This window comes from Miniopterus natalensis, chromosome 1, assembly GCF_054644295.1.
Source record: "Miniopterus natalensis isolate mMinNat1 chromosome 1, mMinNat1.hap1, whole genome shotgun sequence".
Taxonomy (NCBI): domain Eukaryota; kingdom Metazoa; phylum Chordata; class Mammalia; order Chiroptera; family Miniopteridae; genus Miniopterus; species Miniopterus natalensis.
The window spans coordinates 60,078,579-60,150,667 of NC_142081.1; the positions used below are offsets into that span (position 1 = coordinate 60,078,579).

The 72,089-nt window shown below is 39.5% G+C and overlaps 1 protein-coding gene across 1 annotated transcript; it reads right to left on the minus strand.

Moving 5' to 3' along the window:
• Positions 1–268: 268 nt before the first annotated feature.
• On the minus strand, positions 269–54,690 carry BUB1B (BUB1 mitotic checkpoint serine/threonine kinase B). Its single transcript, XM_016220419.2, has 23 exons — positions 54,527–54,690; positions 51,994–52,140; positions 47,808–47,867; positions 47,253–47,397; positions 34,483–34,679; positions 31,194–31,363; positions 29,948–30,162; positions 29,670–29,761; positions 22,754–22,983; positions 17,883–17,995; positions 17,253–17,368; positions 15,954–16,003; positions 14,733–14,793; positions 14,512–14,617; positions 12,512–12,786; positions 11,476–11,609; positions 11,036–11,176; positions 10,601–10,701; positions 7,943–8,092; positions 6,493–6,635; positions 3,262–3,433; positions 2,174–2,280; positions 269–844 (listed from the first exon to the last, which is right to left on the minus strand). Exons 1-23 carry the CDS (start codon positions 54,556–54,558, stop codon positions 595–597), a joined length of 3,207 nt encoding a protein of 1,068 aa, XP_016075905.2. The 5' UTR covers positions 54,559–54,690; the 3' UTR covers positions 269–594.
• Between the last annotated feature and the right edge of the window lie 17,399 nt (positions 54,691–72,089).

Here is a 72,089-nt window from a genome sequence, read left to right on the forward strand (position 1 = left end):
AAATTAAAACATTAAAATATATTGAAAACATAAACCACCTTGTCACTTGAAATTTAAGACAGTTTGGCCTTGTGAAAATAATTTTATCCACTTTTCAAAAGTGGATAAAAGGTCAGGAACACCTAAAGGAATGGTTGGCTATTCTGTCTTGTTACAATCCTCTCATAACAGTTCCAGATCTAGGATACATAAATTTCCATGGTAAAATAGCTCCTGTCTACAAAATCAAGCCATTTATTATCTTAGTTGGCAAAAAGTAGATGAGATGTTAGAAGCACAAATTTAACAAATACTATTTTATTATTTACAAAATACATAATGATCATAAGGGTACATGACACAAATTACAAAAGGGAAAGTACAGGGAAAAGTAGTGACAAATGCATTAAATGACAACAAGGTACCCATTCACATGGAGTACATTTAGAATAAAACAGTTCTTTGTTAAAGTTAGACAAGAACAAGAGTAGGTACATTGCTGTGCAAAAAAATGCCAGTTACCTAGAAGTATGCCACTACCAAAAAGTAGAAAAGTATCGGTAGTGTATCTAAATGTGTCCTAAAGTAGATTATAGCATATGCAGGTCCAGTGTTCTACAACAGAACCAGTGGTTTTAGGCAGGAATCTATGAGACTTGACTTCCTATCTTGCTGGAAGAGCAAAGCCCCAGGACCAATGAACTTCCCTACCTTCCATAAAGCTTTGTTCAGGTGACTGTGGAATGTGGTGTCAAACACCCCATTCATTTCTGCTGCAAGTTCCCTCAGAACAGACACTGTAGACTCATCACTGGCATTCAAAATCCGCACAAAGAATTTATTCCACAATTCACCATCTTTTAGCCTAAAAATATATAAAACCATTTCTGTCAAGATTAGGCATGCAAAAGTTAAAATTCTTTCTGTGTTTAATTTTACGCACCACCATGATTTAAGGTAATGCCTAGAACTCTAGGGTTAGAGATCATTCAAGTAGTCCTTTGAAAGGCCAAGGTGAAACTTAAAAAAAAAAAAAAAAAGGCCTACTATAGTGGGAAAAGCCATAATACAATGCACATAAAGGAAAAAGTCTCTCATCTAAATCTATAAACTTCCTCTGTGTACTAAGATGCAGCACTTCTCTTCTACAAATAGAAAATGAATTTTTTCTCCTCTACTCTAACTTTCCTAAAGTCTAGGTCATTAGAAAGACTGCAGCACCTCTCCTCCTGTCTAGTGGTTTATTATTTTCACAATCCTCTGAGAATCCTAAGCTTGACTGAAGTAACTACTGCTTAAGTCTATGATGTTTGTACTCTTTTTTTAAATCAGGGAAGCTGCCATTTTTGTATAAGGCAGAGCTATTAGGAAACCCCAACTGACCCCACCTGTTTGTGTTAGGATCATAAACAACTGGTGATACCCGAATCTTTCCTATGTGTCTTATAATATATTTCAAGTACAGGTTAGAGACAAATAAGACTGGCCAAATTCTAAATTAAAGAAAGAAAAAAATGCAATTCAATTGTTGGGAGGGTGGAATGAAAGAGAAGGAGTGTTAAGTCTTCAACGCTGATTCTTTTAAAACCAAAGAATATATCAGAGATAAATTGGTAAACTTATTCTGGGAAGTTATTAGCTCTGATAAACTAAAGTGAAACATGGGATATTTAATAAGTTTAATGAGCAAGCTTGAGGGAGTACTAAAATTCTGAGACCAAGCAGCTGTTATTAAGAAAGCATTTACTTCTTCACCAAGGAGATTCAGTTTCTGCTCTGGTCCCACCCATTCATTAAATAAATAACAGCCTACAATTAGTATATAATTTAGAAATTTAACTCTCTTCAAGAGATGCTTATTAACTTTTGATAGCAACAGCTATTAAAAAGGGGTATAACACTAACACCAACTGGTTAGAAAATTATTCTCATGAAATGTTTCTAACTAACATTTCTAAATTGAGAGGCTTAAATACTATAGTTGCAGTCTGTAGGTCCAGAATGATGTCCTGAAGTCTGAGTAGTTTCTAATTTTTAATTACCAATTCCTTTGCCCTGCACTAGGTGCTCCATGATACTCTTAACAAAAACTGGTTGAAATAAACGGAATCATGGCTGTCAAAGCAGAGAGAGCACCCAAGAGAAAGAGAAAATTATTTGATTAGGCAAAGACCCTGAAATCACCAATACTTACTCAGAAATATTTTGGCTAAGTTTCCAGAGGTACCCATCCCAGAAGACCTGTAGGTGTTCCTTGAACAATAGTAAATGTGCTAAATCTGCTATACCAAACAGATCTACCTGAAATCACAAAAAGCACCATCAGCTAAAATAATTCTCTGCTACTATCATGGCAATTTATTTATTTATTTTTAAATTTATTTTGCGAGAGAGAGAGAGAAACATCAATCGGTTGCCTCTCACGTGCACCCTGACCGGGGATCAAACCTGCAACCTGGGTATGTGCCCTGACCGGATATTGAACCCCCACCTTTTGGTGTGATGGGTTGATACTCCAACCAACTGAGCCACACCAGCCAGGGCTCATGCAATTTATTTATATAGGAAGTTGAAAGATAATATAGTGATTAAGTTTATTTTATGACATATATTTTAGTAGACTGTTCCTTACCCTTACAGTATAGGGAGAAGCTTCCCCAAAGAAGTGATCGATGGAGCCAACTCTAGGAACTATCCTTAAGAACAAAAGGTAACAAAAATATCTGGACTGTCAAATTCAAATTTGTAGATCTACTAATTTGCATGGACTCCAGCTGTGATCTAAATGTGGTCCATATGACTAATTCAGGTTCATGCTACATATTCAGTCAGCAAATGCTGTATGTCCAGAGCTGAATCAGAAAGGATTGTGCATATAATGTATGAAACACTTCACATTTTTCCTAATGTGGCTTTTATATGCATCATTTGACTTAATCCTCACAACAATTCTGATGTACACAGAGCAGATTGTTATCCTTATTTTATAAAGATCACAGAAAATGACTTATAAAAAAAGACTACATAGATAAGTGGTAGAAACAGCCCTGACACATAGGTTACTGAGTTAGTCATGGGTTTGCACATGTATGTGTATATTCTTTAGTATTGTGACAAAAAAAAAAAAAAAAAAAGGTACATTTTGCTTGACTTGATGATATCTGAAAACTAGGTCATCTATTCCAGGACAGAATAGTAAACACTAGCTTTCATAGCTTATCTTAGGAAAGAAAGAGATTAAGAAGCCCTCTCCATATTTGCTCAGGCTTGTTTTACACTTACCTGGTAGGGAGAAGAACAGTTAGCCAGGATCTTTTGTCCTTCCAGGATCTGTACAGTCCGAAAGCCGCTGAGGGTAAAAACATCTAGCTGTGCTCTAAGGTCGACACTGTAGGAAAAGTCCACTATGTTCAAAGCTTGATTGTTCTTATCACAATCATAGGGATCGTAGATTCTAAGCCCAGATTTAAGAGAAAGAGATAATAAAAAATAGACCATGAAAGGAGCTGCATAGCTGGTTTAAAAAAAAAAAAGAAAAAGAAAAAAAGAGGTACTGCAGGTGTGTCTTAGCTATGCCAACAGCTCCCTCCAGTGGTTAGTTTTAAAAATGCACCTGTAGGAGCGGCAGCAATGTCCCTCCACCCAAGTGGGCGAGAGGGGGATGTCAAGATTATAGTTTAGTGACACAAAGTGTTCCTGTATATCTAAACCACAGTGCACGGTCACCACATAACATTTATCAAGTTTCCATATTACATAAAGTACTGGAAGTAGAGTGCAGTCCTCTGCCTCACACTGTAGATAATCACACATATAAAAGCAATGATTTATACATTGATGAGGATGATGGAGGAAATTAAGCTTTTATAGGTGTCATAGCCTTTCTTGTTTACTACTATATATTAGGCTTTCCAAGTTTCCATTTTCATTCAGATTCCTCTCTCTCAGATTTTAATTGAAAATATAAGATAAAGTGCTATCTATATGGTAACCTATCCTGTTTTCTATTAAACTAATACCAGATTCTACCTTACTCTTATTTCAACCCTTAGTTCCTAAAACAAAAAAAATGATTCACTATTAATTAATTTTATTTTCCTTGGGTTTATCTATTCCATGCAATAAAGCTACTATTCAAAGAGATGTAGAAACTGTTAATGTAAGAGAAAAGAATGGATTATTTTTGTGTTTCTTTGTCTCTGCTTTTCTCAGTTAGTTCCCTTAAATTCCTGATTGACATTGGTGGCAGGTCCTCCATTCCTAAATACAGGCTTTGACTAAACCCTGCACATACTTCTAGAGCACAGAACGACCTATTTTACTTTAAAATTTTTATTTGCTCCCATTTTTCCTTGGCACATGATGCAACTGTTTTGGCCATCACAAAACCATAATTTCCAGATATTTTTAAAACTTGGGAGAGGTAGGAAAAGTATTTCTTAGGTTAATAAAAAGAAGCAGGAAGGTCTCCTCACTTTCTAATTGGCCACTCACTGTTACCATGGGCAAGGCATTTTACTTTTTTGGGTCTCATTTTCCTTACAAAAAATATATTTAAGAACTGCATTAAATGATTTCAAAAGGTTCTTTTAAGTCCTTTTGAATGTATATGAAATTTCCTACCAAATCTGACTAAGTTGTGACAAAAAGAAGGGATATCTAAATACATAGTACACAAATGCCCAATCCTTAAAAGGCTTAGAATATCCCTTTGCTTAAAATTTCCATAGACTTGAGAACTCTAGCACTATCTTCTAAACTCTCAGTGTTGTGAAATACGGTAAAAATAAAAACTATACCTGGGGTTCTCACACTTGGAAACACATGGGGGGTGTTTCTGGTGGTCACAATGGCTGGTGGAATATAACTTGTATTTAATTGGGTGGGGTAGCGGCAATTATGGGGGAACAGAGATATAAAACATCCTGAAATGCTTGCAACAGACCTGCACAAAGAATTATCTCATCCAAAATACCTTTGGTACCCTGGATGAGAAATGCTGCTATATTATGCCTAGGGAAGACTTTAAGATTCTGCTACCTCAGGAAAGAAGGTGGGATGCTCCAGTTCTTTTGGTTACAATTGCAGAAATACATTGAGGGTTCCTTTAGATTCCATGCCAACTATAATTTAGAGTTGAATTGAGTCATCTCTTACAGATTAAGTAATCAAGAGAAATGTAAAGAATGACTGCAGATTTTAGTGTACATCAGTGACCTCAGAGAAAGTTAACTGCTTCCCCAAGGTTGGAGTAGACACAGGGCTTGGGCAGACAAAGCATCTTTAAACCAGACTGCTTTACTCAAATACCATGAGACCAGTAATCATTACAAGGGTGTGCTGGTTCTCTAGTCCTTTTCATAAAACAAAAACTGTGAACTATGCCTTCCTTGTTCATGCCTTAATGTGTTTTTTTTAATTTTAATTTTTCATTAAATTTATTGGAGTGACACTGGTTTGCAAAACCATTCAAGTTTCAAGTGTACAACTCAATAAAACATCATCTGCACATTGCATCGTGCTCCAACTGCCCCAAGCAAAGGCTCTTTCTGTCCACATTTCCCCTTTGCCCACTCCCACCTACCTCCGCCCCCCCTCCCTTTCCCTCTGGCTATCACCACACTTTCGTTTGTGTCTATGTGTTGTGTGTGTGTGTGTGTGTGTGTGTGTGTGTGTGTGTATATATATATTTTTTTTTTTTTTGCTTAATCCCTTCACCTTTTTCACCCAGCCCCTCTGACAGCTGTCAGTCTATTCCCTGTATCTATGAGTCTGTTTCTATTTTATTTTGTTCATTATTCCACATATAAATGAGATCATACAGTACTTGTCTTTCTCTGACTGGTTTATTTCACTTAGCATAATAATCTCCAGGTCTATCCATGCTGTCCCAAAGGGTAAAGATTTCCTTCTTTTTTACAGCCGAGTAGTATTCTATTGTACATGCCTTAATGTGTCCTATATTTTCTCAGTTCTTAGTATTTGGGCTTTATTTCTTATTTCCTGCTTTCAGCTTACCCCTTGAATCTGATGGCTAAGCTGGGTTTAATTTGAACACTAAGCCCCTTTTCTTGGCATAGTTTGTATTTGTATCTGATTTTTACCTATTCCTCTCGGCAATTACCTTAATTTGGCCTGACTTAAGCTTTGGTCTTTGAAATTAAGCAGTGCCTCAGTATTGCTAGCATACTCACTAGATCTGTACTGGTCCCACTCAAAGAAAGACTTAGACAAATATGCTTTACATTCCCCCAAATGTTCATATTTCATATTTCTTCTTCACAGGAATCATACCCAGAATGGTTAATTCTTTTTTCTGAATTAATATATTTCCAAAATGCTTTTTTCTTTGAATTCTTTTAAACTATTCCCAATGATTATTGACTTTTAGGTAGCAAATATTCTCTTAACATACTGTTTGTCAATATGGCATTTATCGAAAGGCAAAAGAAAAGGCAACTATCCATGTTTTAGAGAAAGCTAACAGAAGCATAAAAGAATGAAAGAACCAACCTGTTTCTAAAAAGCAGACTCCCTGGACTCAAGTCACCATGGACTATTTCTGCTTTGTGTAGTTTCTCCACTATTGTCAAAAGGTTATAAACAATCAACACTGTTATTTCATGGGTAATAAATTCGCTGTGTTGAAAAAGATCCTGGAGATAGAAGGACAAAAAAATTCACTATTTCTTAAGTTAGGGTGACTGTACTTACACACAATGCCCTGCTTGCTGCTGCTCTGTACTCTTCCTTGTTCTCTACTAGAATGGGGGCTCTCTGGAAGGTTGGGCCTTTGTCCCAGTTTTAACAACACTGCTCTCCTGTGAGAATGTTTGTGAGGATTTACTGAAATAACGGACTAAGAGCATCAAGTATGAACCTGGCCCATAAAAAGTGCTCTATAAATGGTAGTTTTAAAATACTCTTATTCTAACCATTTTAGAGAATTCATATTACAATTCATATTGTGTTTGGGTTATAAAAGTTACATTGTGTTTGGGTTACAAAAATAACCCAGCGTGTGTGGGGTTAGTATAGATAAAACAAGAATGGCAAAATAGACCTCTTGACCCCTGGTTCCCATTCCTCATGTAAGGAGCTTGGAAGTCACCATTCTGACCTTAACAAGTAAAAAGCTCAGTAACTCTTCTAGGATCTGTAAGCATAGATTGACACTTTTGTGAGCTTTTGCCTATAGGAGCTAGACAGGTGCTCACAGTAAATACTGGAAAAAAACTCCTCTCCTGCTTCTGGCATGAGGAGAAACCATTTGAAACAGTCCAGAGCGCTCTGTGTTTAACGAGGCCTGCCCTCGGGAAACTAGTTAACCAGAGCCTACCATACCCGGGGAAGGGAAATTCCTAACTCTAGCCCACTCCAGCTAGCCTCATCCACACTAGGAGGTGGGGGAGGGGGAGGAGAGAAACACAGAGGCATAGGCTCACTAAAAAAGGATATAAATCACAGGACTGCACAGTGCTTCCCCTCCCTCCCCCTCACACCTTATCACCACATTACTAAAGGTCTATTCATAGCAGTTCCTTTTACCCAGTACATCATATCCAGTTGTAAAAAAAAATTACATGAAATACTAGAAGGCAAAAACAAAATTTGGAGAGACAGACCAAGCGTCAAAATCAGACATGGCAGGGAATTTGGAATTATCTGACCAGGAATTTAAAAGAGGAGGAACCATGAGCTGATGATGATCATAGATGACAGGGTCATTGCAAATTGTCTGCTTTTGTATATGTCTGACCACTGACAAGTTAAAAGAGGTTCTTGGTCAAAATAACTTGGGAAAAGAAAATGACCAATGCTTTTCATTTATAATGAGTTGGTCTACTTCTAGAAGATTAACAATAATTTCGTAATAATAATTTTTGTAATAAATTCTTTTGCTAAATGGAGCACAAATCTCTCTGTTTGAGGACTTAAATTATGTTTTTATATTATTGCAAACCTGAAGGGTGAAGCAGTTGGTACACTGGTGCCAAATAATATAGCCATCTTGGTACTGATAATAGCTGCACAAGTAATCACACTCTTCATTTAAACGTTCCTTTAACTTGAGGTTGATATAAAAGTCCCATAGGACAGTTTGAGAAGACACCTGTATGAAATTATATTTTAAAAGTAGCAGCAATTAAAATCTATGGTTATTGTTGGCAGATTAAAAACATTCCCTCCAGCCCTGCCAATACCCCAACAGAAATAATAAAGGGATGTTTTAAAAGGCATAAATCTATAATAAAAGAGCAACAAATTCTGGAAGCTAAAAAGAGAACAAGAGATAACATTCTGCTTCCCAGACCCAAGGAAAGCTGATTCTAGCCATGGAAAATGCTGAAAGCAATCAAATTAATGCTATGAGACCATCTTCATATAGTATAAAATTGGTGGCACCAATCAGCTACAGAGCAAGGGTGAAGGTAGAACTAAAACAGGAGTGGTTGAACTCTGTTCAAGGGAAGTTACACCCCAGATTCTCCCTCCTCCTCTTGTAACCCAGCCTTGCAACTTGCTTATCCCCCATTCCAGACCAGGAGTTTATTCCCAGAGAGTATAAAACAGAAGGGGTCTGGACTAGAGGACACTGGGCACTACTGAGGGTGGGAATACCATATGGAAAAAAGAAAAACATTTATATATCAAATGTTAAGATGCACCTTCCTTCCCCTCCACTCTCCAGACTAATTTCCCCACTCAGCTTTCAGGAAGCTAGCAGCCAGTATTATATACTCCAGCCAGGAAATTAGAGAAGTTTTCTCTAAGGGATCTGATCAGTTCAAGAGAAAAGATCTAAAGATTGGGGGTTTTCTAATAAAGTGGTCAAGCAAGATCATGCTAAAGCAAGCCCCACAGCTGTCAAGGTCCCTTCCACACATACAGAGCTCTCAGTTAGCTTTTAGAATCCTATACTTCAATATGAACAGTGAACCAAAGATTCAAATAAAGCCTCTAATTGAAAGACAGAGATCAAAACAGACAAAAGGAAACAGATGATTCAGGGAGAGAAAAAAAATTAAAGAATCATTAATATACTCTGAGAGATAAGGAATATTCCACCTTTGAAATTAAGATAATGCTACAAAGAAGAAAATTCTGAGAATAAAAGAGCTCTTGCAAATGAAATACATGACAAAAGAAATGAAAAACCCAATAAAAAGACTGAAAATAAAGTTGATAAAACATTTCAGAAAGTAAAGAAAAAAGACAGAGATAGAAAACAGGAAGAAAAAAAGAAAATTTTAAAAGATCTGACCAGGAGACCCCATATCCTAATAAAAGGAATTCTGAAATGAGAGGAGAGAGAAGACTGAGGGGAAAAAAAATTTATTCCTTGAAGAATATTTCTCAGAACTGAAGGAGTTTCCAAATTGAAATGGCCACTAAGTGCCCAGCATATGGGTAACAAAGAATTTTACCAAAGCATATAATTGTGAAATTTTAAGAAGGCTGGGGACAAAAATAAAATCCTAGAAGGATCCAGAGAGAGAGGGAAAAATAATCTCAAACAAAGAATGGCAAGACTGTCTGGCCGGTGTTGCTCAGTGGTTGAGCACAAACCTATGAACCAGGAAATCTCGGTTCGATTCCTGGTAAAGGGCACAGGCCCAGGTTTTGGCCTCGATTCCCAGTAGGGGGCGTGCAGGAGGCAGCCAATCAATGATTCTCTCTATCATTGATATTTCTCTCTCTCTCTCCCTCTCTGAAATAAAAACAAACAAACAAACAGCCCAGCCGGGCGTGGCTCAGCGATTGAACATCGACCTAGGATCCAGGCGATCGGGGTTCGATTCCCGGTCAGGGCACATGCCCGGGTTGCGGGCTGCAGCCAATCAATGACTCTCTCATCATTGATGTTTCTCTCTCTCTCTCTCCCTCTCCTTTCCCCTCTCTGAAATCAATAAAAAGATATATTAAAAAATAAATAAATAAATAAATAAATAAAAAGACAAAAACACACACAAACAAAAAACCTATTAAAAAAAAACCAGAATGGCCAGACTTTAAAAGCAAAGTTAGAAGTCAAAAGATAGCAGAGCTCATCTTCAAAATTCTAAGGAAAAAGTGTTTTAAACCTGGAATTCTAATATTCAAACTACTAATCAAGTAAAGATGCGGAATAAGGAATTTTCTGAATGCAAGGTTTCAAAAAACTTCCATCCCATGCATCCCTTCTCAGGAAGCTGCTAAAACATGAGGGCTTAAACCCAGAAAGAAGAAATAAATGGAATCCAATATAACTGGGCATCCAATATGAGTGGTAATGTGAATCCCTAGGATGGTGGTGAATGAAAATTTCAAAATAATACTGTGTGTGTGCGAAGACTAGAATGTAACTTGTCAATACTGGAGCAGGACAGAAAATTTCAGATTTCCTCAAAAAGATAAAATTATAGAATATTTAGTATGTTTGATTAAGAGACTAACACAATAGCTTCTTATTTTTGATATCTGATCCTGGCATATAATGGTGAATGATTTCTTGAAGCATCAGTTACTTTCCTATAAGCTTATGGACTATTCAAAAGATTTGATGGTACCCTGAGGCCACAGTTACTGCTTCAACACACATTACTTATAAGGTAACAGTAATGACAAGAATTAGTCCCACCTTTATTATGGTCAATTCTGCAGAGTTTCTTGATGTCACCCAGAATAATTTGTAATCTTCACATATTAGGTATTCTTGTTTAATGCAATAATCCTCATTACCTGTTGAGAAGGTTTGATTCCATTTAAAAACCACTGGAATATGTATAGGGCCCCTAGCTTTTACTTCCTGGCTTAAAGGCTAACAGCACCTTATAATTAGCCAGTCAGTAGCAGCTAGAATACTTTTCAAAATCACTTGTTACACACTGAAAGAAGGGAACACAGAATTCCTATTGTCACTGGGACAAGAACTCATCAATGTGTCAACTTCTATGATTCTGTTTCTTATAATCTAGAAATATTTATTGTGCAAAAACATCAAGCTCAAGTACAAAAATAATCACTTATTTGTACACTGTCACACACAAAAGGACATGCATTCAATGGTACTTACCTAATTCAATTTCCTTCTCTATTTCCAACTTAGGCATTGGTCTATCTTCTACAAAAAACTCTGCAGAAGCACTCAGCTCTGGTTGGGATTTCAGCAGTTGTCTGCGATACTGTGAACACCAGGGTGACTGAATGGGGCTTTCTGGGGGAAGAAGGGAAGTTGAAAAAAAAAATTACCCAAAAAACCTAAAATGAGTATTATAACAGAAGAGGGGGAAAAACAAGATTGCATGATCAATACTGCTAACCTAACAACACTCATCTATCTTAGGTCTTTTTGATATTATGTTCCATTAGTACTAATACATTCTAGAAATTTCACAATTTATGGAAACTTTTGTAGAAAAGAAAAACACAGCTCAGTTTGCTGAGATAAATAAGTGTTCACTAGATATGGGTGTAGATGCTTGCTTACCAAGTCAGTGGTATATGTGTACTTACCTGTAGCCTCATTAGTAAGCTCCAGTTTCTCAGGAATATGAAGACATTTGATGGAGGAGGTGCTTATAACTGAGGCAGAAGATCCAGAGAAGCCAGAGGAGTGTGTGGCTTCGCCGCTGTCTTCAATAATTGGGCTAAAAGAATTACAAATCAGTCAATCCTTATAGGAAAAATACGTAAACTTACGTTATCATTTGATATTTAATAGTCTCATTTTCAAAGGCTATTATTTTCCTGAAACAGAAATATTCATAATCAGAATCTAGGTAACTTTATCTACCCTGGTTGACAAGCAATACCTAGCATTAAATTTCTAAACTTATGCTTTATTTACCTAATCTATTGTAAATGCCTATTCTACATCTATTCTAAACTACTGAGAAAACTGACTAAGACACTAACTTTCTTCCTATTTATTCCTTCTCTGGACTTTTTACTCTGCAATAAGAAAGGGTCAAGAAAGAAAAAGGGACATCAACATCATTCAAGGTGAATACATGCTAACAGATGTGATTAAAAAGTTTGTTGGAGAAAAAGTCTGAAGATGCAGTTTAAAAGCACAAATTGGCAAACAAGAATATTCCTCAAGCTGGAATAAGTTCGTTGAAATTAGCCAATTTTTAAATATGGGTAGATCATAAGGCTTAGTCACTGTCTCTCTATGCCATTCCCTCATACCTATTTGCTCATTTCCATCTCTCTATCAAAAGATACTTACCTCTAGTTGTCTAACCAAAATTAGTATCAAGTTATTCTACCATTATTTTAAACTTAATATTAAAAGAAAAATAAATGCCTCCTCTTTCCCAATCAGGTATACACCATGATCCTCCTGGGTACTTTTCTAACCCTCATATTTAAATCGATTACTAAATTCCATTGACACTTTATCTAGGGGAATCCTACTGTCATATAGAGCACTTAGCACAGTACCTGGTAGGTAGTAAGAGCTTAAAAATTAACTACTATAACTGATAAGCACACACAATAAGAGAGCACTTGAACAGTCTGGTTTGTGCAACCTATAATCAGTCACCTCAGCTTCTTGATGCTGAGAGGTGGATTGTAGATAGTGCCACATGCAGTCTGTTGGTCCTCAGAGGTCTTCACATCTAGATCCTCTTCCTGCAATAGTCTCTCAGGATCAGAAGGGAGATCCTTCAAGGATATTATCTCATGAAAAGGAGTGGATACAAAACGAGCAGCTCTAGCAAAGTCACAAGTGTCTTCTGGGTTAGGACAAATGGTTACGTTCCTGAAACCTGTGATAATAGCATCCTCACTCAAAGGCTCAATTCCTATAAATTCATCCTGAAATAAAAACCAAGTAAAGTTTAGCTGAAATAGTTCAATAAGCATATGGATGCCCTAACTTTTTTGAGAGACATAAATTAGCTAAGTGATTTTCAACACAGGGTATGGAAGTAGCACATCAGAATCTCTAAGGAAAAACAATTTAAAAAAGCACATAACACTTGAAGAAAAAAGTTTTGTATCATGAAAACAGCAAACTACATTTCATCCAAAATACAGTAAAGAATCTCCACACAAAGGAAAAACACTGGACAATAGTTTTTTCCCAACCAATTTCACCTAAGAACTAGAGGACTAACACCATTTTTCTTCTTATTTTGGCCTAGAGAATATTCAGATAATCTGCTATCCTCCTAGTTTTTAAGTCATCTCCTTCTATGCCAAATAGTTAATCTTTGTAAAAGGTAATTCACAATCATGGTAGAAAATATGGAAAAAACACAAAGTATAAAAAGAAAAACATTTAAAATTTGCCTTTATCTTTAATAGTAATACATATATGATTTTAAAAAGTCAACTGGCTGGTGTGGTTCAGTTGGTTAAGCATCATCTGGTGCACCAAAAGGTCACTGGTTCGATTCCTGGTCAGGGCACATTCCCAGGTTGCGGGTTTGGTCACCGATTGAAATGCATATGGGAGGCAACTGATTGATGTTTCTCTCTCTCTCCCTTTCTCTCTCTCTAAAATCAATAAAAACATATTAAAAAATAAAAAGTCAACTAGTTCAAAAGGATTTAAAAGGATATATAGTGAAAAACTTTCCCTCCTACAGTTGACTCACCCCTCCATCACCACTTCAATTACCACTCCTCAGAAACAACTGCTGTTGTCATATATACATATCTGGTGGGATACACGATTTGTGTGTGTGTGTGTGTGGGGGGGGGGATACATTGATTTGTTGTTCCACTTATTTATGCATTCATTGGTGGTTTCTTGTATGTGCCCTGACCAGGGATCCGTAAGGTTGGTGTATTGGGACAGTGTTCTAACCAACTGAGCTACCATGTCAGGGAAAAAAAAAAAAGGTATTTTAAAGCAAGTGAAATATATGCTAGTACAGTTGACCCTTGAACAATATCGGGATTAAGGGAGCTGACCCCCACTCCCTGCACAGTCGAAAATCCTTGGATAACTTTTGACTCCCCAAAAACCTAACTTACAAGTCATCCTTTGGTGTAGTGTGGGATTGGTTTCAGGCTCCCCCCGCTGGACGCTCAAGTCCCTTATGTAAAATGACATAGAACAATATATACACTTGGCCTTCTCCATCCACAGATTCCCAACCATGGATGAAAAATACCATTTGGTTGGTTAATCTCTGGATGCAAAACATGGGCATATGGAGGACCAACTATATATTGAAAAAAATTCCACATATAAGTGGATCAGCACAGTTCAAATCCATGTTGTTCAAAGGTTAACTGTATATATTATTTTTTAAATGTTTTTATTGATTTTTTGAGAGAGAGACATCAATTGGCTGCCTCCTGCACACCCCCTGCCAGGAATCAAGCTCGAAACCCGGGCATGTGCCATGACCAGGAATTGAACTGGCAAACTTTTGGTGCATAGGATGATGCCAAACCAACTGAGCCACACTGACCAGGGCTCATGTGCTTGTTTCAAGTCAGGAATTTTCACCTGAACCTCAAACTTTTTTGAGAATTGAATGAAACAATCCACTAGTCCATTTATATTAATTTAGGAATACTTCTTACACAAATATCTGGAGACACATCTTCATTTGAGGTGATGCTGTCTGAAGTTTTGAGAACTGCAAGGGGTCTTCGTTGGACTGAAACCTGTGAGGGATCTGCGGGAGGACTGGAGAAAGACACATTCCACTTAGCAATTTTTTTTCTGTTGACAGAGATAACAGTAACCTCTCATTTATAAAAACAGAAAACTTTGTGTCAAAACAAAACAAAAAATCTCACACCTGATATTCTTTTTTTCTGAAAGAAGAGACTCATCAAAAATGGAGAAAGGTATACTGGGACCTATAGAAAAAGAGACTAGATTTATACTCTTTAGAGTAAATGCTCTATTCTTCAAGACTACTAGAACAATAAATATTTTCAATTGCTTGGAAGCAGAAAGGCAACTGTTTGTTTTTTTATAATGAATAATTTTGAACATATAAAAGTAAAGATCCTTTAATAATAATCTAAACATGGATGATCTTGCTTATCTTTATTGCCCACCATTACCACTACTCCCCAAACTCAACCCAACTCCAGATTATTTTGACACAAATCCAAGACATATCATTTCATCTATACATATTTCAGTATGTATTTGTATAAGAGAGGCTATTTTTAAAAAGTATAATCTCAAAACATAATCATAACTATAGAATTAACAATTTCTGAAAATCAAATATCCAATCAAAAGTTTCACATTTTACCAATTTTTAAAAAAAGTTTGAATTGGGAATGCAGAGTAAGATTCATATACTGTGACTGGTTAAAATGTCTCTTAAATCACTTTTATTCCATAGACTTTTTTGAAAATAATTTTTTGTTGAAGAATCTGGGTTGCTTGTCCCAAAACGCTGAAATTTATCCCCCCAATTACATCTTTCTGTGTTGTTTAACCTGTTCCTCTATGCTTTTATTTCCTATAATTTGGTGGGAAGTTTATTAGAATTAGAGGTTTAATCAAGTTTGATTTAATGTTGTTGTTTTTTTAAAAAGAAACTGCTTATGGTGGAAATTCTTATTTTTACCACTTAACATGTTTCTAAGTGGAAAAGATAACAAATTTGAGTATAAAATAGCCTTAGTTTTAAGCTTTTTTCCTTTGTTCCAAAAACCACTTTCCAGTCTTGGCTGCTGGATACTAAATCCCCACGAGGGATTTAGTGTACAGTAGCTAAAGTGGAAGATTATTTGGTGGTTAGTATAAATTTAAATGTGCATTTAAACCAAATATGTCAAAATACTGAGGAATCTTATGACAATACTCTTTCGAATGTCTATCTTATTTCAAATAATATGCTTATAAATACATTCCATGATTCAAAGATACAATAATAACCTTAATCTCTCTCTGCCTTCTTTCAACTCCTTTTACTGTAATTAAGAAAAATATTTACCACTTGTTACATAATGCATGGGTTATCAGCAAGTTCTTCATGACATTGTCAAATGCAACTTACCTTTAGAATGAGGTTGTTCTTGCCAAATGTTTTCTGCAAGTGAAATGTCCCTATAAAGAAACTTATTTTAAGACATGTGCTTAGTACTCACAGAAAGAATTAATTCTTAAACGTCTAGGAGGCTTTTTTATTAAATATAATCTTCTTCACTCTAAGATAAAGAAAATATTCTAGTATTATAAATCCAAATTCTCTGAAAAGATGGAGCCTTCAGTCATTATAACTGTTGTAGAAGTATGTTTCATAATAGATGTTAAGTTACGTTAACAGTATAAGCAGATTACAAAATGGTAAACTTTCATGCATTTTTTTAAAATGTTTTTATTGATTTTAGAGAGAAAGGGAAGGAGAGGGAGAGGGAGAGGGTGAGAAACATTGATATGAGAGAAAAACATGGATTGGCTGCTTCCTGCACAACCCCTACTGGGGATAGAGCCTGAAAACTGGGCACATGCCCTGACTGGGAATCAAACCAGCAACCTTTTGGTCCATGGGATGACACTCATGCAACTTAGCCATATGGGCAGGGCTAAACTCTCATTTTAATAAAACAAAACAAAACTAGAATGAACACATAAGGAGGACTATATCAATGTTAACAATAGTCATCTTAGTGGCAGAAATGGATGGTTTTGTCTTTTAAAAAAATTATATTTGATTGCTTTGAAAAGAAACATGCATTTTTTAAAAATTAAATGTTGTGTGTTTTTTTAAAAAATATACCTGTATTGATTTCAGAGAGAGGAAAGGAGAGGGAGAGAGAGAGATAGAAACATCAATGATGAGAGAGTCATTGATCAAGCCTGCAACAGGGCATGTGCTCTGACCGGGAATCAAACCCCGATTGCCTGGATCCTAGGTTGATGCTCAACTGCTGGGCCATGCCCGGCCGGGCTAAATATGTTTTTATTGATTTCAGAGAAAGGGAGAGGGAGAGAGAAATAGAAACATCAATGATGAGAGAGTCATTGATTGGCTGCCTCTTGCATGCCCCCTCCTCAGGATTGAGCCCACAACCTGGGCATGTGCCCTGGCTGGGAATCAAACCTTGATTTCCTGGATCATAGGTTGATGCTCAACTGCTGAGCGATGCCAGCTGGGCTGTATTTTTTTTTTTTAATGGAAAAAGTCAGTACCCTATCCTCCCTCATCAGCATCAAAGTTTATGTTGTGACAGAGACTCACAAAAATCATGTCTTGATACTATAGAAGTCAAGAAGACTTCAAGTTACTAGAAAGTCAAAGGTTGGTTCTAAATGCAATCCATGATCATGATCCTTTCCACCAATGTGGACCTACCTGGCACAAGAGTTTACTGGACAAACAGAATTGGACACAGTCATTCCTGGTATTTCCTGAGACTCAGAAGCAATTCGCAGTTCAGCTGTCTCCTTTGTAGGCATCTTTTCTCCCTGCTATTTGCATTAAATAAACAAAATCAATTTGTCCTCTCTATCTAGAAAATGCTACCTATTTTCAATCTTTAGTTCCCAAATTAGCTTTATCATACTTTTCTCCTAGATATCCACTAACAGGATAAAATGTCTGCTCCACAAAAGTTCTTTCCAATAATTTATGTTCCTAGTATAAACTGGTATTGTACTTGACTGAGCAGTGTCAAGCACATACTAAATTTCTTTAGTTAACCCCATTTTAATGGAGAATGACTATAATAAACAGCTAAAATTAGAGGTAACAAAACAATGGTTTAGAATATAAATAAGAAGTCAATAAATTGTATCACATGCCACAAATTCCATTTGAAGTCACCTGTTAAATTACTTTCCTGCTCAACTTCGCTGCTATCAATTAATAATTAAGAAACTACAGAAAACTCTAAATGGGGGCTGAGAAAACTTCTGTGCTTTTACATTGCTTAAATTTGTTTTGATAAGCTTTAGTTTCATGTATTAAAAAAAGAGAAATAACCTGATCACCCGCTCTTTCTTGCCGAGTAGTTTGAATTTCTTTTAGCTTCTTCTCCATCTCTTCAATTTGTTTCTGCATTTCTGCTCTCTTCTCTGCACTGGTCAGTAGCTCAGCTAGAAACAATAAAGTCGGCTGAGGCATTTACTGCTCATAGCAATTTATTCTGTCAAAAACTGTTTTGGGGTTTCATGTCCTCAATATATAGGCTAATATTACAGATGAGAATGACATAAGTGGCGCAGAATCCTCAACTTGCGGTCCCATTTTCAGTCAATAAAAAACAGAATATCTACTGCATGCCAAGGACAACTCTGAGCATTTAAGTTTCAGTGGTGCATAATGAAAAGTCCTTGGTCATGTGGTACTAACAGTCAATTTGGGGGAGACAAACATACACACCCACAAATTAACAAGAAACTCTGTGTTAAAAATAAAGTAAAAATGGTGATGTGAGAATGTGTGACTGGGTAGGAAGATGGAGGTCAGGAGCTATTTAAGACCAGTGATGAGGGAAGATCATTCTCAAAAAGAGACATTATAAAGCTGTAACCTGAATAACAAGGGGCCAGTCATATACAGAACTAGGGAAAGATTCTAGGCCAAGGGACTAGCTGGCACAAAGGCCCTAATGCAGGAGGAACAAGATCATTGTGTTCAAGGATCCAAATGAAGGCCAGCACAGTAGGCAGCAGAGTAAGAGGGAGAAAAGTAAAAGATGAGGTTGGAGAGGTAGGCAGAGGCCAAGTCACATGGGGGTAAAGAGTTTATATTGCATTCTGAGGTAATGAAAAACAGTGGAGTATTTTAAGTAAAGAAGCAACATGATCTGAGAATGTTTTAAAGAGATCATTTGCTCTGAGCAAAATGGATTGTGTTAAGCCCAGAATGAATATAGAAAGTCTAGCTGCAGTAGTCTAGCTATAAAAGATTGTGGTTTAGATTAAGGCAATAATGGGAATGGTAAGAAATGAAAAATTTTGAAAATTTTGGGGTAGTAAACTTGATGGGCTTATTCATTAGTTGTGGGGGATGGTAAGAAAAGAGTGAAGAACGATGACTTCTGGATTTTTTTGGTTTGAATCAATAGGGTGCATGGTCGATACTTTTTTTTGAGATGGGAAAACCTGATGGTGTGTGTTGAGGTGCAGTTTGTGGCATAAATCAGTAATTCAGTTTTGGTCAAGCTGAGTTTAAAATGTTTATTAGAGCCCTGACCGGGTAGCTCAGTTGGTTAGAGCATCGTCCCAATATTCCAAAGTGCTGGTTCAATCCCTGGTCAGGGCACAAACAAAAATCAACTAATGAATGCATAAATAAGTGGAACAACAAATCGATGTTTCTCTCTCTCCCCCCTTCCCCTCTCTCTCCAAAATCAATAAAAATAAAAAATAAAAATGTTTATTAGGATAGCCAATAGATAACAGTCTGGAGTTCAGGTGAAATGCCAGGGGCGGGGATATAAATTTGGGAGTCCACAGCTTCTAAATAGTATTTAACTCATTACCTAGAGATAGCTGTAGAAATAAAAGATATTGGAATATTCTAGAACTCTATTCTGGGCCTCAGGAAGAGGTCCTAGATGAGAAGAACAGCAGTAAAGGAAAATGAGAAGTACTACATCAAGGAAGAAGCCAAGAGAAACTTTTCATAAAGAAGTATTTCATCAACTGCCAAATGAAGCCAAGAGGTCAATCAAGATCAGGACTGAGAAAAAGCCAGTGAATTTGGCTAAAAGGAGTTTTTTGGTGACCATAATCAGGCTGTTTCACTGGAATAGAGAAACGCTTGAGGAAATAAGAGGCAGTGAAGATTAATACAATTCCCAAGAAATTTTGCTGTGAAGGAAGAAAAATGAGGTAGTAGCTAAAGAAAGAGGATAATGGAGGGCATTAAAAAAAAAAGAAAAAAGAATTGGAGACATTAAGGGTATGATGGTGAGAATAATTCAGGAAAAATGTTGGAGGGGGAAGGAAAAAGGCCACTCATTCGATAGGAAGAGAAAAATGTTAATTTTAATGTGATGGAAGAAAATGGAGTTACTATTATATTCCTTCTACTTTTCCAATGAAGTATGAAGCAAGATCACAGCTAAGGAGGGGCAGCGATGTAGAAGATTTGAAAATATGAGGAAAAATTAAATTAGCTGTTCAGCAGAAAGAAGAAATTTACCTACCAGGAAACTGTAATAAGACTGCTAGGCACTGGTGAATGCCAGCTTGAGGTCTGTGGTCATGAATTTAAAGTGAGACCAGTACGTAGGGTTGCATTTCTCCAGCTATATTTAAACTATTTGGGTGCAGACACAAACTGTAAGCAGATAGCTGAATTTAACCAGAGGTTTTGCCAGATGAACACAATATAGAGATAATCTCAATAAGGCTAAAGAATTCCAGGAGTGGAGTCCTAAAGTAAGTAAGCCAGAAGAGAAGTAAAAGAAAAGGAAATCCAAGAGTTATTGGATAAGGTCAAAAGTAAGACCATGAGAGGAGGTGATGAGTAGGGTTGAAGAAGAGATCACAGGAGGTATGGTGACCATGAAACTGAAAAGCCATAGTACTGGATGGTATAGGGGTGGAAAGGAAGATACAGAACTAGGTGCTTAGTCAATTAATGAATGATGGGGAGTGACTAAAAAGTCTGAGGTTAGAATATTAAAGGAGGCTCAGGAGGTAGGAAAAAAAATGGAAGGACACGGATCTCAAAGAAGCTAGAGTTTTTGGAGGAGGGAAAAAATGATTTGGAAGTAGCAATGGGAAGAATGAACAACTATCTTGTCTCTCTGTAGGCCCTGCCTGTGGCTTCCTCATTTCCAGTATTCCTACTTGATAGTCAGTAATCAGCAATAGTCTTTGAAGCCAGTTTTTAATAGTAACAAGAAACCACTTTATTATAGGCATGAGGATTTATAAGAATGCAAACTATACACAGCAGGGAAATTACATGTTCACGAACTAGATTCAGGGACCAACCTAGGAAATGAGTATTAAAAAATCCTCAGAGGTCTGATCTATTCAAATCCCATCTAACCCTAACACAAGTCCTTCTTTGGCTAGCTGAGAATAAAATGCACTTTAATCTTACTACTATATACCTGGTATAAGCTAGATCTCTCCTAAGGAAACAGAAGTGGTTTTTACTTAATGCTGTTTTCTTTTAATTATTTATTAACAAACTTTCGAGGTATAACTGACATACAATGTTAGTTTCAGATATACAACATAATTATTCTATATTTGTATATATTGCAAAATGATCACCACAGTAAGTCTAGGTACTATCTGTCATCATACACAGTTGTAAAAATAATTTTTTTCTTGTGATGAGAACTTTTAAGATTTACTCTCTAAGCAACTTTCAAATATGCAATACAGCATTATTAATTATAGTCATCATGCTATTCATTACATCCCCACAATTTATTTTATAACTGGAAATTTGCACCTTTTGACTCATTTCACCCATTTTGCCCACTCTCAATCCCCCAGTTCTGGCAATCCAGCTGTTCTTTGTATCTGAGTTTGTTTGTTTTAAGATTCCACATGTATGTGAGACCGTACAGTATTTATCTTTCTGTCTCATTTCACTTAGCATAATTTCCTCAAGGTCCATCCATGCTGTTGCAAATGGCAAGATTTCATTCTTTTCTGTGGCTGAATAATATTCCATATTATGTGTGCGTGCGCGCACACGCACACACCCATTTTCTTTATACATTCATCTACTGATGGACACTTAGGTTTAAGGAAACACTAGTTTTTTATTTGAATACCTAGTTCCTTTCCCAGTTCATATTTGGTTACTCTCCTAGCCTAGTTCTTTAAGGTGGTATCCATTTTTTAAAAGTCTTACTCAACTATCTCCTAACTTTCTAACCATTCCCCCTCTCCTACCTATATACATAGGTTCCATTTTTCAATATGATATTTGATCCCAGAGCACCTTTGTCAGTCTTGGAAGGCACCAGTTGATATAATAAATGAAGGCAATTTCAAACTTACTAATAACAGTCTGCTTTATAGAAGTGCTTCTAACTTGTCACCTGGAACTCAGAAATGATTTTTCCTTATGTAAATTATAAGTAATAGTTAAGTTTCCCAGCTAGCCTTACATATTCCATATCCTCTTAAGTGAGCTGAGCTACAATAGTAGGTTATTCTGGATAACTGTGTAGAGCCTAGTCAAAATATCTAAATGGATGAACTTTATTTTTGGACCTTCCTCCTCCTTTTCTGTAGTCATCTTCTAATGCCTTAAGCTCCAAATACTATACTTCAATATTTTTCAGCCCCTTCTGCGCTACCTCTTGCCCCAGTTGCTTCAGGCTCTAGAAGAGAACTGCTTCCCATTTTCCCAAAATTCCAAATTTCCCCTTTTAGAGTAAAACTTTTCTTAATTTAGAAAGAAGATACTGTCTTTAAGAAACAATACAAATAAGTACTATCTAAGTGACTGCAGTGTGACTATGTTAACCTACATAAGCTCTGGGAGAAATTCCAAGCAGAGTATCAAAAGTCAAGTGAAATATTTCAGGCAATACGAGGAAAGTACTTCATGGGGAAGCATGGCATGTACATGTATACATGTCAGGGATCATAGCTGTCTGCCTATTACACTGGTGAATATGAAATGTTTCTACAGTTCAGAGCTTCTTCTCCTCCTTTACTTCTGAACACAGACTTATTTGCTTAGTTTTTCCCCCCAGGGGTCTCATGGAAAGCTGCAACGGGAGTTCAGCTTAAATAGAGAGAGAAATAGAAACCAAAGAAATATCATATAAACATACAAACAATGGGGCAACTTTCCTCAGACTTAATATACTAACTCAACCTTCCTAGAACTAAGTTAAGTTATTATGACAAACTTGAACATACCTTCCCTTTGTTCTTTTAATTTCTTCCGGAAAACTTCAGCCCGGATCTCTTCAAAGGAGAACTCCCCCACTCCTGCATAAATCTTCTCCTTGCAGTACATCATCTTCTCTTTCTTTTCCTCAGATGCTTGCTGATGGCTTCGAACTCTTTGCAGGAGATCACCTTCTTCCTTTCCAGGCTTTCTTGTGCTTAGAATATGGTTTATACTGGGTTCAATTTTACATGGTGTCCTAAAAGAAGCAAAATAATTATTATTCACCATACAGGTCAAATGAGCTATTTTTATACTTTAAAAAAAAAAAAAATGTTTTCATTGATTTCAGAGAGAGGAAGGAAGAGGAAGAGAGAGATAGAAACATCAATGATGAAACAGAGTCATTGATCGGCTGCCTCCTGCACGCCTCCTACTGGGGATCGAGCCTGAAACCCAGGCATGTGCCCTGACTGAGAATCGAACGGTAACCTCCTGGTTCATAAGTTGACGCTCAACTGCTGAGCCATGCTGGCTGGGCCAGTCTATTAATTTCTTAAAAAGGGTGCAAAATTTGTATTCTGAAAACTATAAAACACTGTTAAAAGACATGAAAGAAGATATAACTACAAGAAAGACAACCCATGCTCACATATCTGAAGATGTGATATTGATAAGACAACAATATTCATTAAATTGACTTACAGATTCAACACAATCTAAATCAAAATCCCAGCTGGCTATTTTGCAGACATTGACAAGCTGGTCCTAAAATTCAGATGGAATTTTAAGAGGCTAGAATGATAAAACAATCTTTAAAAAGACACAGCCTGGCCAGGCATGGCTCAGTGGTTCAGCATCCACCTAGGATCCAGGAGATCACAGTTTGATTCCTGGTCAGGGCACATGCCCAGGTTGTGGGCTCAATCCCCAGTCAGAGGCATGCAGGAGGCCTTATCATCAATGTTTCTCTCTCTCTCTCTCCTCTCCCTTCTTCTCTCTGAAATCAATAAAGATATATTAAAAAAATTTAATAAAAAGGACAAAGTTGGAGAACTCACACTTCTAGATTTCAAAAGTAATCTACAGTAATTAAATCTACAGTAATTAAGACTGCTTGGTGCTGGCATAAGGATAGACATATAGATCAACATAATAGGATTAAGAGTCCAGAAATAAACCCATACATTATGGTCAATTGATTTTCATTGGGAAACGAAGACTATTCAACGGGGAAAAAAGTTTTTTCAACAAATGGTGCTGGAACAACTGGCACCCATATGCAGAAGAATAAAGTTGGACTCCCCTTCCTTATACTATACATAAACATTAGCTAAGAATGGATCACAGACATGTAAGAGCTAAAACTATAAAACTCTTGGATAAAAACATAGGAGTAAATCTTCATGATTTGGGATTAGGCAAAGTCCTTTTAGATACAACACCAAAAGCACAAGAAACAAAAGAATGGACTTTTATCCAGAATCTATAAACTCTTACAACTCAACTATAAAAACACATATAATCCAACTGAGAAATAGACAAGGATTTGAATAGGCATTTCTCCAAATAAGATACACAAGTGGCCAATAAGCCCAAGAAAAGATGCTCAACATCACTAGTCATTAGGAAAATGCAAATCAAAAACTCTAATGAGATACCACTTCACAATGGCAATAACAAACAAGCAAACAAAAAACTGATAATAAGAAGTGTTAGTAAAGATGTAGAGAAACTGGAACCCTTATTATGGCATTGTAGAAATATAAAAAGGAGCAGTCTCTTTGGGAAATAGTTTAACAGTTCCTTGAAATATTAAACATGGAGTTACTATATAACTCTGCAACTCCTCTTCTAGGTATATACCAAGAAGAAATGAAAACAGTATGTCTACAAAAAACATACACAAATGTTCATAGAAACATTATTCATAATAGCCACAAAAAGTACAAAGAAACAACTCAAATGTCCACAGAGTAGCTACTCTAGACAAGTTCAACAGTATAGCATGATTACATATGGGGGAGAAAACTGGAGATATTAGCAGAGGCCAAATCATAAATGCTCTTATAAGTTATGTTAAAGAGTTTGGGTTTCATACCATTGGTTATGGGGAGCTAGCAATGGACTCTGATCAGGAAATGGCACGATCAGATTTGCACTGCAGGCCTGTGACAGCGTAGAGAATGAATGGGATGGGTAAAAGTAGAGGTTAGGTTGCAATAATCCCAGTAAAAAATGACAGAGCCCGGTCGGGCATGGCTCAGCATCAATCTAGGATCCAGGAGATCAGGGTTTGATTCCTGGTCAGGGCACATGCCCGGGTTGCAGGCTAGGCAGCCAATCAATGACTCTCTCATCATTGATGTTTCTCTCTCTCTCTCTCCCCTCCTTCCTTTCCTCTCTCTGAAATCAATAAAGATATGTTTAAAAAAAAAAAAAAATGACAGAGACACAGAAACCATAAAGAGGCATTTGATCCACACCACCCGGAGGTGGCAGAGTGTGGTTTGGTGTATACCTTCTTCTACCCCTTGCCCTGGGATGAAAAGGATGGGAGCATCAGCCCCGCTCCCAAGTCCTCAGACAGCTCTCAGGCCCAGCTCTTGGGCCACATCCCATCGGGAAGGTGAGAAGGCGATGCATATTCGGGGCTTGCAACTGCTCCAGGATAGGAATGACCCTGACCCCAATGTGAAGATTTACCTCCTTCCTGACACTCAGAAAACCACTAAGAAGAAAACCAAAGTGGCCCAAAAAACCTGCAACCCCACCTATAATGAAATACTGGTGTATGATGTGATCCCCAAGGGAGACCTACAGCAGCGGGAACTACAGCTGAGTGTGCTGAGCAAGGAAGGATTTTGGGAGAACCTTCTCCTTGGTGAGGTGCTTATCTGCCTGCGAGAGCTGGACCTGGCCCAGAAGACCAATGGTTCAAAGTAGGATCTCAAAGTTATGAGACCTTGTGAGCCAAGCAGAGCCCTGGCTCAGTGCCCCAGGGTGGTGGTGGCCCTGGTGGAGAGGACCCTTGGCAGGCTTCCCTGCTACTCAGATGGATGGGACTTCTGTGATAAGAGGCAGGGAGGGTAAGAGGATCTCTGTCATCCCCTTCTCTGCAGACTGAATTTGTGTTGGTTGTAATGAACAGCCCCCCTTGGAAGCTGTGAGATTGCAACAAAATTTTAAATTTATCTCCTGTCAAGGGAGCAATGCCTGGTTTGTGGTGTGTAGGGTTGGCTGTATTGAAGCAGAGTTTGGGGGAGGGTGAGTAGATCTCTTCTTTTTCTTTTCTTTTTCTTTTTCTTTTTCTTTCTTTTCTTTTCTTTTCTTTTCTTTTCTTTTCTTTTCTTTTCTTTTCTTTTCTTTTCTTTTCTTTTCTTTTCTTTCTTTTTTCTTTTCTTTCCTCTTTTTTTTTTTTTTTTAAGCGAGAGAGAGGAAGGGAAAGAGAGAGGAGAAATATCGATCAGCTGCCCTCACACCCGGACCAAGGATCAAACCACAACCTGGACATGTGCCCTGACCAGGAAACTACCTTTCAGTGTATGGGAAGACACTTCAACCAACTGAGCCACACCAGCCAGGGTGGAAATCTTTATTATTATTATTTTTAAAGATTTTAAAATTGATTTTTACAGAGAGTGGAAGAGAGAGAGAAACATCTGTGTGAGAGTGAAACACTGGCCAGGACTTTATTTTTTAAAAATAAAATAGTGATCTTGTCCTAACTGGACCAAAGTCTTGTGAGAAGGGACTCATATGCCTCAGAAGGTAAAAAGACAAAGACTATTTGGACTTTTGGTATGATTAAGGTTCTTATTGGGCTTTTCCCTAGGTTTGTGTTTGTTTTTCTCTCTATAGGAATTATATGGGGAGGTGCCCCGTGGGTCCTTGGTTAGAGCCCCCTCTCTAAGGGCAGGTCCAGGAGGAGCAGGGAGAGCTGGACTGAGGCCTGTGCTGCATGGCTTTTCTGATTTTGCCTCCATAGGAGAGCAGTGTGACTCCTATGGGTGCAAGGAAGGGCCTTTCTTATGGGGTTCCACAAAGGATCTGTATTCAGGAACTAGTGCCCTTTTGGGGGGAGATTTTCCTCTCTTCTTTACCTACTTTGCTAGGACTCGCCCTGAATCCTACCCCTCCATTCTCTCACCCTCCAGGGGCCATCTGGTCCCTATGAATATGTTAGGGCAGCTTCCTCATAGGTTTCTCCCTTCATTTTTCTCTGTGGGATAAAATGCTGCCTTGGCCCTGGATTTTGTTTTCCTCAAGGGCATCTGGGCCCTGGGAAGGGGCTTCTATGCTGCAGACGGCAACGTGGCTGCCTGTTGGGTAGTCCTGGGAAGGCTTTCCTATAACTTCCCACTCTTTTGTGCTGCTTCTCTCCCCAACTCCATTTCTGTCACATTTTTTATAAGAACCTCCCTCATTCTATGGGGCCATAAACCTATATAGTCTGGAGCAAAAGGGATGCCCTATCTGAAAGAAAGGGGCATGGGATCCCATCAAAACTTGTTTTTCTGTCCTGGCCAGTGGGTCAGTTGGTTAGAGCGTTGTCCTGTGCACCAAAAGGTTGAGAGTTTGATACCCAGTCGGGGCACGAGCCAGGGGGCGGGCAACTGATCCAATTTAGTTTCTCTCTCTCTCTCTCTCTCTCTCTCTTCCTTCCTCTCTCTCAAATCAATAAAAACATATCCTCTAGTGAGGATTAAAAGAACAGCAAAACACTTATTATTTCCAGTGGTTTTCTTTGCTCTCAAGGAAGCTGGATTAGAGCAGTGATTGATTCCCTGCAGCTGGGAGGGAGAGACTGGGTTTTTTTTATCTCTTAATACTCATTTCCTACCACTTGGATTTGAAATTCACTCTAATGCCTCCAAAGCATTATCTTCCTTGAAAAAAAGACCGAGAGACTTTCAGTTTGATATTACTGTCTTAAACTAGAATAGGCTGGGGAATGGAGTTAATGGGGATACTTTGTGAACTGTTAACTGGGGAACAGTCAACAGTTCACAAAGTATGCCTTATGACTAGGGAATGGAGTTAATGGGGATACTTTGTGAACTGTTTGTCCCTCCTAGCTTCCTCCCCAGCTTCAAAGAGCAGAAATTCCCCTTTTGCTGACTCATTCCATAACTGGAGAAAGCAGCTCCACTCACTGAAGCCACAGGGCACCAAGGAAGTTTAATCTTTTTTCTTTCTTTTTTTAAATTAAAGGACAGAGCTGGCTGCTGTGGGGAGGGGCTAGGGAAGATGGGAACAGGAGTGGACTTCTCTAGATGAATGGACCACAGATGTGTTACTGGATTTCTGCCTGTAGTTCATTTTTTTAAATCCTCACCCAAGGATATGTTTTCATTGATTTTTTAGAGAGAGAGGAAGGGGAAGAGAGAGAAACATTGATTGGTTGCCTCCTGCACACGCCCCGACCAGGGATCCAACCAGGGATCGAACTTGCAACCTAGCTATGTGCCCTGACTGGGATTCGAACCCGCAACCTTTTGGTATACAGGACAATGCTCCAACCAAATAAGCCACCCAGCCAGGGCTGCTTGTAGCTCATTTTATTTTGATCCTCTATGCCCTGATTTAAAGAGGTCTGTGTATTGTACCCACTTCCCAGATGTCCTTGTATCTCCTACTTTCTCTGGAACTGTATTTTCTAATAAATGGCATTTGAGAAAAACAAAATTATCTTAAAAAAAAAAAAAGAATAAACCATAAAGGTGATGGTAAAATTTGATTGTATAAGAATTTAAGCCCGGCAGGGAGTGGATCAGGGGTTGAGCATCAACCTAGGATCCAGGCAATCGGGGTTTGATTCCTGGTCAGGGCACATTCCCGGGTTGTGGGCTCGATCCCCAGTCGGGGGTGTGCAGGAGGCAGTCGATCAATCACTCTCTCATCATTGATATTTCTATCTCTCTCTCTCCCTCTCCTTTCCTCTCTCTGAAATCAATAAAGATATATTAAAAAAAATTTTTTAAATATATTTATAATGGTTGCTGCTATGCAATGTCAAAAGATAAGTGGCAAACTAGGGGAAAATATTTGCAATTCTTATTACAGAGTTTGGCTAGTTTTCTTAATCTATGAAGAAAGAATTCCTGGAACACATTAAGAAAAACACAAACTAAAGAAAAATGTTACAGAGAAGTAAAATAAGACAGCCATGAAAAAGAGTTTAAATGAAAATAGAGTTGAACATTTTCTATACCATATTTATTCTGACATCGCTGTTTCTACAAAGTGATTTGAAACATTAAAAAAATTAAACACCCATAAATGTGTGTTATCAATTCTTCAGGTAATTCTTTGTAAAGGCTCATATGATTTTCTTAAGAATAACCTCTCTTATGATGAGCTCTTATCAAACAGAATTTTTGCTCTAAATCTTATCTCTTTTTACATTGCTATACTACTTAACATATAGTGGAGGGTTATAGGTTAATTATGATACAAGTTGCATTGGGACACAACATACGACCCAGTATTAGAACTCCATAATGTCATGTATTAGACTAAATCTCAGACTGCCTGATTATCTAGTCATCACCTATCATACTCTTCTTATAAACAGAAATGCTAAGGACTAGGAAGAAAAAGAAAAAGATATCTGGAAGGAAAGAGCAGGATCAGTGGACACACTATCGCAATTTCTAATTCCTGTCAATAACAAAGGTAGAATATCTCACTTAAATAACAGTGATTATCTTTGACTTACAGCACTGTAAATATAAACCTATTAAGTTTATTCCTCAATAAGAATATTATCAAATAGTCTTTTGGCCCTAACATACCCAAAGGAATACAGACATAAAGGAAACACAAAACTTTGCCTGGTTATTTTCATACCCACAAAGATGAAAATGCCTCTGGGAACTAGGATGGGTGGCTCTGCCCACACTTAATAACTCCCACCTCAAAAAATCTGGAAAGCAAACTCACATAACAGGCTGTTGTGCAGTCTCTTCCACATAAGGAGTAAAACTGGGAAGCACAGAGGGTATAGCTGTCATAGGAGCTGTACTGCCGTGAGGCTGGCGATGAAGAAGAATATGAAAATTACCATAGTTTTACATTTTGACACAATATATGCAGACCATGCCTAATTATTCAAGAGGAATTTTTTAAAGATGCTAAAAAATACTCCTCTAATATAAATCGAAAGGTGTTGTTTTTTTTTAATGTTGGCAAATACACTGGATCTAAGTAAAAGTTCTTACCCTGTATTCCAAAGGCCTGCCTGTGTTCCAAGGGCCTGCTTGCAGCTCGTTTTCTTTGGCTCTGGACACGGGCGGTGCTATCCATGGCTGGACTGTAGGCTTAGACAGCTCTGCTATAGAAGCCTCATCAGCATTTTCATCAAAAACAGTAATTCTAGAATTACTTTGCATTGGTTGAGGGAGTGGATTTTGGAGTCCTCTGTTCTGGTTTGAAGCTAGGAGAAAAATATTAAAACTATGTCAAATCTTTAATTATCCAACGCAGATGCTAGATAAGGTTACGTCTACTACCATAGAATCAAAGAGATTTTAAAAAATAATTAGTAACTTTTTAATCCATTCTGTATTTGTTATTTATACTCTCCCTCTTTTCCCTCATCTACAATTTTTTATTCATAGATATAAAAAAACACACCAAATTCTGCATCTTCCTTCAGCCATCATTCTAACATTGTCTAGTTTTATCAGAGACTAACATAACCTAAATCTTCATTTTTCAGTTTAAAATTTTCTGTCAATAGAAATCACCTGAGATATACCAAATCTAGAGAAGACAAATTAAAATTAGCCCATTTATTGGGGGTGTCCTCTGTTGTGGGGCTGCTTATTACAATCAAGCTTCATCATGATCTGAATGAAATGTTCTTTAGGACCATATACTCCCTTATACTCTAATTCCAGGATCTCCAAGAAACCTTCTAAATATTGATAAGTTGATACCAAGAAAGGGATGAGATTTTTAAAAAATATTCTTGTTTACATGTCTAACTACTATAAATTTAGTTAATAAAAGCTTACTGCTCTTTGTACCTTTTGCTCAATGTTGCTGTGAACCTAAAATTTCCCTAAAAAATAGTGAATTAAAAAAAGCTTATTGTTGTTCATCTTTAGATATACAAAGAGAGCCCAATTTCTGGCCCCAAAAGACTGATGGCCATGTTAATACATTCTCTGCGGCTCTGGTACATGTTAACTTTATTTTGACAATATATATCTTTTTTCAACTAACAACTCCTCAATTCAGAAATTCTTGATGCTTCCTATATTAGGTTTTTCTTAATTAAGACAAAATTGGGGACATGTTTTGGTTTTTGTGCACACTGTGATCTCAGCTCTCTCCTTAGAATTCCTTCCTTTTGCTACCAAGTACTCAGAAAACTAGGACAATGTCTATGTATATATTATCTCTTCACATAATTTGCCTACCACCTGAGACTGAGTTTCCCATAACATTTAACAAACTTACCTTTGAGAGCACCTCCTATGCGGCTGATTGGAGCTTTTGCTGTCTTTTTCCCTTTGCTTTTTAGTTCAGCCAGTGTACTTCGCTGTGGTACAGACGATCCAAAATCTTCCTCCACTTCTTCTTTCTCAAGTGCCAACAGAGTTTGCCGAGTCACTCGAGCTTGGAATTGTCTAAAGTAAAAAATGAGCAATTAACTTCTGGTGAGATGAATACTACTCACCAGATTCAAAATTTCTAATTTGTTAAAACAAACAAGGGAGAAAGGTAGGAAGGGGAAGATATAGAAACAGTCCAAAGACAGTGTTTTTTCTCTCAGGAATTAAAAAAAAAAGCTACCTTAGGATCAGAGGTTTGGGCTAGATTAATTTAGCTCCCTGTTTAAATGTGCAAGTTAGGGGATATAGCTCAGTGGCAGAGCATTTGACTGTAGATTAAATGTCCAAGTTCGACCAATTAAAAATACTCTGAAGATCACCATTAAGTTGGTCTGAGGATAAGATCAGGGTGACTAACATTAGAGAATTTATTAAGGTCAGAGTTTCCCATCAATTTTTTATTATAAAACTTTTTAAACTTATAAAATAGTTGAAAAGAATAAATAAGTACCTAAAAATCCTTCATGTAGATTCACCACTTATTAACCTCTTGTCACATTATTTTATCACTGTCTTTATGTGTCTCTTTCTCTTTCCATACACTGGCCTCAACTCACCATTCTTCTGAAATCATGTGAAATAAAGTTGCATCCAACATACATTTTACTTCAGTAAAGCTGGCAGAAGTTTGAAGACTAAACTTCTTGCGCTGCTGCTGAAGTTTTAAGTATTAACAAAAGGGTAAAAAACACACACACAAAAACCCCAAAAAACTGCAAGTGCTGACCAACATGGAGTTAGCCCATGATAGCACACACCTCCCTCCCCCACATCTCCCACTGATTAGAACTAAAATCTGTAAACCTAATACAAAAAAGCAACTGAAGCCTCTGACATGTAAACAAAAGCAAGTGGACTGTGGAGAGGAGACAAACTTGAAGAAACAACCCACACTGGGTTGTTTCCTGTTTTTTTCCCCTCCCTTCTCTTTTTTTGTGTGTTTCTGAATTGTTGTAACAGTGGTGTGGAAAGCTAAAACTCCTAGAGAAACCTCATCTTTCTGGCAAGAGGACTGGGAAAGGGGGAATCCGAGGACCAATGGGTATGGGAGAAATATAGGAGAGGATGAGCTGAAGAAGAGGATCCCCTAATTCTGTACATGAATTGGCACAAGCCCTGGACTCACTCCTCAGCTATGCATGCATAGGGCAGAACCATGGCAGCACAGAAAAGGCTGTGAGAACTGAACTATAATATAAACCACTGCCCAAGTCCCAGAGTAACCCCTGAGCAACACACACGAGATAGATCCAAAGGTCTTGAAAACTGAACTGACATTGAAATCACTACCCACATAAGATGGGAAAGAACTTGTGACATCTGAATATTGGTTACCTACTAAGACAAAAATCATCAACATTCTCCACAAAATATTAACCAAGAGAACCCAGAGTCTAATAACATAGTATCATTTTAAATGTCCAAGGTATAATCCAAAATTACTTGACACACAAATAACCAGGAGAATGTGATCAGTTCTCAAAGGAAAAGATAACTGAGATACCAGCATCAAGATGACACAGGTGTGGGAGTTTTCAGAGATTTTAAAGCAGCTATTATAACTATGTTCCATGAGATAAAGGTAGAAGCATTGGAAATGAATAAAAAGATAAAAGTTCTTAGCACAGATACAGAATACATAAAAAAAGTCAAATGGAAGTTTTAGACCTGAAAAACACAGTATCTAAAATAAAAATTTACTGGATGGACTCAGCATCAAAATGAAGAGGGCTGACGAAGGAGTATATGAACCTGAAGACAAATCAATAACTGGCCATTCTGAAGAATAGAAAGAAAAAAGGTTTAAGAAATTTTAAAACAGGAACTGAGCTTCAGGGACCTGTGGAACAATATCCAAAGATCTAACATACGTGTAACTAAAGTCCCAGAAGAAGAAAGAAAAAAATATAGGTGCAGAAAAATATTTTTAAAATCATGGCTGAAAACTTTTCAAAAGTTGTGAAAGGTATACATTTAACAAACTTTAAAAGCCCGTTAAACCCCAAATGGTTAAATGCAAAGGTATTACACCTAGACACGTCACAATCAAACTGCTGAAAACCAATGTTAAAGAAAAAAATCTTAAATGAACCCAGAGAAAAATCAACACATTATAGTCAAAGGAATTAGAAAAACTAAAAAGAACAAAGTTAGAGAATTCATGTTACCTAATTTCCAGACTTACTATAAAGCTACAGTAATCTAGATAGCATGGTATACACTAACGAATATACAAATCAATAGAACAAAACAAAGTAACAGAAATAAACCTGCACAAATATAATCAAACTGATTTTTGACAAAGGTACAAAGGCAATTTAATGGAGAAAGTCTTTTCAACGAGACGCATAGGAATAAACATAGGTTTATCTGCAAAAAACCCCCCAAAAACCTTGACCCATACCTTATACAAAAATTAACCCAAAATGGATCATAGATCTAAATGTAAAAAGTAAAACTATAAAACTTCAAAATGAAAACAATGGAGAAAAACCTTTGCGACCTTTGGCTAGACAAAATTCTCAGATATACCAAAAGCACAATCCATAAGAAATAAATGTTAGATTACTTCAAAATAAAAAACTTTTATTGTATAAAAAACATTGTTAAGAGAATGAACAGGCCAGACAAGCTTGGAGAAAAGGTTTACAAATTACTTATCTGACAAAAGACTCATAATCCGAATATATAAACTCTTACACCTCAAATGTGTTACGCTAAATGAAAGAAGCCAGACACAAAAGGCTACATATTGCATCATTTCATTTATATGACATTATAGAAAAGGCAAAACTATAGGGCTAGAGAATAGATCAGTTGTTGCCAGGGGTTGGGTGTGATAAACGTAGGTGCTGACCACAAGGGGATAGCTTGATAGAATTCTATGGAGTGATGGAATTAGTTTATATCATGATCACAGTAATAGTTACATGTTTCTTTTCATTTGTGAAAACTTCTAAAACTATACTCCATAGAATGAATTTTACTGTATGTTAAATATGCCTTTTAAAAAAACTGAATAGTAACTACGTAAACTTGCCAATTCATGGAGAGCACTTTATTGGATGCAAAAACGACCATTTATAGCCACTAGTTTTTAAAGAGTTAAAACAAGCTCTACAGAAACATCTTACCGGTGCTGTGACTGCAATCTTTCCAGTGGTTCAGCCTTCCGTTGAATCCCTTCCTGAAATATCATATCTGCTTTCTTAAAGTTTTCTCTAGCTTCATATTCTTCAGCCCATGAAATATAGAACTGAGCAAGCGAAACAGCAATCCCTTGGTTGTGTAAATAACTATACATATCCAAAGGCTCATTGCATAAATGCCCCTGTAACAAATTAAAAGCATTAACAATTTACCAATTTCTATACACTTAGCTATTATGTGCCAAACAATCACTGGAGGTACTACCTGTAGTTTCTGCATTGAAAAAATATAACTGTTATAATACAATGTTGTAAGGATGATACTGAGAGGACCTAAAAAGCAGACAAAAAGAGGACCTACAGAAGAGAACAAAAGAGATTAATTTGTGAGAAAAAGGGATGAGGAAGAAAGACTTCAAGAAGGTATAACATTTGAGTGTGGCCTTGAAGGAGGAGTAGACTTATATAGGGTAGAGAATAGAAAAGGAAGAGCATTCTAGACATAGAGAATTGTTTATAGGGCTGTAGGCAAGAAAGGAGTTTGGAAAAAAAGGTGTGACAGATGTTGAATGTCAAGCTAATCAATTTTGAATTTACCTGACAATCAATGTATGTGTGTTTAGGTGGGAGAGCTATAAGCAAAACAAATGACAGACAAATCTGTATTTTATTTAATTTAATTTTTTGTTAAGCCTCACCCGAGGATATTTTCTCCATTGATTTTCAGAGAGTGGAAGGAAGGAAGACAGGGGGAGAGGGGGAGAGGGGAAGAGGGAGGGAGGGAGGAAGGGAGGAGAAAGAGAGAGGGAAGAGAGAGAGAGAGAAGCATCGATATGAGACAGACACATCAGTTGGTTGCCTCCCTCAGGTGCCCCAGGGACTCAAATTTGTATTTTAGAAGGGACCTTATAATTCTAGATAATTCTAGTAGCAAGAAAGTGGGTATGAGTGGAAATCACTAAAAATCCCACACCACTGACAGTGTGATGTACTTTCTTTAATCTTATACATAATAAGATGATTTTTATCATTTTATAAAGTTTAATAATGAAGATTGTTTTTATTCCACTTAGCGCTTCAGTCATTTTTTTTCCATGCTGCTGCTTACTCTTCACTATTATTTTTAAATGGATGAATGTCCCATGTGTAGATCTTACATCAATGAACTATTCCCGTTACCTCAATAAACAACTTTTAATTTTGACGAATTATCAATAATTCCATAATAAATATCTTCATGCATACAACCATTCACATTTTACATTACCCTCTTAAGAAAAACTCCCAGTAGGACTTTGTTAAAAAGTTAAAAATTGCTTTTTAAGCAACTTATACAAATTAAAAATGCTAGTAGTAATTCCCAAATACTAATTTTTAAAACTTCCTAATTTCACATAAAAATGGAATTCCAGTATTCCAATTAGTTATTTTACTACCAGGGAGGCTAACATTTTCTCTTGTTTATTTATTAGATGTATGTTCTCTCATACCTACCTTTTCCTGATTATCTCACCTAAGATAAGTCCTCCTTGTATGTATGCTTATACAACTTACTATTTTCCCTCTTTCTTTTTCGTTACTTTTACAACTAATTGCTTGACATCTGTCTTCTGCAATAAAGTAAGCCTCACAAACACAGAAAACTTTGCTATCTACTATATCCCAGTGCCTAGCCAGGGTCTGGTAGAAAAAGGTTGAATAAATGAAATGCTCCATTTATATCTCTCACAAAAACAGTATTTTATAATTTAATTCTGTAGTAATTCAGTAAATGGTTTTTTCTGCTTACCCAAATTAGTGATGTTTTCCCCTATGTGATAGTGCTTCAAGCAAAGTTATAATTCTGAATGTGTTCTCAGTGTAAGATCCAGTCCTAACATTGATTTCACTTTGTTAACAACTCTCTGAATAGCTCTGTGCAGCATGGAACAGCCAATAAAGGCTGGCTGTCTCATGGTTATTCCAGAGTGCTAAATGAGATCACTTAAGAAAATATAAATTAAGGGACAACATGGTTAGCGTAATAGATCCAAAAGGTAAACAAATATTTTCTTTTTCCTTTTAGGTGAATGTATTGGGGTGACACTAGCTAACAAAATTATACAGGTTTCAGGTGCACAATTCCACAACACATCATCTGCACACTGTATTGTGTGTTCACCACCCCAATAAACAAATCTTTTTGATAACCTCTAAAAAGCCAAACTAGAACAATTTTACACTGGATATTTTCTTAAACAAAAACAAAACAAGAAAAATTCCCTTAGTTAGACTGTAATTATCCCTTATAAAAACCTCCATTCCACTGTGGAACTGATATTTTTTAAACTACAACAAAAATAGAAGTTACTAGATAAATGATAATGTGTTTGGATGTTGTGACAATGTCAGATCGTTAACAAACTTTCTAAATTGTTACTCAATTTTTATACTTATCTTAAACAATATGCAGACCATTCTTTCAGGAACACTGGTCTAGACTATGATTTTTTACTTTATAATAATGTCATTGCTCTTTAGTACCAACACCAAGATAGCATAAGTGAACAGAAAAATTATTTCAATTAATTGCTACTTTTAATAGCTCCAACAATATATAATCATAGAATTCTGGGATTAAGTCACTTTAGAGGTTTATCTAGTCTAACCTTTTAATAAATCACATATAAGAATATTATACAAGAGACTCCCAGTCAAGATAGGGGAGTAGGTAAATATGGTACTCACCTCCTCCCACAACCACATCAAAATTAAAACTAAACTACAGAACAACCATCATTCAGAACTATGTGAAATCTCGCTGAATGGAAGTCCTACAATCCTGTAACTACGGAATTAAAGTCTCATAGCTCTGCTGTGGCTCGGTTGGAGCATCGTCCCGCACACCAAAAGGTGGTGGGTTTGATTCCCAGTCAGGGCACATACCCAAGTTGCAGGTTTGCATCCCAGTTGGGGAGTGTGTAGGAGGCAACCACTCGATGTTTCTCTCTCTCTGGCATCAATGAAAAAACAACAATGAAGAAGCCACATCGAGACTGATAGGAGGGGCGGAGACATGGAATAGGCTGGTCCCACACCCACATATGGTGGATAAATACTGGGAGGAATATCTCAGCAGTGGAGGTCCCCCCCGAGGGGTGAAGAGTCCCAGCCCAACACAAAGACTCCCAGCCCAAGGTTCCAGCGCCAGGAAGGTAAGTCCCCATAACTTCTGGCTGTAAAAACCAGAGCAGATTGTGGCTGAGGGAGACAGAGGGCTGCTAGAGTCCCAGGCAGTTCCTCTTAAAGGGCCCACCCATGGACTTAGTTGGACTCACTCCCTCTGAGTTCCAATGCTGTGGCAGCAGATCAAAAGGCACCAGGGGCATATGGAGAAGTCCTGATTTGTCTGACATCAGGGCACGAGCTGGAGGAGCAACCCTCGCCCAAAAAGAAGTGCTGGCAGAGACTATTATTCCTTTTTTGAGACCTGTCCCCACAGAGGAGGAAGGTGAGACCATATCTGGGTCTCCATCAACCTGCCTATCACTGTTTGTTTACCATGGTGATTCCGAGACCCTGCCCCACCCAACTTGCCAGTCCATCCAAGCTGTTTCCAGTGGCTTTTCCATATGAGTGGTTTGTCTTGGCTCACACTTCAGACTTTCCTAAAATCTCTCAAACAAGCAGCATCTGGCCTCCGCATGCCCCATAGCTCTCATTAAGTGGTCCCAGACCCAACACTAGTGGCAGTCAGCACTGATTCACAGCTTGGCCTCTCCCAGACACCTCCATGCCCAGCACAAGTAGCAAACATCTGCAGATCACTTTGTAGCTCATGCCGGATGGTCCCAGGCAGAATAAAGGCCTGCATCAGCTGACTTTGGCCTGCATCTATGGGGAGGCCTGAGCCAATGCAACCTGTGGACAACAGCTTCAGACCACATTGCAGGACTACCACCCAACCACCTCCACAAGTGACACACTCAAGGGGCAGACTAAGTGGCACAGAGCCCCAATGAAGTAAGTCCTACTCTAGGGGTGCACAGCTGATCCTCCACAGTGGCTGGAGGTTGGTGGTCAGTGGTTGCAGCCAGTCCTTACGGCTGATCAGACTGGGGGTAAATCCCTCTCATTGACATGCCAACAGCAGTCAAGGCTCAACTACAAGAGGAGGGTACACACAGCCCACAGGAGTGCGGGGGGGAGTGGGGGCTCAGCTTGGGTGATCAGAGGCTGTACCACTGGACCCTACAGAACCCCTACTACATTAGGTCACTCTACCAAGCCTGGGAGAGGTAGTAGCTGTACCTAACATATAGAAACAAACACAGGGAGGCTGCCAAAATGAGTAGACAGAGAAACATGTCCCAAATGAAAGAACAGATAAAAAATCCAGGCAAGCAATCTACTAGATGCAGAGTTCACAAGACTGGTTATAAGGATGCTTAATGAACTTAGTGAGAATGTCAACAGCATAAAAAAGAACATGTCAGAAATGAAGGACACACTAACTGAAATGAAGAATAATTTACAGAGAATCAACAGGAGAGTAGATGAAGCCGAGAATCAAATCAGCAATTTGGAATATAAGAAAACAAAAAACACCCAATCGGAACAGCAAAAAGAAAAAAGAATCTAAAAAAGTGAGTATCATGTAAGGAGCCTCTGGGACAAATTCAAGTACATCTACATTAACATCATGGTGGTGCCATAAGGAGAAGAGAGAGAGAAAGAAATTAAAAACCTATTTGAAAAAATGACACAAAACTTCCCTAACTTGGTGAAGGAAATAGACATACAAGTCCAAGAAGCACAGAAGTCCCAAACAAGATAAACTCAAAGAGGCCCACACCAAGACACATCATAATTAAAATGCCAAAGGTTAAAGAAAAAGAGAGAATCTTAAAACCAGCAAGAGAAAAGCAGTTAGTTACCTATAAGAGAGCTCCCATAAAACAATCAGCTGATTTCTCAACAGAACTTTTCAAGCCGGAAGGAATTGGCATGAAATATTTAAAGTGATGAAAAGCAAGGACCTACAACCAAGACTACTCTACCCAGCAACGCTATTATTTAAAATTGAAGGAGCGAGATTAAAGATGGCCACTGACTGAGTGGAAGCTACACAGACACTCTCCTGGGACCAAAATGGAATTACAACTAAAATATAGAAAAACTATCCTAAATAATCAACTGCAACTGAAGATGAGCTAGAGAGCACCCTCATAACCAAGGAGGAAAAGTGGAGACCACATAGAGACTGGCAGGAAGTGCGGAGGCGCGAGAGAGCTGGCTGGGCTCCCACAGGCAGCAGCTGAAGGTCCAGAGGGATATTTAGCTGTGGGGGGTTCCCACTGAGGACTTTGGGGCTTAAACCCCAGGCTGGGATTCACAGCCAAGAGCACCAGAACAGAGAGAGGTACTCATATAAATCTGGCTGTGAAAAGCAGCAGGGTTTCTGTCTGCCAGGGAGAGACAGCTGGAAATTCAGGCACCCTCTTAACGGGCCAATGCACAAAGTTTCGTGTGCAGCCACTCACCTTGGGCTCCAGCAGAGGGAAGGAAGAGTGGACTGGAGCTGTGTGAGGAGAATCTAGAGTTGTGGAGATACAGCTCAGAGGGAACCCCTCTGGATTCCTGTGCTGAGTCATTCCCCCAAAACTGCAGAGGACATCTTTCTCAGGCAGACATTTACCTTCCAAGCAGCTTTTGCCTGAGGGGGAAGCAACTGCCCCACCCTGCAGGTAAACCTCTTGCCCTGTCCCACCCTGTGGAGTTTCTACAGCCTAAGGCTTATTAAAAGAATCAGATTAATCAGCATGCAGGCAGAGGCAGACCTCAGAGTGCTTTGAGTCTTTGACTAATCTGCTTCTGGATTCGGGCTTTAGAAAAGCAGACTTTGGTGTGCATCATGGTCTTGTTCAAACGCACCCAGCCCCAATAGAGGGGACCCTAAGTTGTGGGTTGTTGATAGCTCCAAACAGGGTACACAAGGCCGGTCATAAACAGTGTCTGACATTGGCCTGCACCAGAGACCTTCCAAAAAGACCAAGAGTCCCAGCAGACCTACCCTTTTCATAGAAACAAACCCAAATAGGCAGCTAAAATGGGGAGACAAAAAAACAAGCCCTAAATGAAAAAACAAGAGAAGTCTTCAGAAAAAGAGCAAAACGAAATGGAGATAAGCAATCTATCAGATATAGAGTTCAGACTACTGATCATAAGGATGCTCAACAGCATGAGAAAAGAAATGGAAACTATGAAGGAAATTAAGAATGGCATAGTAGAAGAAAAAAAAAACATCGGAAGGAATGAACAGCAGAGGATCAGATAAGTAAATTAAAAGACAGGGTAGGAAAAAAATCACTCAATCAGAGAATCCAAAAGAAAAATCAATTAAAAAACAGGAGGACAGTCTTAAGGGAGCTGTGGGACAACATTAAATGTAACAATATTCACATTATAGGAGTACCAGAGGAGGTTGAAGTAAGCAAGGGTTAGAGAACATGTTTGAAGAAATAATGGCAGAAAACTTCCCTAACCTGGTCAAGGAAAAAGTCACACAAGTTTAGGAGGCACAAAGAGCCCTAAGTAAGAAGAATCCAAAGAGGCCCATGCCCAGACACATCAAAATAAAAATGCCAAAAATATTAAAGGGACTGCTGTAATAAGAGAAACATAAAGAATTAAAATGGCAATAAATAAGGACCTATCAATAATAACCTTAAGGACTTTAAGGAAGAGATCAACAGCAAAACAGTCATAGTCGTTGACTTTAACACCCCATTGACCTCACTGGATAGCTCTTCCAGACAAAAAGTCAACACCAAAACAGTGATTCTAAATGGCACACTAGATCATATGGATTTAATTGATATTTACAGAACATTTCACCCCAAAGCTGCAGAACATACATTCCTCTCAAGTGCACATGGGTCATGCTCAAAGACAGACCACATTTTAGGACACAAAACCAGGTCCTACAAGTTCAAGAAGACTGAAGTCATATCAAGCATCTCAGATCACAATGGCATAAAATCAGAAATCAACTGCAGTAAAAACACTCAAAAACATTCAAACACATGGAGGCTAAATAGCACATTATTAAACAATGAATGGGTTACCAATAAGATCAAGAAAGAAATCAAAAACTTCTTGGAAACAAATGAAAATGAACACACAACCCCAAATCTATGGGACACAGCAAAAGCAGTCCTAAGAGAGATCATAGCACAACAGGCCTACCTCAAGAATCAAGAAAAATTTTTAGTAAACTATCTAACCCTACAACTTAAAGAATTAGAAAGCTCCCCTGTGAAGCCATTCAGACCAGGGCTTTTGTTTGCTGGGAGTTTTTTTTATTACTGCTTCGATTTCATCAGTTGTTATTAGCCTATTCAGGTTTTCTGATTCTTCCTGATTCAGTTTTACATGACCTCACTCATATGTGGAATCTCACAAACAAAATAGACTGAGGAATAAAACAGATCCAGAGACATAGAAGCATGAAACAGACTGATGAATTTCAAAGGGAAGGCAGGGGGTGGGGGAGTGGGTGGGGAGAGAGTAATCAAAGAACTTATATGCATATATGCATAACCCATAGACATAGACAATAGTGTGGTGAATGTCTGGGAGGGGAGGTGGATGCGGGGTGGAGGGGATCAATGGGGGAACAAAAAGGGGGAATATCTGTAATACTTGCAACAATAAAGATACATTTAAAAAATTAATTAATTAAAAGAAGATCATCCAACTATCACCAAAAAAAATAAATAAAATTGAAAGAGAAATAAAGAGCTTGCAAAACAAGAAAAAGCTAAAGGAGTTCATTACCAGCAAACCAACATTACAAGAAATGTTAACGGGACTGCTTTAAGAAGAAAAAGAAAAGATAAAACATATGAATAACAAAATGGCAATTAATACATATCAACAATTACTTTAAATGCAAATGGTTTAAATGTTCCTATCAAAAGACATACTGTGGCTGGATGGGTAACAAAACAAGACCCATACATATGTCCATATAAGACTCACTTCAGATGGAAAGACACACACAGACTGAAACTATAGGGATGGAAAAACATATTTAATGCAAATGGAAATGAAAAAAACAGCTGGGGTAGCTATATTTATATCAAACAAAATAGACTTTAGGACAAAGGTTACAATAAGAAACAAAGGACATTACATCATAATAAAGGGATCAAGCCAAGAGGACATATGTCTTTTAAAAATTTATGCACCCAACACAGGAGCACCTAAATATATAAAGTATACTTGATGGACATAAAGGGAGTGATCATCTGTAACACAGTCATAGTAGGGGATTTTAACATTCCACTAACATCAATAGATAGATCGTTCAAACAGAAAACCAATAAGGAAACATCAGCCTTAAATGACACACTAGACCAGATATTTTCAGAGCATTTCACCCCAAAGCAGCAGAATATACATTCTTTTCAAGTGCACATGGAACATTTTCCAGGACAGAACATGTTAGGACACAAAACATGTATCAAAAAATTTAAGGAGGCTGATATCATATCAAGCATCTTCTCTGTCCACAATGGTATGAAACTAGAAATAAACTACACGAAAAAAACTGGAACACAAACACACAGAAGCTAATTAACATGTTACTAAACAATGCATGAGTTAAGAATAAGCTCAAGGAAGGAAATCAAAAGATACTATGAGACAAATGAAAATAAAAACACAACAACCCCAAATCTATGGGAAAAAGAAAAAGCTGTCCTAAGAGGGAAATTTATAGCATTAAAGGCATACCTCAAGAAATAAGAAAAATCTCAAATGAACAATATAACCTTACATCTAAAGGAACTGGAGAAAGAACAACAAAGCCCTAAGTGAGTAGAAGGAAGGAGTAATAAAGATCAGAGTAGAAATAAACAAAATAGTCTAAAAAGACAACCAAAAAATCAATAAAACCAGGTGCAGTTTCTTTGAAAAGCTAAACTAGATGGATAAACCCTTAACCAGACTCATCAAGGAAAAGAGAGGACCAAATTAAATAAAATCAGAAATGAAAGAGAACTAACAACTGACACCAAAGAAATACAAAGGATTATGAGAGAATACTATGAACTAACTATATGCCAACAAACTGGGAAATCTGGAAGAAACAGATAAATTCTTAGAAACATACAATCTTCCAAAACCAAATCCAGAAGAAACAGAACATCTGAATAGACCAATTACAACAAATGAAATAGAAGTAGAATAAAAAAGCTCCCAGCATAAGAAAGTCCTGGACCGGCTGGCTTCACAGGTGAATTTTACCAAACATTCAAGGAAGAACTAACACGTATCCTTCTCAAACTACTACAAAAAATTTAAGAGAAGGCGAGACTCCCAAGTTTTTTTACAGGGACAGCATTATCTTACTTCCAAAACCAGATAAAGACACTACAATGAGAGAAAAGTATAGGCCAATAACCCTGATGAACATAGATGCAAAAATCCTCAACAAAATATTAGGAAACCAAGTTCAGCAATACATTAAAATGATCATTAACCATGATCAAGTGGGATTTATTCCTGGGATACAAGAATGGTATGATATCCACAAATCAATTAACATGATACACCACATAAAAAAATGAAGATAAAAATCATATGATATCAATAGATGCGGAAAAAGCACCTGAAAAATCCAGCATCTATATATGATGAAAAGTTAACAAAGTGGAAATTGAAGGAATATACCTAAACATAATAAAGCCATATGTGATAAATTCACATATGGGGAAAAACTAAAAGCGTTTCCCTTAAGATGAGAAACAAGATGAGGAATGTCCACTTTCACCACTCATATTCAACACAGTATTGGAAGTCTTAACCAGAACAATCAGACAAGAAATAAAAGGCATCCAAATTGGAAAGAAAGAAATAAAACTCATTATTTGCAGATGACATGATATTATATAGAGAGGACCCTAAAAATTTCACGAAAACCTACTAGAACTGATGAATGAATTCAGTAAAGTAGCAGGACACAAAATATTCAGAAATTGGTTGCATTTTTTTTTTAAACCAATAATGAACTATCAGAAAGGCAAACTAAGAAAACAATCCCATTTACAACTGTCTCAAAGAAAATGAAATTCCTTGAAATAAATTTAAGCAAGGAGGTAAAAAAACTATACTAGGAAAATTATAAGACGCTGAAGAAATAAACTGAAGAAGACACAAATAAATGGAAGCATATACCGTGCTCATGAATAGGAAGAATTAACATCATTTAAATGCCCATACTATCCAAGACAATCTATAGATTCAATGCAATTCTTATCAAAATACCAGTAGTGTGTTTCACAGAACTAGAACAAATAATCCAAAATTTGATGTGGAACCACATAAGACCCTGAATAGCCACAGCAATCTTAAGAAGAATAAAGTTGGACGTATCACACTAATACCAAACTATATAATAAGGCTATAGTAATCAAAACAGCATGGTACTGGCATAAAAACAGACATATAGATCAATGGAACAGAATAGAGAGCCCAGAAATAATCCCATGCCTACACAGCCAATTAATATTTGACAAAGGAGGCAAGAATATACAATGGGATAAAGGCAATCTATTCAATAAACAGTGTTGGGAAAATTGTACAGATAGATGCAAAAAAATGCAACTAGACCACCTTCTTACACCATATACAAGAATAAACCTAAAATGGATTAAATACTTAAATGTAAGACTGAACCATAAAACTCTTAGAAAAAAACATAGGCAGTTAAATCTCTGACATTTCTCTTGGTAATATTTTTTCTGCTACAGCTCCTTGGGCAAGGGAAACAAACCAACAAAAAAATAAATAAGCAAATGGGACTACATCAAACTAAAAAGCTATTGCACAGCAAAAGAAACCATCAATAAAATAAAATGACAACCCAATAAATGCAAGAAGATATTCACCAATGATACACTTGATAAGAGGTTAATATTCAAAATGTATACAGGACTTGTACAATTCTCAACACCAAAAAAAACTTCAATCCAATTTAAAAATTGGCAGAGGACCTGAATAGATACTTCTCCAAAGAGGACATACAGATGACCAATAGACATCATCTCACACATGTCAGAATGGCTATCTTCAATGAATCAATAAACAAGTGCTGGCAAGTACGTGGAAAAAAGGGAACCCACGTGTACTATTGGTGGGAATGCAGGCTGATGTAATCACTGTGGAAAACAGTATGCAGAGTCCTTCAAAAAAGTAAAAATGGATCTGCCTTATGACCCAGCAATTCCACTTCTGGGTATATATTCAAAGAAACCCAAAACACTAATTCAAAAGAATATATGCACCCCTATGTTCATTGCAGTGTTATTTACAATGGTCAAGATATGGAAGCAACCCAAGTGACAATCAATAGACAAGTGAATAAAAAAGTGGTGAGATATATATATCAATGGAATATTAGCCATAAAAAAAGAATGAAATCTTAGCATGGATGGACACAGAGGATACTATGGTAAGTGAAGTAAGTCAAGTCAAAGAAAGATAAATACCATATGATTTCACTTACATATGGAATTTAAAGAACAAAATAAATGAACAAACAAAATAGAGACAGACTTATAGGTAGAGAACAGACTGATGGTTGCCAGGGGGAGGGGGTTGGGGTACTGGGTGAAAAAGGTGAAGAGATTAAGAACTACAAATTGGTACTTACAAAATATTCATGGGGATGTAAAGTAGAGCACAGGGAATATAGTTAGTAATATTATAACAACTATGTAGGGTGCCAGGTGGGTACTGAAAATATCAGGGGGAACATTTTGTAAAATGTAAGATTGTAAGATTGTCTAACCAGTAGGCTGTACACCTGAAACCAATACAAAATAATATTGAATGTAAAGTGTAATTGAAACAAAATTTGAGAGAAAAAAAAGCCACCCTCAAGAGATGTATTTTAGCCAAAAATTTTATCAATCAATTTCAAATATCAATATTTTGTCATATTACAATAGTCATTGTAAATATTCTATTATTTAGAATTATCTAATCTAGTATATAACTTCTTATTTTTTACATAATTTTAAAAATTTATTTTATTTTTATAAGTATCTAATTATCCATTATCTAACATTCTATTCTAAATATTTATCATTTACGTTTTTCTAATCTCTTTAAGGATAAAAGCAATGAAATTGATGTCTAAGAAACCCTGGTTAATATTTGTTATGAAGATGTTTTCATAAAAAATCCTCAAGAGCAGTCTTATTAGAAATAAAAGAACTACATGTCAAGTAAGACAGTACGATATAGTCACGCAGACATTTTTTGGATGTAGCAATAATCTAGGTAAAAGAGGCCCAAAGACAGATGAAGAATTAAACATCATTTTTTATGATGATGATTCTCAAAAAGGAAAGGGATACCAGAATCATCTATAAGAGTTTTTTCCCAATTTTACTAATGCCATGTGTTAGATCCTACACATCTTCCTCCAATACAGTTGTACGACCCAATTATATTTAAAACAAACAAATAAGTAACACACTCCCATGGAAAGGTATACCAGCCTTGTGATCACTCATAAACTGGTATAAAACATTACATTAAAATACATCTTTAAAGTAGGACCAATTTACCAAATATTGAATATTTATTAAGTGTCTAGTATCTACTAAATGGCACAGGTTTTGCCATTTTTTGGTGTACCAGATATTTCTAGACAAAAATCTCTTGGTTTAATATTTTAAATTCAAATGGTATTTGAAACTTACCAATTTAAGCCAGAGACTGAGAAACCGAGGATCATTATAATATCTTTTTTCTCCTTGTAGTGCTTCTACAGCTCTTTCCAATAATGTTGACATATTACTCTCCTTCCCTCCCTGGGGATAGTTCTGCTCTGTCCAGTTAATATACCTGAACAGGAAGAAAAGGAAAAGAATATTTTAAAAGTACATTAAACTTTTGTTCTTGCCCCAAGACCCACTCTGGATCTAATATATTGAAAGTGTGTTTATTTAGAGGTCCACAATGACATGCCCTAAGTTTGTATCCCTCACACTTTTCCAAGTATCTCTATTAAGTGCTAATTGGAAAATAAAGGGGATGGGGATAAAAGGGTGCAGCTCACAGCTACATGCTACACACTTGAAATTTCTTCAGTCTTGAATGCCTCAGAAAGAGACACTATGAATATTCTGTCTCTGAGTCCCAAGAAATCACTTTATATTCTGGCACACTGCTCTCTACACCCCAATTTGAGAAGCATGACCATAAGAACTCATCTGTTAAGTTTCTATTGCCCTTGTTAAACAAAAAATACCCACCTATCCCAAACATCCAGAGGGTCATTTCCAGTGTAAAATCGAATTTCAGATTCAAATGCTCTAAAATTTAAACAGAAAATGTTAGCAATAAACAATTGTGAAAATAGCCAAATGAACAATTATCACCTCCATTTTTATTCATTAACTGTTTAATGCCAATCTAGATAACTACACTGGAGTTTGAGAGTTTGTTAAACAGAAAGAAAAAGAATAGAAATAATTAGGATTCTGCCTGGTAACATAACAGAAGGGAAAAACATGGAGAAATTAGAGAAACAGCCTGGCTGGGTGTGGCTCAGCGGTTGAGTGTCGACCTAGGATCCAGGCGATCGGGGTTCGATTCCCAGTCAGGGCACATGCCCGAGTTGTGGGCTCGATCAATGACTCTCTCATCATTGATGTTTCTCTCTCTCTCTCCTTTCCTCTCTCTGAAATCAATAAAGATATATTTAAAAAAAAAAAAGAGAGAAATTAGAGAAACAAATTCCAAGAAACATATAGGAAAGTAATATTACCCAGCAATTTAAAGCCCTGGAACAAGACTCCCTAGGTTCAAACACACCTCCAGTTAATCACTAACTGAGTGACATATTTAAACTGTTTATAAGCTATTTAAACTGTTTTCCATTTCCTCATCTGTAAAATGGGGATAATAATAGTACTAGTACCTATTTTATTAGGTTGATTAGTCTTAAATGTAAAGTGTTTAAACATAGTAAGTACTCAATAAATGAAAGCTATTGTATATAATAGTATTGAACAAATTAAACATACAGATACACACCCACACACGAATCTTAAGGAAAAATTCCACGGGCAACATCAGTCACAGAAGAGTAATACCATATGTAATTTGGGATGTGCCTTAAAGTATAAAATGGGACTTTGTAAAGACCTGGGAAAGGCAGAGGGCTAAGAATTAAGATTTACCAGTTAGAATAGAGGGAAAATATTGGGTAATAAACCACAATTTCGATAAATGAACAAAAACTGTAAAAGGAGTTATGTTTGATATAAATAATAATAAAATAGTCCATGACACAAAGGAATTTATATTCTAATAAGACAAGGTATAGAATGAAAAACTAACTGAAACTATAAAGCAGTATGGTATATTACAATTGCCAAGGATGGATCTGTTAAGGCTTTAAGAAGTGAAAGAAGCAGGCTTAGAAGGTGGGACTCTGAAGGAACCACAATATTTTAAAGAAAAATGGAGTTTTCCGAGAGGGAAATCAGTATTAGATAAAGTTGTGAAGGTGGGAAAGTTTATCCAGAGGAAATTGAGCTATAACATAAAGTCAATATTGGGGAAAAATGGAGCTACCTGGAGAGGTAAGAAGGGCATGAGCCACTATTGGTTCTTTAATTGGAGAGTATCTTGAATATAAGATTTCAAAAAAAAATTAACCTAGTAACATTATAAGAATAGAACCATTGGGAAACGGACCACAATTATAAAGCTAATATGGTGACTTAAGTATGAGATAATGAGGGGATTTATCTGCAGAAATGGTAAAAAACAAAAAACAAAATCCAAGACACTACTAGTGAAAATCAGCCATCCTCCAAACTAATCTATAGATCCAGTGCAATCCAACCAAAATACCAGCATGCTCTTTTCTAGAAATTAAAAAGATGATTTTTAAAAAATTTGTATGGAAAGGCAAAGGACCAAAAATAGCAAAACCAATTTTGAAAAAGAACAAAAAAACTCAAAGAACACTCTCTACCTGACTTCAAAATTTATCATATAAAGCTAATTAAGACAGAGTATAATTGGTTAAAGAACAATGGCAATTAGAACAATGAAACAGAATAGAGAGTCCAGAAATAATACACACATATACAAATGATTTTTGACAAGGGCCCCTAAGCTATTCAACGGGGAAAGGAAAAAAAAAAAATCTCTTCAACAAATAGAGGCAGAACAACTAGGTATCCATATTGGGGCAGGTAGGAGGGGAACTTTTACTCCTACCTTACACTATACACAAAGATAAATTTAAGATGAATCATAGACCTAACCATTAAAGCTAAAACAATAATGCTACTAGAAGAAAACACAGAATATCTTTGCAACTTTGGAGTAGCAATAATTTCCTAGAGAAGACACAAAAGGCACTAACCATAAAAGAAAAACACTAATGAATTAAACTTCATGAAAATTAAAATCTTCTTGCTTATCAAAAAATACTGCCAAGAAAATAGACAGCCATGGACTGGGAGAAAATATTTGCAACACATATATTTAATAAAGGACTTGTAAACAGACTATATAAAGAACTCCGACAGTCTAATTTTAAAACTGCGCAAAACATCTAATACAACACAAAAGAAGTTATATAAAAGGTCAATAAGTGTGCAAAAAAGTGCTCACTGTCATTAGTCACCAGGAGAAATGGGAAGTAAAACCATGAGATACCATTATACATCCACCTAAATGACTAAAACAAAAAAGACTAACACCATCAAATGCTGGAGTGGAATTGAAACAGACTCTTATACATTGGTGGTAGAAGTGTAAAATGTCACAAACTCTTTGTTTCTTAAAAAGTTAAACATACATTTATTTTATGACCCAGCAATTCCTTTCCAAGAGAAGTGAAAATCTATGCCCACAAAAAGCCTTGTACAAGAATGTCCATAGCAGCTTTACTCATAAAGCACACAAAACTGGAAAGAATCTAAATATCTACCAATTGATAAATAAACAAATGGAATACTACTCATTAATAAAAAGGAATAACCTACTTATACACACAATATGAAAAAGCCTAATAAACCATGCTGAGTGAAAGAACTGTATAATTCCATTTATATAAACTTCTAGAATAAGCAAAAGTAACCTATGTTGATAGAAATCTGATCACTGGTTGCTTTGATTGGAAAGGGGCGTGAAAGAACTTCTGAGGTAATGAAAATGTTCTGTCTTGAAATGCATGTCAAAACTGATTAAATGGTATACATAAAAATCTGAGCATTTCACTGGATGTAAATTATACTTAAAAAAAAAAAAATCACCAGTCCTTAGGAACCAACTAAATAAAATTAGGGTAATAGAGCAGTGAGTTAGATCATTCAGGTGAGTTTTAGTACCATTAACCAAAATGGGAGTAGAAAAAGGCAGGTTATTTAAGAGAGAAGATATTCAGTATTTAATACATTAGTGAAACATTTATCTAATTATATATTACAGGTAGATAAAGACATTTAGAAGGCAAGTAAGAGATGTACACAGTAGTTAACAGAGACTTAAGTAAAATGCAGTAGGAAGTAAACAAGAAAAAGTAGTTGGAGGAGAAGTGAAAAAAAACTAGTACAATGTCACAGAAGCCAGGAAGAGGAGGTAAGAACAGACTACTACCAGCTCTGAAGTAAAACCATAAAGCCCAATGCTTTTAAAGATCCAATGAGATGAACAAGAATATTCATTACATTATAACCCCAAATTATGATAATTTGTCTATGATGGAAGAATTATTTTGTAAGAGATTAAGGGTAGAAACCGATACTTAATTTTTTAAAAAAGCATATCTATCAAAACATGTATTAGTCAAAGGAAAGCAAGTTCTATAGGTCCGTTTGAATAACATAGTGGTGTTTTTCAATTTTTGTTTATCCAGAGTTTGTTAAATCATTATTGAGACACTTTGTAGTAAAAATTCAGTTTCTCTGAGGTTTTACATTTTCTTTGGAGATCATTATTTCTTTTTGGTAAATTATCAAAAATACTTTCCTAGAAAGTTAGTAATTGAGTACACATAAAAGCAGATTCACTCTCATTCAGTACTCAGAATCCAAGGAAGAAATTTCTCTAATTGATTACTATCAAAGAAAAGAGTTAATTCTGTTTAGGGATTCAGGATGACATAATACTTTTGGAAAATACAGTAATATGATACTTGCTTTACTTTGCTTCTCACTGCCCCCTGCATAAGATGCATTTCTATTGATACAAGAGTTTGGTTGCTCCACAATGAAATAAATCCTATAGCTCTTGTTTTTAACCATACTTGAGGAGATCTTTAAATAGCTATCATGTGATGAGAAAGCAGGTGAGGAACAGAGTCTCATATTACTAATTTTAAAGAGTACTCTTTATGCCATTGTACATAGATCCACATAGTATCTACCACAGTTGGGGATGAACAATGATAGGTTGAGCCTCAACTGTTCTACACACCGTTTCTGCTGCTGTAGAGTAGTGTTACGGGCAGATTCTTGCTGTGCCAATACTCCCTGAAGTGTGGATATGCTCCGCCCTTGCCTTAAGGGTTGGACATTTTCTTTACTCAGCTCCCATTCATCTCCCTCCAGAGACATGGCTTCACTGTGAAGGGGAAAACAAAAGTAAGTTTCATATCAACATTGACATATATCATTAGATTATTGTAAACGTTCTCAGATAAGTGATTATTCATGATTTCTGGGTTGAATATTGTGGGCACGCACATTAGTAGTGTTATTACACTTCTAAGCTTCTGAGTCTTTCTGTGACTTGGTTTCCAAGTTTATGGCTGTAGTATTTGTGTAATGGAAGAGAGAATGTAGCAGGGTATTGTGGACAGTATTATAAGGATAGTTTAAGGCAGGAAGGAAAGAAGGGAAACAAGTATTATAAATTTGGCAAAGTAAGCAAAAAGCAGTTCTATGCCTACACTGACTGTATCATCTAGTTTGATTTAAAATTAGCAAAGTGTTCATCAGACTAATACCCCATGTTTCAACTGATGACTTAAAACTAAAGTTTACATATATATAGGTAGCCCAGAGCAGAAGCAGACAAAAATACATTTAACTGGTCAAAACTGCCCCCCTCCCAATTCTATCAAGCCTATGGGGGGAATCCCCACAAGTTTTTTTGGAGGGGATCACCATACTGGTTATGTACCCTGAACATCCTGGTAGATAAAAGCCTACTTCTGGATGACAGGCATTATCTCTGGGTTTAAAACAGAGACAGATTAGGCACTAATTTTCAAAATAGAGTGAAAGTTATCAGTGACCTCAGTCTAGATGAGAGTGAAACTCTCGTCAAGAAAATAAGCTAATAATCTAGGTTGTAACTACTCACATCTTTTTAATACTGTGTGAAGCCTTTAACAGCCATATCATTTATTTTTGTATCCCCTATAGTCTAATACAGGATCTGACACTAGTAAGCAATGAATAAATTACTTGAGTTTATCTTAATTTCTTCTCTTGGTCTTAAAATAGCAATTAAATTATCTCAGTTACATGTCCTAAACTGAGTTGGGACTACTCCCTTGCTTCCTCTTTCTCCTCGAAAACCTGCTCCTCCCACAGTCCTTTTGCCTCCTCGAAAACCTGCTCCTCCCACAGTCTTTCCTCTCCTCATTTTTCCAGTTGCTCAAGTCAAAAGTCTTAGTACCAACCTTGACATTCCTCTCACACCTCCCCAATCACTGGGCAAATCCTGTTTGGCTCTACCTTCAGAATATATCTAGACATCAACCTCTCCTCATCATCTTTACTGTTTCTAGCTTAACTCAAGCCCCCACTTCTCTTGCCTGGATTATTTCAATAACCTCTTAACTAAGTCCCTTGCTTCCATTCTTTTCTGCCTATAGTCTTTTCAACACTGCAGCCAAAGTGATCCAATTTAAATCCACGTCAGATCACGTTTCTTCTGCTGAAAACGCCAATGACTCAATTACAATCAGAGTAAAAGCCAAGTCCTTACAATGCCTGCATCCTCACCTTTTTTCCTTCATTTCCTTTCACTCTCCAGGTTCATTCTGCTCCAGCTGCTTGCCAGGTACAGCTCCACCTCCAACTCTAACCCTCCACTTTGTACTTCCCCCATATATATACATGCACCACTAGCTCTTCAGCTTCCTTCAAGTCCTCACCCAAATGACACCTTCTCAGTGAGGCCCCTGTTCAAAACTATCTAAAATTGTACCGCCTTGTCCCCACCGTTTTTTTAAAGTAGTGCCCACCATCTAACTTTTAGTTTATTTATCTTGTTTATTGTCTGTTGTCCCTACCCTCAACCCACCCCAGAACCTAAGCTTCACCAGGGTAGGGAGTTTTGTGTCTTTTACTTGCTGCACTTAGTCGGTTGTCAATAAATATTTGTTGCATGAATTAAAGAGCATTTTTCTAGGTATTGTGTACCCCAAAATGAAAATGCATAGAGAATTCCAACTTAGCAAGAGCTGATGCATATTTTATATATGGAAAAGCAGCACGCACGCAGATAAGGGCTTTTTAGATTTCTAACTATGCTACTGGTATAATTATAGCACCGACCACTTGTTGAGCACTTATTTGGAGGCAGTTACTTTACGAATACTTTGAATTCTCCCAGAACTAGGCAAGGTAAGATTAACATCAATATTTTCCATATTAAGACGTGTCCAAGGTCAAACGGCCAGCAAACGGCTGAACTGAGATACAAACGCAGACCCCACTACAAATTCCAAGTTCTCTGTAACACTGGGGTCCCACAACCTCCTTTGTGTCGAAGCTGCACGGAGCGGGATTCCCGGTGCCCCTACCGCACTGAGGTCAGTACTTACCTGAGTTTTCACCTCCGCCCCTTGCGTCCGACTAGGAACTGGAAGGAGGCTGCGGCCTGGCCGGCCCTTCTACTGACCGTCCGCTTTTCTCCTTGACGTTCTGAGCGGGGCCTCTGTCACCTCTTAGCTACCCCCGGTCTCGCAAGCCCAGCTCTCAGCTCTCGTACCTACCTCAAAGCACCCCCTTCCTTCTTCGCCGCCATCCTGCATCCCCTGCTTAGATCCTTGTCCAGCCGTGGGCCTTTCCTCAGGGCCGCAGACCGTCTGGGTTTCCTTCTGCAACCTGCTCTTAGAGGTATCAAAGCGACTAGAGGGTACTCCGGGACAAAAGAAAAGCATGCACCTGACTCCCTCACTAGCCAGCCACCTCAAACCCAGCCGCCAACTTTCAAATTTAACGGACGACGTAGCTACGCCCTCCGCTCGTATTCGCGCCTTTTGCTCAAGGCATTCTGGAGTTTGTAGTTAAACCACGCAGTCGCGATGCATAATGGGAATTGTAGTTTCCAGAATCTGTGGCTGCTCAATTCGAGCCTTTTTGCTCAAGGCATTCTGGGGTTTGTAGTTTATCTCGGGTTTAAACCACGCAGTCGCGGTGCATAATGGGAGTTGTAGTTTCCAGAATCTGTGGCTGCTCAATTGCAGCAGGCTTAGGCAGTATAGATTCTCTGCAGGTGCTCTTTGCGTCTAAGGTCAGCCTCTGAGCCAAGCCAGAGACACTTTAAACAGCAGAATCTCTTTGATGTTTTGAGTGTAGGGAGATGTCTTTAACTGCTTGCACTTGGCTTGACTTTTTTCTGGGGTGGCTGGCCAGGCTATATGATCATCCCCTGCTGTCTGCCCCAAGTCTCACATGTGCCTGGAGTTCTTAGACTGCGTTGACCCAGCTGTTTCCTGCCCAACTTTGAATTCAGAAGAGCTGAATTCTAGTTCTGTAATCATCGTACCAAAGTTGCAACTTTAGGTAAGCTATATAATCTTTCTGACCTTCAATTTTCTTCATCTATAATGTAATAATGATATTGCCTTGCTTTCTCTACTACACAGTTCACAGGCAAAAACACAGCTATGCCACAGCTCCTAAGATTTTCCCTCTTTTCCCCTTCAGGAGATTGCCTCCACTGACACTGGGCTCTTAGGCCCTGTTCAGATTTCCTGAGGAAGTAACTATGGTGGGCTCAGCCGTGGCCAAGGGAGCACTCTTTTGAACATGTCGAGGTATACGGAGGTCCTCCTCTATGATTGTGGGGATGGTGGGAGAGGTGGCAGTTTCCAGAGTGGGAAACTGGGAGTAGGTGTCCACTATTCCTTGGCTCTTGGTTCCCAGCTTTTTCTGTCTTTATTCTTACTATGTAAACTCTTATTTCCTCTTCATTTTTGGGACTCTTGCAATGGAATGGAAATCCAATTCAAATAGGCTTACTCAGAAAAGATAACTTATTGATTGATATATAAAAAATCAGATGATGCTTAACCCTACACTCAAGTGGTGTCATCATGACTGGGCCTCCCCATTTCATACCTCTATTCTTCATGTTGGTATACTGTCATTGTCCATTGAGTAACAACAGCTTTAGGACTTAATCCTTCCAAGTTCAAATTCAGACTCAGGAGTCACTCTGATTACCTCCTTCCCTCACACAATCACTGAGGCTAGTGGATTCAGGGCTCTAATCGTTCAGGCTCAAATCATGTGTTTCACCTTGGGAGTGAGAGAGGGGAGGGCATGGTTCCCCATAGGAAATTTTGGTTACTCTTTACTTCCAAGTCCTCTACACTGAGGAAGCCTTCTTGGATTATGGGAGATTTAGTATATGGGATTCTCTGTCTGGCTCATTTTATCTCTTACCTTACACCGGTACTGACCTAGCCCCTCATTTTCTTTTCCCAGAATGTCCAGTTCACATATACAGCTCCTCAATTTCAGATGCTTCCTATAAACTATTTTGGAAGTGTAGCATCTGCTCCTTTGATCTCAGTCTTTCCTGTAGCCTCATCAGATACCCTGTAAACTGTGGTACAACATTGAACACATTCAGGCTAAACCCTTTGCTTATTTCACCAGAGAAAAAGGGGATAGGTAAAACAAAATAAAAAAACAACCACCTGAATGGCAGTGGTTCTCTGTGGTCTTATTTGGAATGTGAGTTCTTGTTAGGCTGGACTATGACTGCCTGGCCAGCACAGGGCCCAGATATGATGCAGGCTTCAACAGCACCCACCAATTGAGAGGAAATCAGGATTAAGCTCTTACACATTTATGGTCCAAAGAGGGTGAGACAAAGGCTCAGGCTGAGTAATGTGCCAAGCATGGGTGGGACACAGAAGATGTAAACAGTGAACTAGACACAGTTTTATGCTCTAGGAACTTCAGTCTAATGGAGAGACAGGCAAATAAACAGGCACTTTTGGTACATTGCTGCCCCAGCCAGAGGTAAGTAAACACAGGGGGCCATGAAAGCAAATAAGAAGAGCTTCCAACCTAGGCCTGGGGAAGAGGAGAAGGTCAGGGAAAATTTCCTGGAGAAGATGGTGAATCTGAAAGGCAAGGAGCATTTGGTATAAACTACTGAGCACAACAATACAAGGTATGTCATTACTGAAGTTTCCCTGTAGCATGTGCCCACCTCCCCTCTATTTCCCACCCTCTCCAATGAATTCTCACACCCAAGTCTCCCTTCTTTAGACCTCCATGCTGTCGGTCAAAACTTACCTGTCCTGCACTGGCCAGTATTCTCAGTGGTTAGAGCATTGGCCTGCACACTGAAGGGTTGCAGGTTCGATTCCCAGTCAGGGGCACATACCTGGATTGCAGGTTCAATACCCAGTCCTGGTCAGGTCACATTCGGGAAGCAACAAATAGTTGTGTCTCTCTCACATTTATCTCTCTCTTCTCTCCCCCCACACCTTCCAGTCTCTAAAAATCAATGGAAAAATATCCTTGGGTGAAGATTTACAAAAAAGAGAAGAGAAGAGAAGAGAAGAGAAGAGAAGAGAAGAGAAGAGAAGAGAAGAGAAGAGAAGAGAAGAGAAGAGAAGAGAAGAGAAGAGAAGAGAGAGAGAGAAGGGGAGGGGAGGGGAGGGGAGGGGAGGGGAGGGGAGGGGAGGGGAGGGGAGGGGAGGGGAGGGGAGGGGAGGGGAGGGGAGGGGAGGGGAGGGGAGGGGAGGGGAGGGGAGGGGAGAAGAGGCAGGGAGGGAGGAAGAAAGAGAGGAAAGAAAGAGAAAGAAAGAAAGAGAGGAAAGAAAGAGAAAGAAAGAAAGAAAGAAAGAAAGAAAGAAAGAAAGAAAGAAAGAAAGAAAGAAAGAAAGAAAGAAAGAAAGAAAGAAAGAGGAAGAAAGGAAGAAAGGAAGAAAGAAGAGAGAGAAAAGAAAAAGAAAGAAAGGAAAAACTTACCTATCCTGCCCTGGCCAGTGTGGCTCAGTTGGTTGGATGTCATCTGCGCACTGAAAGGTTGCCGATTTGACTCCCTGTCAGGGCACATGCTGGAGTTGTGGTCTGGATCTGTGGTAGAGGGCGTACACAGGCAGCAGATCAATCGATCCATTGATCGATGTTTTACTTTCTCTCTCTTCCCTCTCCCTTCCCCTCTCTCTATAAATCAATAAAAACATCTGAAAAACAAAAAACAAAAAGACTTACCTGTCCTGTGTCCTATTCTCTCTCACCTAGCTATCACATTGAAAACATATGAACTAACTCACACTAAGATGTTAATAACAGTTAATGTTTAAATGCAGTATTTTCCACATCATTTTCTAAGATGCTAATAGATGTTACAGGAGAATAAGTGTTTGGTGTTCAAATAAGTTTCTGAAATTTTGGGTAAAATGAGTATCTTCACTGAAGTGCTTCCTAGAGCCCCTAATATGCCAAAGTGCACCATGAATCTCTGAGAAGGTGTATTAGTTTTCTGTTGGTGCTATAACAAACTGCCATAAATTTAGTAGCTTAAAGCCACATCAATGTGTTATCTTAGTTTGGTATGTCAGAAGTTTGACTTGATCTCATTGGGCTAAGCAAGGTGTTGGCAGGACTGTTTCTGGAGGCCCTTTGGGATTATTTGTTTCCTTTTTTTCTTGTTTTTAGAGGCATTCACTGGTATTCCTTGGCTTGTGGCCCCCTTCCTCCATCTTCAAAGTCAGCAACATAGCATCTTTCATAGCATCTGTCACCACATTTCTTTCTCTGACCATAGTTAATAAAATCACCCTTCTTCTAAGGGCTCATGTGATTAGATTGGGCCCATCCAAATGATCTAGGTTAACTTTTCTATCTCAAGGTCTTGAACCTTTATCAGACCTGCCAAGTCCCTTTTGTTACATAAGGTGACATATTCACAGGTTCCATGCATTAGAATCTGGATGCCTTTGGGGACCGTTATTCTACCTATGACTGGGGGTGCTGAAATATGTTGGCATCTCTAAACTTATTTGATCCTAAAGAAACTTTCTCAAACATCTTTCACAACAGATTTTAGGTTCTTTGTATTTTAACAGTAGGCCCAGGAGAAAAAAATGCATAAAGGAACAAATCTTAATGGTGGAATTTCAGGCACAGTGACAACTGGTAGCAGTTGGGGGACTAGCAAGCCCCTTTTTCACCCACTTACTTTATATGCAAAGCCATACCTATCTGCACCAGTGTCTGTTAGAAGGATTCAGTTGTCAGAAAAATCCATGATCTCTTGCTTGTGGAGATGTGTGTGTTCTTGATTGTCAAAGGCTGATTTCCTCCAACTTTGCCTTCATGGAGTATACAAAATCCAGCTTTAGTAGGCTAAACTGCAAAGTTGAAAACCTCTGGGTCTCCAGGGAACCCTTGGATGGACTGCTTGTTTACTGTGCAACCACAGGAGGAGGGAGGGACTGTCCCAGGGGTGGGAGGAAGGTCAAGAGAGACCAAATGGGGGTGTGTGTGTTCAGGGCCTGAAGGAGACCACATCTGGGAAAGCAGCATCACCATGCTGGCCTTTATCCCAGCAACAGATCAGCCAATCAGAGCAGCGTCTGCATCTTGTATTCACCAGTGATGAGGTGTCTTGAGGTAGAGGAACCAATGAGAAAGAGGCATAATAATCCAAACCATCTTGTGTTGCCAGGAGGAAGGGAGGTGAAGGGTGAAAAGATACATTAGCCCAGAGCTGGGGGCTACTGGCTGCTGCCCAGTTGCATCTCACAGTAGCTGTTGCTGATGGTATTAAGGTACTATCCAAGGAGGTGGGTTTCTCTCTTTAATTTCATGGAAACTCCTTTCTGGACTCTGCTTCTATTTTTCTGCAGAACTATGTTACTTTTCATGGGTCTTCTCAAACCACTGGAAATTGCCTGACCCAGAATTTCCACACTAATATATGCAAAAAAATATACATGCTGAATGAGGAGATAACAGTTATCAACTTTTCTACACCTGGCAAAAGAACTAAAAGGTCAGAATAGACCATAATCTGAGAACAGAAGAGGGCTGTTAAGAAACAAAGTAAGATGTGGAGATAGATGAGCTATTTAGCTAATAAGAAGTACAGAATTAGGCTGTTTTGCCCAGGCATTAACCTGACCAGAGTTGTGTGTTCCAGGGAGGTCTTGGAGAATCTAGAGAGTTCCCAGGTATTCACTACTGTGCTCAATTTACACATGATGTGATCCAAACTCAAAGAAGTAAAGTGACTATGAGATGTGTTACGGAGGAAGAGGAGAGTAGGATCTGAGTGCTGCTAGCTTCTACTTCAAGCCCAGTACTGTGGGTGCCACACACCTCAGTTCTAAGTTAAGGGATTCAACCAGTTCTAATGTTTAGTAAACTTCAGCTTCTGGTGCCACGTTTTGTGGGAGGAGTGAATTCAGGGTCTCCAGTGTCATATGTAGAAGAAGCCTCCACTCAGTCCAACATGTTAGATATTTCCCAAAAACTGATGAGTGGGACCCTTGGCAGCAAATTTTGTTTGCCTTTAAGGAAGAGGAATGGTAGAAGCAGGAGGGTTTGCCCATAGACTTGTGGGGAACAGGATTGGGGAGGGCAACCTAAGATCCACTTTGACAGTGATCCTCTTCACCCTGGCCCTGAGGACCTCTGGCCTTGTGAAGAGAAGGCCTGTGGCAGGGGCTGCAAGAATCAGTTCTGTGTGAGGCTGGCCTTCAGCAGCATTGCCTTTGTGCCAAGGTGCCAAGGGCAGAGCCCAGCTCCAGCATATCAAAGACTGGTCACTTTGAGAGCACTGGGCTTCCATGCCTGGGCCTGGACATTAGCACCCTCATAGCCAGCTCCAGCAGAGGTGAGATATCCTCCAGTGGCCTCAGAGACAGCGGGGAGGAAGAGTAGGATAGATGCTGGGTGGGAACTGCGAGGTCTGGACTGGTTGGTGAGCATAAGAGCTCTAGAAAACACCTAGATGACCTGGGGGATTCTTTGAAAAGGAGGCTGACTCAGGGCTACGTATATAGTTGTACAAATTATGCCTTGCCTAAAAGTACCTCCCTCTAGAGGCACGAATGGGGACACTTTTTCTTGCTTTGTTCATGCAGAGGAATCATCTTTAAAAGTTTATCTGTCCAGAGGGAATGGCATGAAGCATTCAAGGTAATGCAAAACAGGGATCTGAAACCAAGACTACTCTATCCAGCAAGGCTATCATTCAAAATAAATGGTGAAATAAAGAGCTTCCCAGACAAAAAAAGGCTAAAGGAGTTTATCACCACCAAACCAGCATTGCAGGAAATGTGAAAGGGACTTCTGTAATAAGAAGTTGAAATAGAACAAGAAACAGGCATAAAGAAATAAGATGGCATTATTGATAAGTACGTATCAATAATGACCTTAAATATAAATGGATTAAAGGCTCCAATCAAAGGACATAGGGTAGCTGAATGGTAAGAAAACAAGACCCAAGTATGTGCTGTCTGCAAGAGACCCACCTCAGAACAAAAGACTCACACAGACTGGGGAAAAAAATTTCAAAAAAGAAAAAAAAAACACTTCTGGAGGACTTTAAACTAGAGATTGCCAGCAGTACAGTCACAGTAGGGGACTTTAACACCCCACTGACTTTACTGGATAGATCTTCCAGCAAAAATCAACAAGGAATCAGTGATTCTAAATGACACAGTAGAGCAGATGGATTTAACTGACATTTACAGAACATTTTACCCCAAAGCTGCAGAATAGGCATTCTCCTCAAGTGTACTTGGGGCATTCTCAAAGATAGACCAACATGTTAGGACACAAAACAAGTCTCTACAAGTTCAAGAAGATTGAAATCATATCAAGCATCTTCTTGGACAATTACACTGTGGAATACTATGCAGCTGTAAAAAACAAAGGATCCCTTACCCTTTGAGACAGCATGGCGGGACCTGGAGAGTATTATGCTAAGCAAAATAAGCCCGTCAGAGAAAGACAAGTATTACATGATCTTAATCATATGTGGAATCTAGTGAACAAAATAAACCAATGAACAAAATGAGCCCAGAGACATAGAGGCATGGAACAGACTGAAGAATCTCAGGGGGAAGGCAGAGGTAGGTGAGTGGGTGGGGAGAGATTAACCTAAGAATTTATGTGCATATATGCATAATCCATGGACACAGACAATAGTATGGTGGAGGCCTGGGGGGAGGGAGGCAGGGTGTAGGGGATAAATGGGGCGGGGGGGGGGGAAGGGGGACATTTGTAATACTTTCAACAATAAAGATACATTAAAAAAAAAAATTATCTGTCCAGAGCCTTGGCCAGGTAACTCAGTTGGTTAGAGCGTCATTCCGATATGCCAAGGTTGCTCTTTGATCCTTGCTCAAGGCACTTATAAGAATCAACCAATGGGAGCAGCCAAGTGGCTCATTTGGTTGAGTGTCATCTGTCCTGTGCAGTGAAGGGTTGCTGGTTTCAGTTTGATTCCCGGTTGGGGTCCATACAAAAGGCAGCCAATCGATGTTTGATGTTTCTTTCTCACTTCAATGTTTCTCTCTCTCTCTCCCTTCCTCTTTCTAGGCATGTCCTCGGGAGAGGATTAAAAAAGAAAGAAAAATAAAATTTGAAATACTAATCAGATTAAAATTTGAATAGTGTTTAAAAACAGAATCAACCAATGAATGCATAAATAAGTAGAACAACAAATCAAACACTCTCTTTCTGTCTCTTTCAAATCAATAAAATAAAAATTAAAAAGAAATGTATATGTCCAGAGGGGCCTCCTTTTTCTAATTCACACAAAGCACTGTGTGTGCTAACTGTGGAGGTCCTATGGTAGAGCCAGTGAATTTTCATTACTCTGTTCCTGTGGCTCTAGAGAGGCGAGGTCTGAGGAAGTGAGGTGTATAGTGGTCTATCCTTGGGTAAGGAGGTGGTGATCCCAGGATAGCTGAACAGCAATTGGGATGGCTCTTGGCAGAGCCAACTAATGTGGGAAAGCTGACGGGAGGGTGGAGTGTCTGGGGGCTGGGTATGTCTGGGCTCCCATTGCTCCTCCTGGGTATGTCTGGGTTCCCATTGCTCCTTCGTTCCTGGGTATGTCTGGGCTCCCATTGCTCCTCCTGGGTATGTCTGGATTCCCATTGCTCCTTCATTCCTGGGTATGTCTGGGCTCCCGTTGCTCCTTCGCTCAGATGTTGCCTCCTGGGACCTGGTGCAGACTGTGGAAAGTTTGCTTCTGACATTCTGAGGGGCCCAGCCGTGGGAGGGATTCTTGAAGATCTGGACTCTGCATTGCTTTTCCAAGGAAAGGCCAGAGGTCAGAGGCCCCCAGGCTGGGAGAGGGTGAGACAATTGGAAACAACTTAGTTTGGCCGACTGTGGGAGCCAAGCATGGAGATGTTCAGATTGCACAGTGGGAAGCTGACCATGGCTAGATGAGATGATTCAGAGAAGAACTAAGTGAGGCCACAAGCTATTTCACCTCTGTTCCCACCTCTACCCTTTACCCTAAAGGCTGTTCATTTTTGGCCTTGTCTGGAGATGTGGGTCTTCCCCAGGATTAGCCAACATTCTTCCTGTCTTAAAACATTCTGAGACTGAAGGCCAAAGGGAACCTGAATTTGGGATCCTTCTAGAGCAGTGTTACAGAAGCTCTTCACATTTCAGAGCCCTGGGCTCACTCTTGGGCTTGAACAGGCCATCCCTCCTTCTTCGCAGAGGTCTTCAGGACACGTTGTCTCCCAGGAGTTTCTATGTCTTTCTTCCAACACAGGCTCCAAAACTGAAGTAGGAAGAAGAGAATCCAGAGACAGGCAGAGTTAGAAAACATCATCTCCTAACAGCCAAAGACAGAATCTGATCCTGTTTCTGATTTTCTATCCAAGCCCCTTGTAAGGAGTTAGGGAAAGCGGTGAGCATTCCGAGAGAAAAGGCAGGGAGGTTAGCCAGATATGATCCCTGTGTTTTCACCAGGGGAGCTGTGGTATTGGGAGGCTGGCTCCTGGGAGATGTGTTCCTGGACACAAATTACCTATGGAGCTGTCACGGGGAAGACCCTGCCACACTGGCAGGTATGAGAGAGGCTCATCCCTCCCATTCATGGGCTGCAGTTTCCTGCTCAACTGCGAAGAAATTGGACCTCCCAGAAGTCAAAGGCTTTGTGTTCCACTGTTTCACCCTGTGTTCCTCACTGGTGTGTAGAGCCAGGAGGCGGGATGTGGCAGTTCTTGCTTACCATGGAATTCCCAGGACCTGACTAACTGACCGAAGTGAATCACAGAGAATAGCTAGCATATGACTTTGTTAGACCAAGCACTCTAGGATGTCATTTATTCACTCAACAAACATTTATTGAATATTTTATGTCAGGTGCTGTGCCAGACACCAGGATATAAATATGAAAAAGCCCCACACAAGTGCTGTGCTCAAGAAAAACAATTTATAACATGGCAGCTTTTAAGCTACAACCCAGCATGTACCTAGAGTTTGGGGAGCTCAAAAGAGTATGCAGCCCCTCCCCACCTGAGCCTTGGGGGCTGAGAGAAGGGAGATCTCAGGAAGTGCTTCCAAGGAGGGTCTTGAAAAATGATTAGGAGTTACTAAAAGGAGAGGAATGGCTCTCCAGGCAGGAGGAACAGCATGTCTAACACAGGGAGGCAAGAGAGTGAGTGCACTGGTTATCTGGGGAACTGTGGGTAGGAGCTTAGGGGAGGTGTAGGGACCTGGCTGGAGATGCCCCTGACTCACTGCACCTAGCAAATAGCAAGGTGCAGACAAACCCAGCCCCTTCTTCTCCCAGTCTACGGTGGGCTTCCCATTCGGCCTCCTATTCTTCCCACTCTGGGAAGGGCCTGAAGATCCCTCCCCTCTGTCCCAAGTGAGAAGTGAGGAGGGCAGGGCACAGAGTGGGCACCTTGCCCACCTGAATGCATTCTCTTCTTCACCTTAGACACAGTTCTTGGATGCCAAGCTGTTTTCATCTATTGGCTTTATCTTGACTGAGCCATTGAGGCTGCCCTGACCAGGCGGAACTGCCCCAGCTGCTCCGACTGGTTGGGCTACAGGTTGAAGATCCTGTCTCTCCCAGAGGGCTCTTGTATCTCCCCTGCTCCCCTCCTTGCTGCTCCCCAGCCCTGACATGTTCCCATTAGCTGGAGTGGCTCCTCCTTGGCCAGTACTTATCACTTCGCACCATCCCTCTCCCCATTTGAGGATTGGGGGCACTGTGAAGTTTTAACTTTTGAATCTTTCCTTGCCCCCTGGGCCCATCTGCAGACTGAGGCAGCCCTGCTGTCAGGCACACTGCCCATACTGCAAGAACACCCCTCTCCAAGGGTTTGCACCCCAGGTGCTTCTGCTTCCCAGCGGGCATCTGGAGGGTGAGGGTATGTTTGTCTGTCTTGCGGACCAGGGAGCACTGTGGGCATTTAGTGGGGATGGGGCAGATTGTCCCACCCAAAATGGTCATGACTTCCCCCACTGAGAAACACTGCATCTGGGCCCTCTTGATTCACAGAAATGCAATTTGTGTAAATCTCTACATCAGGGCTTAAACTTGGCTGTGCACATGAATCACCTGGGGAACTTGTTAAAATGCAGGGCCTAATTTTGTAGGGCTGGGGTGGGGCCTGAGCTTCTGTATTTCTAAAGAGCTCCCAGCTGTTGTTTAGGCTGCTGGTTTAGGACCACACTTTGCAAAGCAAGGCTCTATAGCACAAATGTGCATGTTTCTTTTAGGCAGGGACGTGTATTGGGGGGCATTTTGTCTGCAGAATTTGTGGAACTGGATATTGCCAAATATTTGTTTAAATCTGTGATTTTTGTCCAGGAGTGATTTTGCCCTTCCCCCAGGGAACATTTTTGACTGTTACAACTAGAGGGGTGGAGGCATGGGTGCTACTGGCATACAGTGGGTAGAAGCCAGGTATATAGTTGAACATCCTGCAAAGGACAGACCAGCCCCTCACAACAGTCATCTAGCTCCAAATGTCAATAGTGCCAAGGTTAAGAAGCCCTGGGTTAGACAAAGTCTTAAAACAATGTGAAATATATTTGTGGGCATTCTGACTTCGCTGCAAATTGGTTACTAGCCACAGTGCTGTTGCTGTGAACACATGTCATTGACTGAGGCTTGGGCCCCTCTGAGCATGAGCCCATTAGCAAATTAGAAATCAGGAGCACTGGGTTGTGGTCTGGGTGGAAAAACTCTGGTAGTAGGTGTGAGACTTCACAAGCCTCAGAGATGGAATTTTTAAAAACTCTATGGAGGGGAGGGAGGTAGCGGGATGGCAGGGAGAGGGATAGGACGAAGGAGGAACACATAGGTAGATGTGGGCATGGCCCATATTTTAGTTCTGGCCATGGGTTTTCATGTTCCTTATATCCTTTTGGAATAAATAATTAAACATAAACACAAAGGCAGGCCTTGCCTGGATCAATGAAGGAAGAGGGCTGTAGACCAAGGAATGTGATTGAGCCAGTGTACCTGGGGTTAAAAAAACCCAGAATTACCTGGGTGAGTGACTAATAATAAAGTTATACCATTATACTCATTATACTGTGATGGGGAAAGAATGTGACAGGTTATGCAAAAAGACAAGAATGCCAGTTGCCTTGGATCTCACTCTTTCCCAGCACATGCATAGTGGAGGGGGCACAGGAGACAGGCTTTTCCCTCTTGTGTTTAGTTTCAACCATGCAGGGACCCTGAGGACTGTCCCATGGGTTATCACAGTCCTAATGGCTACAGGCCATTGATGACCTGCTGCCCAGAGGGGCCTTTCATCTGGCCCTCTGACCAGCCCTCCCGGAGCAAGATATCAGCCATAGCCCTGCCCCTGTCCCTGCCCTTCTGTGATCCATAGCCTGGCTCATCATGCTCAGCCACTCAGCTAGACAGACATGGATAATTGATGGTGTTTTCTTTGGCAACTTTCTGTGCCCCCCAAATTCCTCACTGTCTTTATTGCCCTCTATTTTCTAGTTACCCAGGCTTATTGTTCCCTCTCTATTTCCTGCAAAATCTCAGCTAGTCCCAGAGTATCTGGACAGTACACTTTGCTTCAGACTTTCTTTCCTACCCATATCCAAACTTACCTCTCCTGTGCCCCTTCCCTCAAGACACTTCTCTCTGAGACCAGCTAATTATAAACATCAGAGCATTTTCCTTAGTGATGCTGATGGATCTTTTATTACGCTAACCTCCCCATGTGGTGTATGTGTATTTTAACAGAGGATATTTGGATAGCTAATGTCCCAATTCAAAGAAATAACTCCAGAGGTGGGAGTTCTTTCATCTGAGGGGGAAGTTAAAAATCACCAAATGTCAGGACCTAGCCAGTTTGGCTCAATAGTTAGAGCGTCGGCCCAAGGACTGAAAGGTCTCATGTTTGATTCCGGCCGAGGGCATGTACTTCGGTCGCAGGCTCCATCCCTGGCCCAGTCCTGGTCCGGGTGCAGCGGGAGGCAGCCAATTGATGTGTCTCTCACATCAATGTTTCTCTCTCTCTCCCTCTTTCACTCTCTCTGAAAAAGCAATGGAAAAAATATCCTCGGGTGAGGGTTAAAAAAAAAATCACCAAATGTCAGAATGAGAAGAGGTCTTGAAGATCTTCTAGTGCAACTCTCTCAAGTGACAGACACAGAACCAAGGTTCAGAGAAGTTATTTGCCTAAGGTCGCACAGCATATTGGGGCTAAAATTGAGCGCACAACCCAACTCCCATTTCTTTATTCAGTCAGTACTCTGTCAACAAATCCTTTTTGGGCATTTGCTATTGTATGCCAGGTGCTACTGGGCACTGGGAGCACAAATAAGACCAGAGTCTTGTCCCAGGTCACTGATAAAGAGAGATATGTTAAGTCACCAGGTGCCCTTTACTTGCCTTGGCTGAAGTTAGATGTGAAATGTTGTGTGCAGTTACAATAATTACCCTTAACGCACATTTTCTGGAAAACTGTCACCCCATTTTTATTGTATGCCTTTTGTTCATTTATTCTTGTTTGCGTGATTCTATCATTTCTTTGTTATTTACTATAAGTTGCATCAAATTAGTTTTGGAAATAAGTGGAGTGTGAACAGTAGGTCTTAACATACCCCTCAGCCTTTGCAGTCAGTAAGAATTAGGTTTGGCTGTGGGTAATGGATACTCAAAATAACCATGACTTCAATAAGACAGAAGCTCTTTCTTAAGTGACTGTTGGGGGTAGGCAGGCCATGCCCAGTACGGTGGCTCTGCTCCACCAGTCCTCAGGAGAACAGGGCTCCCCGGGGTGCTTGGCTGCCAGCTGCAATCAGCCCTCTTATTAATTATCTGCCAGGAGCTAAATGAAGGACCCTACAGCTGAGCAGAGGCACCAGCCCCAGGCCTTACCCAGGACAAATCCCCTGGGCTGCGGCTTTGTCAGATCTATTGTAGTAAGGGCCCTCCCTGAGGCCCATGCACCCTTTGGACACCTGAATCCTAAGAACATTTTGGGCTTGGATGAAGTTTGCCTCCCACCTTAGGGAGCAGAATGTGATAGCGGGGAAAGGGAGGGGATGAGTTGGGGCCCGAGCCCACTGCAATGGGAGGAGGAAAATGTGGCTTCTTCAGAGGCAAAGGCCCAGCATTGGGCCCTATGGGAGGGCAAGCCTGGCATGTAACTCCTTGGAATGTGACCTTCTCAGAGGCCTGTAGCTGAATTGTGCTAGGGTCAGCCCCGGGTATAGGAAGACAACCCGCAGAGATATAAGTAGTTGATGAACAGTGCGATTGTAGTTTTAATTGTAATTGATTGCCTTGTTTTGGCATAGTGTCCTGGCTTCCCAGTTTCTGTTGTCTCCCTGGTACCCTCTCCTCCCTTCCCAGGAGGAAAAAGTCAAACATGGTGCAAATATCCAGGAAGTGTGTGCTCCGTCCCAAGTCCTGCTCCTCTTGGGTAAGGGGCTTTGAGTCAGCTTTAGGACAGGCCTGGCTGGGGCTTGGTGCAGTCAAGGGCCATCTCCCATCTTGGGTGAGCCACAGAGTGCTTCATGGCCCCCTCTCTACCCTTCCAGAGCTGCCCCAAGGTCAGGCTGAGCCTTCCGGGCTCCCCACAGAGTCCTGAGCCCAGACGCCTACTCCTTCCTGTGCTGGATCGTGCACACTGAGTGGAGCAGCAGCAGAGAAGGAAGGCTCCATGGGGGCAGTTGGGGGCTCAGCCACCCCACCCCTCAGCCTTTGCAGTCAGAGACTGGGAGCTTTGCCAGAGTAACCATAGAAATAATTGTATAAAATAATAGTAGTGATGGGTAGTGATGGGGGAACTTTTAATAATTATTCTTGGATAACATAGATTATATGCTGGGACTGTCCTAAGCTAATGTGGACACCCGGCCTTCCTAAATCTAAGGGTGGTAAGTACCCATTGGACCCCACTCCCACTGGCCCTCCATCACGCCAGGGTGTTAAATCCAGATTAACTTCCACTGTTCTCAGTAGCCAAGCAGTGGGCTCTCGTTCTGGTTCTGCTTTTTGGGGCTGAATCACCAGGCACACAGTCCTGCCTACTGGTTTCTGAAGATGGCCCCAAAGATGATAAACCAGCCCTCCCTGCCCCCGACCCTCCACCCAGGAGGAGATGTGCCTCTTTTCTCTTGGTTCTTCATGCCTTGCTGAGGGGCACAGGCAATATTCTCTGAGGACTGTGGAGCCCTCCTTCCTTGTGGGGGATCTCAGCTCCAGGAAAAGGGAGGCAAGGTGGGCTGTTCCAGAGAACACTGTGTCCAGGTGTGAGTTTGTTGTTGTTGTTTTACCTTAAAGAGAAGGTGTTGGACCCAAAGAAGGAACTGCCAGCTCTAAAATCTCATGATTCTGTGATGGTTCCTGCCCTGTACCGATACCAAGTGACAAGCCTGGCATTGATCAGCCTTAGCCCTCAGGGCTGGTGTTAGATTTAAGGTTGTACCAAAATCTGCACCCCTTCAAAGTAGGCCTGATTCAAAAGAAGCAAGCAGAGACTAGCAGAGAACTCAAGACTAGCCCGCAGTGAGTTCTATTCCTTCTGGCCGCTTGGGCCACTTGGCTCCATTCTCCCCTTACAGTTTCCACATCTGGATCCTCCTGCACCTGCCTCTGATGCACATGTTCTAGCTCATTTCTCAAAGGCTCCCCACAGCCAGCCGTGGGCCTTCTTTGCTTATGGGAGAGAGTCTACCCTGGCCAGGCCAAGATGGCAGTCTCTTCCCTTCCCGCAATTTCCATCAGAATGGCAAGAGGAAAAGTGAGGACCCCAACAGCATATTTGCCTGGATCACACAGACATTGGTTTCGTCCACACTTCTCTCAGTTTTTGTGCCTCCCCCCGCCTCACCCCTGCCCCAGCTCACTCTTTTGTCAAATACTCTTAGACATTAAATCTGTCAAGTGGTTTGGGGTTTGCAGTCTACCCAAACCTTGCACATTTGGTTGAAACCAATGAAATCCTCTCTCTGCTGTGCTCTCTTCTGTGCCTCTGTTGTGGCAGCACTAACCCTCCCGTTCTACGTTGTTAAGGTTTGAGCAACTCTGTCCCAGGCATTCAGCACAGAATTCTTTCAATGTTGGCTTGAGCCAGGAAGTGGGTATACTGTATGTATGGTTAGAGGCAATGCACTTTTGAATGGCATGTTTTGTGGGTCTATCTTACTGTTCCTGTTAAACCACAGCAAGGAAAAACCCACGGGAGGAGGTTTTGGCTGAATTACCACAGAGAAGCTGGAGCATCTCCGGCAGGGGAAGCTACAGTCCCTTTCTCCAAGGCTTTCTTCTAGCAACAGCTGCATCTTAACAGGGCCTTCTGGATACTCCAAAAGAGAATTACGATTGTGGGATCTGCAGGTCTCAGAGAAGGCTGTGGGAACCCAGAGGTTTGGGGACCCTTCTTACACTATTCCATATTGGCAGCTTCCAGCTTTGCCTAAGTGTGGACAATCTTGTGAAGAAAGAAGGTAGCTGTAGCAATGCCATGTGTGCGGCTCTGGCCTGAGGGTTATGCAGGATCTAGAGGCCTTGTCCATGGTTGGGCTCTGCCTTCCAGAGACCAGGTAACTAACAGCTGAAGGGCACAGAGCTCCTTGAGTAGAGTTTGGGGCCAGAGGTCAGGGCAATCTAGACTTGCCACTAACCCGGGGAGGCTCAGGCCCAGCAGTGGATGTTGCCATACACGCTATCCTCTCCTACTTCCTCCAGGCTCTGCCTGGCTTCTGGGCAGAGTTCTGAGTGACAGCTCATTCGATGCAGAGGTCCAGTAGAAATTCAAACTTTAGAACAATATGTCTGGCTTTTCCCGGAGCCAGCCTGGTCAGTAATGACCAGAGAACAAAGGGTTCCACAGATATGGAAAGAAAACAGCATGAAACTTTAACGGTGTATTTTAAAGGCAGGTGTACTGGATCTGGGCCAAATTCCCCCACACTCCCAGGTCTGCTCCTCTGCCTGCCTTCCTAGAGATTTCCTTACTGGTCCATGCTACTGGCATGCTCCTGTATGTCTGCCCCACTGCAGCTACTATGCAGATTCTCTGCATAGTGGGCCCTGCCAAAGGGTATGTGCCCAGCAGGCCCCCTCTTCCCAGACTGGGGAGCTCTCTGCAGCCTGAGGATCCTGTGGGGCTCAGGCCCACCCTAACTCAGTGCTTTCATGAGGGAGTCACTGAGCCTTGGCCTCCCCTGGATCTGGAGGGAGAAGGCAGGGCGGTTGGAGTTGGATCTAGAGGAGGGGAAACAGGAAGTTGGGAGGGCGGAGAGATCAAGGGAGAACACTAGGTCTCTGTGACACTAGGTTTCTCGCCCTCACATCAGGGAATCCCCAGAGCAGTAGCTGCTTCTGGGTTGCAGCACTGTCCTGCCCCGCCCTGTGGTCATGCCACTGCTTCCCACAGCCAGCTTGTAATGTTGGGATTGACTGCAATCACTACTGGGAGCCCTAATTAATTCACTGTGCTTATTTGCTTCTAACTGTATGCAAATATATGCAAATAAACACAACATTCGTGGCTATCCCAAGAGGCCTGGTGCTATTTTTGTTCAGATTCCAAGGCTGGGATTATGGGGTTCATGTGGGCATTCCAGAGGGCTGAGGGCATTTAAAGGTTGAGACCATTTCCTTTTTAAAGAAAACAACCTATTTTTTTTCTACTTCCTTTTCTTCTCTTAGAAATTCAAGACTAGACTCTTGAGAGAATGAAGAAATGTGAACCCAAATCCAAAAATGAAAGCCAGGAAGAAAGCCCCAGGCCCTCAGGGGATTGGGGACAGCTTGTGAGGCACTCTCTCCCCTGTGAAGAAACAGGGTCACCAGATTGTTGTATTATTTTTTTACAATAATAATTG

Coding starts and splice junctions, on each gene's coding strand:
- BUB1B (XM_016220419.2), bottom strand. CDS start 54,558: ATGGCGGCGAAGAAGGAAGGGGGTGCTTTGAG. Junction 52,141..54,526: donor AAGGAAGGGGGTGCTTTGAG/GTAGGTACGAGA, acceptor TCCCCTTCACAG/TGAAGCCATGTCTCTGGAGG. Junction 30,163..31,193: donor CATAGGAGGTGCTCTCAAAG/GTAAGTTTGTTA, acceptor TTTTTCTCCTAG/CTTCAAACCAGAACAGAGGA.